Below are 72,089 nucleotides of genomic sequence, written 5' to 3' on the forward strand. Positions count from 1 at the left end.
GTTTTCTAACAGAAATTACTACAATTCATATGAATAGCACAGTTCCAGAAATGGACACGAAATATAAGTATTTGATAGATCAGTTGTCTACTATAATCACGTGACAACCCAACAATACAACAAAGATTTTCAGATGGTTTTACCATTTCCTCTTGAGGGTAGAGCGTGGCCCATTAGCTTTAACTCCTCAAAACACCTAATACATGAATCAAAGCAAGGAAAACATTATTTTACCTTCACAAAAACTAAGTTTCGAGTCCAAAAATGAGTTTAGAAGAGTCAAAACTCACTGGAAAGCATTCTGGAAATTCTCCGGAGAAGAAGGTGGTGCGTTGTGGCGCTATCACCCGAGGTGAAAGGGGTTGATGGGTCTTGTTCCTCTCGGGGCCAGGAATACGATGGTGGTTTCATGGCCAACCGAGGTTAGAGGGAGAGAAACAGCCAAGTGCAGGTTGGTGTTTCACATGAAATCGCCTCCGGCGGCGGCTCACGGCGGAGGGCGGTGAAATCAACGTGTCTTTGAGGGAGTTTGTTGCGGACGGTGAGGGGAGATCGGGGATTGAAGGTGGCATCGACTAGAGTTTCGTTTCTCCTCTGTTCTATGTTGCTTCTTGTCGCTCCTGAAGGTGGTGGTGCTCACGGCTCTGGACCTGGCAAGGTCGAGGTGTCACAGTGGTGGTATGGCCGGTGGTGGCTCTGTACAAGAGAGAAAGTTCAGAACCAAGAACAGTGGTGGTGGTCGTTTGGCTGCTAGAGGAAAAGAAGGAGATGATAGTGATGAAGAGAGAAGGATGGTGGTGTGTTAATGGTGGTGAAGGAGAAGAGAAGAAGATGATGGTGGTGATACTTTGTTGCTGCAGAGAAAAGAAAAAAGAAAAAGAAGATGATGAGCGTGGAGAAAAAGAGTGAGAGAGTGCGTGAGAGAGAAAGAAAGTGAACGGGTGAGAATGAGAGAGGGCGTGAGTTGAGAGGGTAGAGTGAGTGATCTGATTGGGCGGGGTGAGGCCCACGTGAAGAGACTAAAAGTAGTGGAAATTTGAATTTTGAATGAGTGGTTGTTAAGAAGTCGCCACGAATGGAGGAAGCAACCATGGAAAAATATTTGTGGGCTGATTGCTCAACTAAGCCCAAAACTTGGCCAAGTAAGCCTTGCGCTCAGCGTTGGTTATGTCACTCACTGGCCTACAGACAGAAAAAAAGCATACAAGGTCAGGTCATATCAAGTTTGTGCAAATGCAGAACTTGGGCTGTGGGGGTGAAGACCTGTAGTTGGAGAGACATGCTAGCGTGACAGGCTTGGTGGTGACAGCAGGTTCCGGCGTCGCAAGAAGTAAGGGGCGCGACTGTAAATGGAAGAAGAAGCAAAATTTGGGTGATGGGGAAGTATTAAGGACGTTCTTGATCGATCCATCTTGGTAGTAGTGTACAGTCGAACTACATGGCACTTATATTGAAAATCAAAAGATGCAGTTGTGGTAGCCTTGTCCTCCTCTAGCTTATGAACTTGGCTGGTCAATTGTGTCTTCGCAGATTTCAACAGCTTCCGCTCATTTTCCAGATCCACCTGCGCAACAACTTGGTCAGCTAGTTTCCTCTTTAAATCCTCCTTCTCAGTTGAGTCATGAAGGCGACTTTGCTTCATTGTTTGTAAAGCTAAATCAATTTGTCGACTTAAGAAGTCAACATGAATGGAGGTAGCAACCACTTGACTGTACATGGCATCCAGGCCAAGTTCTGTACAAATGACAACATCTCTAGAAAGAGTAAATAAGGTGTCGACATGATGATCAAAGGGGTAGTCCTCATCCCAAAGCAACATGGGAGGAGACACATTAGGAGCTAGAGGTGCCTTCTTTAGAACGTTGCTCCCCCTTTTTGGTCGGTCAGAGGAATCATCAATCTAGTTAACTTTGCGCTTGAGGGAGTCGGTGCCAGACTTTGTTGCAACGGAGTCTTCTGATTGGGCCTTTGGGTTGTTGTTTGACTCTATGGGCTGATTTCTCAACTAAGCCTGAAACTTGGTGAAGTAGGCCTTGTGCTCAATGTTGGTCATGTCACTCATCTTGCCTACTAACAGAAAAAACAACACAAGGTCAGGTCATCAAAATCTACTTAAATGAAAGTTCATAAGAAATAGTTGTTACCCAGGTATTCCCGTAATGTTGTTGGCTAGTGCTCTAACAAAATTAGATCTAAACAATTGACGGGTGGAAGAGACCTTCACCGCATTATTTTCAAGGTTATCTGGCATTTTTGCGCTGTGTAGTGGATCTGACCCCCAATATAAGGAAATTTGCACATTCCCTTCTCATCCAGAGTCAGCTCAGGAAAACGGTGGGTCACTATAACTTCAAAAAAATTACTTAAAATACCAAAAGGATAGGGAAAAAATAAACAAAATCTTACGGTCGGAAATGCTGTAAAGGGACACCCATCCAACATCAGGTTTGTTATCTTTCTTTGACTGAAAGAAGTAATAAAAGAGATCATTGATTGGGACAATGTGGTGATAACCGCACCTCAAAGGCATGAATAAAGGCCCATCCGTTATGATGAAGTTGTAACGGAGCAACACGAAGGTGAGACAGAATCCTTGCATTGTTATTTCTCATCAAAGCTTGCATGCATTATGATGTGAACATGTCATAGATTCCTTGCATTGTTATTTCTCTTCAAAGCTTACATGCTTGTTTAGATCATGATGCATGTAAGCTTTGAAGAGAAATAACAATGCAAGGAATCTATGACATGTTCACATCATAATGCATGTAAGCTTTGAAGAGAAATAACAATGCAAGGAATCTATGACATGTTCACATCATAATGGAAATAAAGCCAATGGAAACAAAGCTTGAAAGACAGCTTTACATCCCTTCTAAACCAGTAAAAACGCAACAAGCAGGAGAAGGGAATCACACAAACAGCCCCACGAATTCAGCCAAGCCAGCTACAAAGAAAGGATGCAAGTCATAGGCTCGGAATTAGTAACATGTATTATTAATTAGCAAGAATATATACTAGTTCATTAGCAAGAATATATACTAGGCTCGAAATCTCATCCTCAAAAGCACAATCACGTGACCATTGCAAGAATATACATTAGTCCTCAAAAGCAAAAGATAATAATGGCAAGAATCTTGTGAATTATATCAACGTGAATAACAAGAATATATACTAGTCTTCAAGAATCTCGTGACCATTGCATTCAGACTAAAGCTTTTTGTAATTAGCAAGAATATATATAAGTTACTCTCATAGTTACTCAATCTTTCTTGTCTTGCAATTCCACTTAAAGTTTCCACTTAAAGTTCCTACTAGTCTTGTTCCTCAATCTCCCTTGTCTTGCATTTTTTCCTACTTCTTTAGAAGCTACTCTTATCTTACAAAATATGGAACCTGACCCTGTAGATGGATCATTGTTGCACCGTCAGCATCAACATGTATCAAATTCAATATGGGATAACAAAGAAAGGTTTCTCAAGATAAGACATCGTCGCTTTAGTGAGTTACATTACAATGTAGATGGTCGTGTAATGCACTTAATAACCTTGACAGGTTTCGGTCTTGCCAGTTCTATTGAAGATGTCAATATTGATCATCACCTGATAAATGCACTAGTTGAGAGGTGGAGGTCTGAGACCCATACCTTTCGTTTTCGTTATGGTGATGTCACTGTTACATTACAAGATGTCTGCTTGCAACTTGGCCTTCCCATAGAGGGTCAGGTAGTTACTGGGTTTCACATTGCTGATTGGGATAAAAAGTGTGAAGAACTGTTACGTATCGTTCTTGATGAAGATAATCAAAAGGTCAATATGGTGAAAATTACTTGGTTGGAAAGCAATTTTGCAACACTTCCAGCTAATCCTACTAATGTTATCCTCGAACAACATGCTCGAGCTCACATCATGATACTGATTGGTACTCTTGTTACTAGACACATCAGGGTCTCGAGTCCACTTGATTTATCCTCTACTTTTAGAAGATTTACCATCTGCTCGCCAATACAGTTGGGGTTCAGCAGTTTTGGCTTGCTTATTCAGAGGTTGGGATGGAGCTAGTATTTCAACTACAAGCGACATCGGAGGATGCAAAATGTTGCTTCAATCATGGGCTTGGTATCGCATTCAACGTATTGCACCACAGATAATTAAGAGATTCGTTAAGTACGTGCCTCTAAATGAATTCTTCCCTCTCTTACTGTAACGCCCCAAATTTCAAGGGTTACGGTAGTAACCTGATAAAATAAATATGCAATGTTTTCCAAATGATTTATAAACACGAGTATATTTTTTTCTTTTCAAATGTATTTCCAAAACATGTCATGCATACTCCCAACTACAAAGGGATTTACATCAAGCCTTGAACAAGGCGAGTACCCGAAACCCCAAATATAAATTTATAATATCGTTATGCAAGCTTAAACCAATAATGGTTAGCTCTCTAACTCAAGGCTCTAACTCTACACCCGACTCTATTCTTCAAGTCTTCCACGATTGTTCAAGTTCTCCCCTCCGACTCGTACGAAGGTTAAGCTTCATCGAAGATTCTCCAACTCCTAATAGCGTTAAGCGCCCCAACAACAAATAGCAAATAGAAAGAGTTAACTCCATGTCATTACCACGTATAAAAGGGAAAAGCATGCTATTCAAATTTAAGTGCATATCATGGCACATAAACTAGCAACTTAATTCAAGATAGATGATGATATATATTCAACAATATAGATTTAAATCAACTATCAACAACCTCAACAATATTTCTACTCAGATATCAACAACTTCAACAATATAACATCAAATCAAATATCGACAACCTCAACAATATAATCAATCCATATAACCCAATATATAAGTGCTCTGTAGTACAATTATGTGCTACTACCAAGACAAGTCAAATAAAAAAAAAATGTCTCGCAAGACGGGACAGTCACCTGGAACGAAAACCATTGATCTGCCACTTAATAACGCCACGAAGGCCACACAGTCGGTCAAATCAAAAGCGTCTCACAAGATGGGACAATCACGTGGAACGAAAACCACTGTTCTACCACTTAATAACGCCACGAAGGCCACACAGTCCGCCACGAAGGCCACACAGTCGGTCAAATAAAAAGCGTCTCGCAAGACGGGACAATCATGTGGAACGAAAACCATTGATCTGCCACTTAATAATGCCACGAAGGCCACACAGTCGGTCAAATCAAAAGCGTCTCGTAAGACGGGACAATCACGTGGAACGAAAACCACTGATCTGCCACTTAATAACGCCACGAAGGCCACACAGTCCGGCACGAAGGCCACACAGTACAATCCAACAACGCATATGCACAAATATCAACAATTTCAAATCCAATAATCAAGACAGAGTAACCCTATGTTACTCTTAATATCAACAAGCATTCGTCAATTCAGTTCCATATCCGCACAAACACACCAAGCTCTATTGAGCGATGAATCAATAATTCAGTGCTGGAAAACATAACAATGTCATATCAACTAGAAAGCAGTAATGACAGAAACCAGTAAACGGCCGAAGCCTCTCAGAAATTGGAGACACACGTCTCAATAAGTTCACTCGGCCGAAGCCTCCAGAAAACATTTTCCCAGTTCAACACAACAGTCATAATCAAATGCCAATCAATTTAAACACCTTCATCTCAAACGCATGCAGTGCGATAAAAACATGCAAGACTCAAAGACACTCTAAAACTGAGTTACCCTTACCTTAGCCAATTTCTCAATCCAAGCTCAACATCCCAGTCCAATCCAAAATAAAGCTCCCGAACCCAGCAAGTTCCCCGGCGTCCTCCTCAGTTGTGAACCCTCACCAATTGCTCCAAAGTCTCTTTCCTTAGCTCAACTCGTTCCAAACCTCGAGGCCTACGTATAGCAACTGTCAGCGCGATGATCAGGCAAGAAACGGCTAAAATCTTCCTCTCCCTCTCCTCCATTGAACTCGCGGCCACCATGGGTGAATGGTGAGGATTTTTGAGTTTTTCTCCTATTTATAGGAGATGGAAAACGCGGGAAAATGAAAATTTCGCGATTCCGACTTTTCCTGCGCATTCCTCCGTGAATTCTAAGAGAGGTTCTTGCGACAGAATTCCAGAACTCAAAACAGGTTTCTTGGAATTAAAGTAAACGATCTAATGTCGGTATGAATCGATTTAACCCGAAAAACTACTTTTTGCAGTTGATGTCGGATGAAGAAACTTCCTTCTGTAGAAAGGTCGAAAATATCAAAACAAATGGGTGTGCGCGTGTGGAATCTTCATTTGAAGCTCTGAATAGAAAAAATCTTCATCGACAGTTTACTTTAAGGTTCTTGAGCTATCAGGGATTCAGTTTCGCAAACTTTCGAGAATCGAAGTCGATCGTTCGTACATTCTAGAGTTTCGTGTCGAAACACTCGTCAGGGAAAGGAATAAGAGAAATTCTTATAATCCTCTGAATATTTTTGAATTCCACTTCTACAGTGCTTTAAGAGAGGATTAGCCTTTTACTAAGGCTTTCGCCCTAAGGCGGAAGTGAATAAAGCTCGTGCTATAATCTATAACGACTATAGAACTATTCTTAACCATTTCCTGAACTTTCTTCTTCATAATGCTAATCCAAACATTAAACACAAGTCAAGTTCCCCTCGCGCTTACACAAAACCCTATGCGTGAGTTGGAAATTAATTATTTATTTAATTCTAAAATCCTGGGTCTTACAATACTACCCCCCAAAAAGAAAGTTTCGTCCTCGAAACTTGGCGTCAAAGAAAAGCTCAGGAATAACATTCCCTCACATTCCCTTCCACCCTACAAGTAGCGTTAGAACGCATCCCAAAACTGGGAGACGTCACAACCAATTCACCTCAGGGTGACATACACGACAAAAACAACACCTAGATATCTATCAATCATCCTCGAATAGGCATGGATATTAGGCTCAGGCTAGTGTTCTAAGCACCATGATTCAAAACCTAACTCAAACGCTACATGAACAATCAGACAAGTGTCGTCATGCAATCATGCTAGTACTATTCTAAACTCATCACAAGCTTCTCCTACCAACAGTCTCACACTCAATATCTATTGACCAATAGCTCATAAGAAAATTACCATCTCAGAATCTAACAATCCATCAAAGAATCTCCTTTTCGAACTACCTCCATTCAAACCATAAAGTCAACCTTCCACTTAGTCACAACTAAAATCACTAACCTTCTTATTCATCCATGGTTCTCAACTTACAAAATCAATCTTGACCCAAAGATTCTAATTCAACTCAGCAAATCTCAGTCGTTAATCTTAGCATGTTTCTCTGAAATTCAAAATCTTTGTTTGATCAACACTTATTCCTCTAGAGTCTAACTAGGCGGTAATCCATTAAGTCTAGCCTCTTAGTGCAATTAGCACGAAGTCACATAACCTATGGGTTCAAAACTTTCGAAAGAATACTTAAGACTCTTCAACATTGAATCTCTTGACTCAGTCTATCTCTACTTAGAGCAATCACGTGAACCAACTACTTAATGACTATCCGACAATCAAAAACTTCCATACTGATGCACTATCATTGAAGACGACCAAAGACAAAGCTTCTAACACTAAACGAGACTTCGAGATTCTCCTTAAGTCATACCACGAGGATTCAACACTAAGGCTTGGGCTAAGACGAAGGAGATTCCAATATTTCTTCTCTCCTTAATCAACCTTAAGGACATAAGTCCTAGTCATCAATTAATCGCTTAACTACATTAAAGTCATCAACTTCCAAATATTGAAATTTTAATCCTCTACCATCAAGTGCTTATGATAGAATCCTTAAACTCCTCAAAACTCACGATTCAGCCCTAAGGTACATTTCCAACGTCAGACTTCTGACATAACTTAACTTACTCGAATCAAACCATCCTCAAGGTTTTGTTCACACTTAGGCTCTTGGTGACCTATCCACTTATAAAAACTTCAAGTCTTCAACTCAATACTAGAACTTCCTTCCCTAGTCTTGTTACTCCTACGTCAATCAAATTCTTAGATTCCTCCCCAAAATCGGAATATCTCTAAGTCTCAAACACTTAAGACAAGAATTTCCTAGACTTAAAGTCTGAACATTCACCAAGTTTGGACCTCTATTGTCCTTTTACTCTCTCCTACACTTCTCAAGTGGAAAACCACTTCTTAAACTACAACTTATCAGCAAGGATGATCAAGTACTTAACACAAACTTATCTTTCAAACTCGACTAACCAACGATCACTCCAATCAATCCTCTTATCATAGTCCATGCCAACTGTGATTCCAAATATTAACCCCTCAATATTAAGTTGATCAGGCTCAATATCTTACGGATGAAAATTCAGAAAAATAACTCACTAGTAAGGCCAACGAGTCTATCTCATCAAGTGGTCACATCTAAACTAAGATCATCTCTTAATCTACTCAATCTCTAACAACTTCATCTAGAAGAAGTACAACCTTAATTCCTGGAATTCATACAATATCCCATTAGGATTCATTCTTAGCTTCTATATCTCCTTACGCTTATTTGTATAAAACAACTTCTAGGCTTAGCAACTTCTCTAAACCTTATACACTGTCTTAATCATCACAAGCCGGTCAGCTTTTCTAACCTTCTGCATGTGGCTCGCTTCCTCACCCTGTATCCGTTTTTTTGCCAGCGTCACCCTCGTCGCCCTCTCTTGCTTCCTCTTGTGTACTTTAGTTTCTTCTTCCAGGATATAGCCTTCCGCTCGAGCTCGGACTTCCGCCATTGAGCATGCCCGCTCCCTACGTAATCCGCAACTAAAATTCCCTCGGGACAAACCCCTTTTGAAAGCGCACACGCACATGCGTGGCTCCAGTTCCTCGAACCTCGCGGATGCGGCACTGTATCGCTTCACATACTGCTTCAAGGTTTCGCGCTCGCGCTGCCGAATATCAAACAAGTCATCAACCGTTCTTGCGGAGAAATGGTTAAGGAATTTCAATGAGAAATCACGGAACTTGGCTAGGGATCCTTGAGGCAAGGTCATAAACCAGTCCATAGCCACTCCTCGGAATGTGGATGAAAACATTTTACATCTTACAGCGTCAGAGACCGAGCTCATCGCCATCTCTGCATTAAAATGAAGCAAATGATCTTGTGGATCAGTGTTCCCATTGTACGTTCTCAACGCGAGGTGTGTCATACCGTTCGACACAGTCACCTCTCGCACTGCCGCCGAGAAAGGTTTGACCTCAACAGCGGCCTCAGCTTCCTCTTCTTCTTGATTCCACTCATTTTGCAACTGTAAATCACTGCTTAAAGCACGGCGTGCCTCTGCACGGCGATGCCTATCCAATCTCGCAGTGCGCGGGGAAGAAATGTAGCCTCGCTCCGGCTCCTTGCCATGCCGCTGGCGAGAAGGCTCCATCAGGCTCCGCTGCCTAACCGAGAATTCAATAGCAAGTACCTGAATCGCACAGGTTTCCACAGAAAATTGAACTTCTCCCTATCAAATTACGAGTCACGCAGGGTCTATATCACGATCTTCCAAGAAAGCTGAAAAGGAAATCGTAATAGAGTAACGAGCTTCGCGTAACCAAATCGTGATCCATGTGGTCCGGGAATCGAAATATACCGTTCCCCACAAACGGCGCCAATGTTCCGGTCAAGAACATAGAATCAAGGCATGGTGCCTAGAGTGTGTGGAGTATGATCGGGAATCTTAGAGAGATGAACTCCTAACTGTTTAGAGAGAGAAAATATAACTGAATTTCAATGTTGTTATTGCCAAAATAAGCTAAGAGTCCCTTACAATTGGTATTCCCCTCCTATTTATAGGGGCTGAGTCGGGTCTCCGCGCCTTTAGTCTGTTTAAATGGGCCAGTTGAGCCTCGGGGTGCGAGGCCCAAAAGACCTGGGTCTGTCCCGCGCTTGAGTGTAAGCATCCTGGGCGAGGGACCCTGGGGTCTCGCCCAGTCCAAAGTCCTTAGAGCTGCAGTGATGTTGTTGCTGTTTTTTTTTTCTTTTTTTTCTTCTTCTTCTAGTTTTACATGTTTCCTTGTTCCGGTGTTTACGCACAAGGCCTGCTTTTCTTTCTCTTTTTTATCTTGCTGTTGTTTCTTTTTGTTTTCTTTATGCTGTTGTAAGATTTTTTTCTTTATGCTGTTGTAAGATACTATGTTCTTGATCATAATTTGGGTTATCACTTACTGTGTTTTTTAATATATTTCCCTTTTGGTTTTCCAAAAAAGTTGTTGGTTGATATGCATTTTGCTCATTGTTCATTTTTTGTTCTAATAATTCTCGTAATTTTGCTAATAGACTAATGCTATTGAAGTGGGAGAATGTTGGATTTTTTATATTATGTGGATTAGCCATAATCAATTAATCGAAATTTTTATTATATTGGTCAGAGAAATTATAATAGATTATATTGCTTAACGATCAAATTGATGAATATTGACATAAAAAAAACCTCATGAGAGAAAAAGTAAGGATTCATTTAAATAATTAAATAGTAAGTGGACGGAAAGAACCGACGATTAATTGACAAACATGTTATACCTAAAAATTGTTACCTTACCTTTTTTGGACGAATCATATAACACAACAATAAGGCTAATGGATTTAAATTACAATTAATATTATTAATATGATCGAAAAATGTTATATATATATAAGACATTATAGGCTCTAAAGTTGAAAATATCATATATATATATATATATATATATATATATATGTAATTGAAATACTCGAAAAAGGTGGGAATACTCGAAATTGAAATATGTAATTGACTTTATTATTAGGCTTATTATTTGAAAAAAAAATAGGATGTCACGTCCCTGCTCGAACTTGAATCGAGATGCTTCAGAACTGAATCCTAGGAGTAGTGTATCTACTGATTTTAGCGTAATAGCAGCTTATATAAACTCATAAGAACCAATTTTTTATCCAAATAAATCTGTGAGATTGAAAGAATAAATTAAGTGAAATGTTTTTTTTACTTTGATATATAATAAAATTTTCAGTAAATAGAATGATAATCAATTTTAAATTTTAAATCTAGAATATTGAATATAGACATTTATTTAATACTATATATATAAGAATAGTTTTTAAAATACTCTTTGACTATAACTAATTAATATTTTTTGCAATATTTCTATTTGTTAAAAAATGTGGGACTTTTCCGTGAAATTGAATAGCCCTAATAAAATAATTTCAATGCTATCATAGATTCCTCTTTTTCAAAAAAAAAAACGAATGATTTAATTTTTGGTATAGAAGTCCACTTTTATAGAATTGCGATTGAACCAATTTTTTTTTGTGCCTATATTTCAATGTGAAAGACATTTATTTGTTCTATAATTGATTATTAACAGTTGTAATACATTCGTTGTTTAGTTCATAATTTGAACCGATATTTATGAATAAATAAAAAAATATTAATATTAATTTAATACTAGTTGCTTTATTTGATTTATTAAAATGAATGAATGTTTACAACTATGTAAATGGAGATTATGGTCATGTGTAGAAGAAATTATTGAAGGAAAAAAAAATAGTGAATGAAAGGATTCAACAATCACGGGATCCCAAGTGCAAGGAATTTCAATGTCATATATTGGTGTATATATTTTTCTTTAAGCCTTATTGTTTTAGGCTCCATTACTAGTGGATTCATTATGTAAAAGTTTTACCTGGCTTGACTTTGTTGTCAACTATTTTACCCAGTATCTCATTTTCTTAACTTGTAAGGCGACCGACATAGGCATGGCCATGCAGATTCTCAGCTGGTTTAGTTTTGATTGGTATAATTTTTTATTGAGGGTAATTTGGATAACTTTTCCGCTTTACTAAACTCGGATAAGTAATCTCGAGTGTTATCGTGTTTTTTCGGGGTCCCTTTTCATTTTTCTTTGTATTGTCTGGTCGAATTTTTCTTCCACGGGTGGGCTAGCAGAATTGGTGTGGTTTCTAATTCCATATGGGGTGCTGATTGGTTTCAAGGTCTTAGGTTATGTGGGGAATTATGAAAACGACAATAATTTGGGAGTAAATTTGGTGCTGCTGTTTGAGGCTGGGTTACTACTATTTTGTTTGAACAATTTACTATTTTAATGATGTAATTGAGTGTGATCTGGTGGGTTTGCTTTTGTGGTGCTTTTGGGGGTTTGGTTTGTAAGGCACTCTTAGGGATTGTGTTACTCTTTTTTCTTCACTGAGTTTTTATCCCATTTTGATTTTTCTTAGTAAGGTTTTAACGAGGCTCAATCCTAAGTTTCATTTTGAGCCTTGGTTGTATGTTTAATCAATTTTTCAATAAAGTTCCTTATGCTGTCAAAAAAAATGGTTTGGTCGAATTTTTCTGTTGTTTTTTAGCTTGTAGTGACTTGAGAGTGTTTCTTGTTCCTTTTTCTATATTAATATATATTTTTTATTTTTCTAAAGAAAAGTAATGGTTGAACAAGATATTAACTCTGATATTCATCAAGAAATATTACATTTTAGATTATTTAAATGATGAGCTTATTGGTATACATAGGAGGGATTTGACTCTTCTTAAGCGAGTAGTCAGTTTATAGAATAAAGAAATCCATAATAATCATCGATTAAATATTAACGGTTGGAGTTATGACCATTTGCTTACATATGTATAAGAAACTATGTTGTTCTCTAAATTTCAACAATTTATTACTCAATCAATTGTTATGGTTACTTAAGTTAACCTCTAAAGTGACCACTCACTTTATAAGAGTTAAATCCAACTTCCATGTATATTTAAGTAAAAGAGTATGAGCATATACACTTGTCTATTCTCTTGGAAGTAATATGTAAGACCTAAATTTACAGAACAAGTTAATTTCCGACTCACGCGTAGACTCAGTGTAAGCGTGACAGGAGTTTGATGTTTGAGAAAGATTAATGAAGAAGAAAGTTCAGGAATTGCTTGAGGAATGTTATGTAGTCGTGTTGGGAGTTAGTGCGAGTCGTCTGCACGCTTGCCTTATGGCAAGCGTGTCCAGAATAGGCTAATTTCGCTTTTAAAGCAACGTTTTAAGTGAGATTTCAAATCCTTGGAAAATTTAAAGGTTCTCTTTATTTTTCCTTCGACCAGCGTTTCATTTCGGAACTCTGGACTGTACGCATGATAGTATTTACTTTTCGGAAGTCCGCCGACGCTAATTTCTTTGCTTCGAAACCCTAGTTTTGAGCGATGGGTGAAGACTTTTTCTATTCGGGACTTCTAACGAAGTTTTCGTCCGCTTTGCCAGATTTGTTTCGACGTTTCCAATCTTTCTTCAGAAGGAAGTTTTGTCGTCTGACCATCACAGCAAAAAGTAGTTTTTCGGGACAGATTAACTTACACCGCTTTTGGGATTTTAGATATCGTTTTTCCCAAATGTCAGAGATTTGTTTTGAGTTCTGAAATTCTGTCGCCAGAATCTCTCTTAGAATTCATCGGTGAACGTGCTGCAAAAATCGGAATCGCGAAATTTTCATTTTCCCGCGATTTCACCTGCCTATAAATAATCGAAAAAGCAAAATATCTCCCATTTTCTTCCCAAGGAGGCCGCGGATTGAGGAGAGGAGAGGGAGAGGAGATTTTCGCCGAAACTCGACCGATCTTCGCGCAGTTCGTTCCTACTTCAAGGTATTGAGGTAACTAGCTTGATTCTTACCTCTGATCATCGTTTCTACTGCTTTTCTGTAGTCGTTTCTGTGCTCAAAGTTTCGAGCTTTTTGTAAAACTGTCCGTTTTTCCTGATTTCTCTGTTGGGGTTTGTTCTCTACGTGCCCAAGAGCCTAAAACCTTCGTCGGTATTCGCCGATATGGATCGAGTTGTCCAAGATCTGAAAAACTGTTTCAAAACCCTTTTTGCGCACATTTCGAAACTTTATTGTCGAAAAGTCGTAATCTGACTTCGTGCCTTTAGGATCATTGCTGTCAAATTTGTTTTCCGAAGTGATAACTTTGAGGTTTTGAGCTTTTATTTTGGACCAAAACGCCCCTGAATAGCCGTATTTCGATCTGATCGTCCGAAAATTTTTCCGACAGTTTCTTTGCCTTAGTTTTACCCTAAAACTACCTTGTAAACAGATTTGATCGAAGAAAAAGAGCCGGAGCTCTTTTTCCTTTTTGGCCGAGAGCTTGTAGTGATGGGGGGGGAGTTTTCGTTTTCGAAAACTTGTCTTTTCGTACTCGATTGTTGTATTCTGAAGCTTTAATGCTTTGTCTATCGTTTATGAGTTGTATTGTGATCGAACTAATCGATTTTGTTTGGATTCTGCTTTGTTTTTCTCCGAGGTTCAGTTGACGGAACTTTGGGATCTTTAGAGCATTTGAGTGAAGGAATCTTTGATCACGAGACTGGAACAGCTCGAGGTTAGGGCAACTTACCTATTAGTTATGACTGCATGATAGGCGTCGATAAATTCGACTTATGCTTTATCTGATGTTGATTATGATGATGAGTTCATGTTATGATGTTTTTCCATAACTTGTGATATTGTGATATTGTTGGATTGTGCGTTTTGATGCGACTTCGGAGTGGGGATTCATTGATCTGGTGAGCTTTGATATTTCGGGTTGGATGAACAACCCTAGGCAAGTCCAAACTCAAGGGTTGAGACTTAGCCATTTGTTTGTATACTTAGACTTTCCCCGGGAATTTCTTTTGGAGGGCTTTCTTTTGGAAAACTTGGAAAATGGATTTTGAAAACTAAAGACTTGGGAAACTTAGACTTTGAGAAATAAACTCATAACTTGACTAATTCGAATTGAAACAATTTTTATTAACGTTTAAGCATAGGAAAACTGAAGGGGAAAACATTTACGAAAGACGGGGAAAAGTCGACTTTTGTTGTGGGTTTGGGAATTGGGGAAAGCCACTGAGGTGAGCTACGGTGATGATTGAAAGTCACCGAGTATGTTTAAGTACTCTTGTTGTTGGGGTTGTGTTGTATTGACCGACACTAAACCCTTGTGTACTTTTGTTGTTCGAGTTGTGTTGTATTGACCGACACTAACTCTGGGTTTTGGGTGTTGGGGTTGTGTTGTATTGACCGACACTAACTCCGAGTCATGTTGTATTGACCGACACTGACTCTGGCTTTGATTTTGGGTTTTGTTATTGGAGTTGTGTTGTATTGACCGACACTAACTCCGAGTTGTATTGTATTGACCGACACTAACTCTTGGGTTCGTTTTGAGTTTGGGTTTGGGCTAAACACTTGTGTGGTGAAGACGATTCGATATTTGGTTAACCATATTGCATCAATCGGGTGAATAACGGGAATGGTTCACCTGTGCATCTCATGGTGAATAACGGGAATGGTTCACCAATGCATTAATGATGAATAACGGGAATTGTTCATCCATAGTGAAGAACGGGAATGCTTCACTTGTGGCGAACGGGAACGCATCACAATCCAGATCATATTGATTGCATTTCACGCATACATTCATTCTGACTGGAATTGTGTGCTGTTTGATTTATTGAAGCATTGTTAGAGCCAATAACATGCTAGGATTGCTTATATATATATATATATATATATATATATATATCAACATATATATCTATACCCCATATCACATGTTGAGTGTATATCTACTTATTTCCGTGAGTTGACCCTAGCGCCTTGGCTTTGGTTTCATGTTTGTGTTTGGGCGGTCGGCCTGCTGCCAGACGTCGACGGTGGATTGGGTTTCGATGGTCTCTTCCTCGGGGGGGGATCAAGTTCGAGCTGGTTGACTGACATGCCCCGCCGCTTGGGTGATCGATCTTGTGGGTCATCGAGCGACGTACCGGGGAAGGGTCATGGAGGACCGGACTGACGAGCGTGGACGTTTGACGAAAGGAGTTCTACGACGCATGGAGCTGAGCTTCAACTTGCCGACTTCAGTTCGTTGTGGACTCGGTTATGTGAGCAGTACTGGAAGGGTACGTTTAGGCAAGCGTCATATTTTGTAGAGCTCTGATTCGTTTTGCTTTTGGGACAGGGTAAGTTCCCGACGCATGACTTTTTGTGTGGTTCTCCTACTGAGGGATCACAGTGAGTCAGTCGGACCATAGGGGTCTTTGCTTAGGCCATTTTGAGGCTGACTTTCTCTTAGTGGATTGTACTTATAACTTTCTTACTCAAACTTCTGGGTCTGTATATATTTGCCTGCGGGCATACTACTTTGGAGTCACTGCGAGTGCGCGTGACGGGAGAGTGCAGCTGAGGCTGTACATGTGTATATTTGAGGTATATTGGTTAGTTTAGTGGTTGGGCTATGTCTTTATTTTCTATTGCTTTATTTAAAAGGGATCAAACGAGAAAAAAATTACATGTTTTTCCGCGTAAAGTTTATTTTTGGTTACTAAAGTCACACCCGGAAATCGGGGTGTTACATAATACATAATTAAAAATATTGGATACATTTTTGTTGTTCCTTTGTTATGTGGTCTGCATTTTAGCTAAGTTAAGTTTTTGGCCAACATGTCGTACCCGATGTCACAACAACTTTCCTGTGACATCTGTCCTTGCGAAACCTGCAATGAGATGGCTAGGTTTCTGTGAAGCTTCGTTCTAATTACTTGGTGATCAAGATAGGGTATTTCTGGAAGCTTCTGTGCGCCGTTCAAGGATTATATTATTATGTAATCAAATCGGTTTCAAAGATTTGATTTGAAGTTTGTGGGAGTTTTAATTCTGAAATAGGAAACTTTATATTCAAGATTCTTCTGCAGATTTGTTTCTACTAACTCCTTGAGTGTTGTGTGGACCTGTGCTCGTCCAAGCTCATCGAAGACAATGTCTGGATGACTGCTATATATGAAGATCGAAACCTAGTGTTAGGTAGAGAGCTTCTGTTGAGTAAAACTAGGGTTTACTCTTGTATGTGTTCACACTTGTTGTTCTCTCAGCTTATTCATGTACTGATTCTTTTGTTGAGAGTTGATTTTTAGTTGTTTGATCATGAGATCTGTCTTTGCTCTCGTGTTGTGAGCTATTGAATCACTGTGGCAGTGATTGAGAGAAAGGGAGAGGGGCTCTCATACTTAGGGAGAGGACTAAGTATTAATCACTTGTAGAGATAGGTAGAAAAGGCTGGGAACTGGGGCAGTTCTGTTAAGACCTTTTGTGTACAATTTCTCTGAATAGTGGATTATTTTTCTCTTGGGTGAAAACCCTCCAGACGTAGGTGATTTTGCACCGAACTGGGTTAACAATCATGTGTGTCTTGTCTCAGTTTATGTTCTTTACTTTGCATATTCAATTAACTGTTTTGTATTATGTTGTACAAGTTGTCTTAGACATCTGGTAGAACATATGTCCGCGTGTGCCATAATTTCAATTGGTATCAGAGCAGGCACCCTGTTCTGATTGAGTGAGCTTCAGGGATTTACTATTCTGGTATCATGGACAACAACAAGGATGTGGATTCAACTCACAGGCCACCTATGCTTGATGAGACAAATTATGACTACTGGAAGGCTCACATGGTTGCATTTCTCAGATCAATTGATGATGGAAAGGTGTACAAGTCTGTGCTCAAAGGGTGGACTCATCCAGTGCAAACCAAGGAAGGAATCACAACTACTGAACTCAAACCTGAGGTAGATTGGAGCAAGACTGAAGATGAAGAAGCTGCTGCAAACTCTAAGGCTCTTAATGCTATTTTCAATGGTGTTGACAAGAACATGTTCAGACTGATCCATACTTGTACTACTGCTAAGGATGCTTGGGAAATTCTCAAGGTTGCACATGAAGGTACAGCTAGAGTTCGCTTATCAAGACTACAACTGCTAACTACTCAATTTGAAAATCTCAAGATGAAGGAGGAAGAAACAATCTCTGAGTTTCATATGCGTGTGCGTGATATGACAAATGCATCTTTTGCACTAGGAGAACCCATGACAGATGGGAAATTGGTCAGAAAAATCCTTAAGTCTTTACCTAAGAGATTTGACATGAAGGTCACTGCTATCGATGAGGCACAAGACATTAGTAGCATCAAAGTGGATGAACTAATTGGTTCATTGCAAACCTTTGAAATGTCAATCAATGATAGGTCTGAGAAAAAGAACAAGAGCATAGCATTTGTGTCAAATCTGGGAAAAGGAAGTCAGAATGGTGGAGACACAAATGAAAATCTGGAAGAAGCACTAGCCTTGCTTGGGAGAAAATTCAACAAAGTCATGAGAAGATTTGACAGAGGTTCTAGACCAAGTGTCACTGACAACAGGTCTGCCACCAGGAAGGACACAAGGATGGTTCCCAAAAACAGAGAAGAAGACAGAGCAAGCAAAGTAAAAGGGGTACAATGTCATGAATGCGAAGGTTTTGGTCATATCAGAATAGAATGTGCAACATAACTCAAAAGGAAAGCAAAAGGAATGGTGACAACATGGTCAGATGATGATTCTGAGGAAGAAAAGGAACATCCAGTAATGGGATTGACAGTAAAATACAACACTGACAGTGACTCCAGTGATGAAGAGATCTCAGATGAAGAACTTGCTGCTGCATACAAGCTCTTGTTGAAAAAATGGCATGAGACTTGCAACTATGGCAGGAATCTGGACAAAACTGTCACAAAGCCTGAGAAGGAAAAACAAGAACTTCTAATTCTAAATGAAAAACTTCAGGAGGAAGCATCTGTCTTGAAATCCAAACTGGAAGGTATGGTTAAATCTGTACGCATGTTGAATAATGGAACTGATATGTTTGATCTCATGCTAGAAACAACAAAAACCTTCAGGGATGTGAAAGTACTAGGATATGTGAGTGACTCTACACCAGATGATGACAAGAAAGTCACTCATCAGTTTGTTCCCGCTGAAAGGAAAACTGAATTCTACATGTCAAACCCGATGTCACAACATGGTGTTAAACATGTGTACTCTCAAATTCCATATGCTTATTCTCAAGCACAGAAAAGAAACAAAATCGGATGGAAATGTCACCATGGTGGGAAGTATGGCCACATAAAAAATTATTGCTACAGGCTACATGGGTTTCCAAAAAGAAGTTCAGCAGAATCCAACTCTAATGAGTTGAAGAAGAAGAAATGGAAGCCTAAGATCAACACATCTGCCCTAGTTGCATATACCTCTCTGAGAGCTTCTTCAAAAGAGGATTGGTATTTTGATAGTGGGTGTTCCAGGCATATGACTGGAGTAAAGAATTATCTTGGTGATGTAAAACCACACTCCACCAGTTATGTTACTTTTGGTGATGGTGCTCAAGGAAAAATCAAAGGATCCGGAAAGCTTGTTAGTAGTGGATCTCCAGAGCTGGATGATGTCTTGCTAGTAGAAGGTCTAGCAGCAAATCTGATAAGCATAAGTCAGCTATGTGACTTGGACCTAGATGTTACATTCTGCAAAACTGGATGTCAAGTAACAGATGAAAATGGTGAAGTTGTCATGAGAGGTGCAAGGTCAAAGGATAATTGCTACATGTGGATCTCTCAGTACAAATCTATGTCCTCAAGATGTTTGATAACTAAGGAAGAGGAAGTCAAGCTATGGCACCAAAAGCTTGGACATCTAAATCTAACGAGCATGAGGAAGATAATCTCAAAGGAGGCTATCAGAGGTCTACCAACCTTGAAGATAGAAGAAGGAAAAATCTGTGGGGAATGCCAAGTTGGAAAACAAACAAAAGCCTCTCACAAGAAGATGCAGCATGTGGCAACAACCAGAACACTGGAACTTATTCACATGGATCTCATGGGGCCAATGCAAGTAGAAAGTATTGGAGGAAAAAGGTATGCTTTTGTCCGTGTTGATGACTTCTCAAGATACACCTGGGTGAATTTTATTGCAGAAAAATCAGACACTTTTGATGTGTTCAAAGGACTGTGTCAACAACTCCAGAGAGAGAAGGGTTATGGCATTGTCAAAATCAGAAGTGATCATGGCAAGGAGTTTGAAAATAGCAGATTCTCAGACTATTGTGCAAGTGAAGGGATAAGTCACGAGTTCTCAGCACCTATTACTCCTCAACAAAATGGAGTGGTGGAAAGGAAAAATAGATCATTGCAAGAATCTGCCAGAGTAATGCTGCATGCCAAGAAACTTCCTTATCACTTCTAGGCTGAAGCAATGAATACAGCTTGTTACATTCACAATCGGGTGACAATTAGGTCTGAAACTACTTCCACCTTGTATGAGTTGTGGAAAGGCAGAAAACCTACTGTAAAATACTTTCATGTTTTTGGAAGTAAATGTCACATACTAGCTGACCGAGAGCAAAGAAGGAAGATGGATCCAAAGAGTGATGAAGGTATTTTTCTGGGATACTCTACAAACAACAGGGCATATAGAGTCTACAACTCACGCACCAAGACCATGATGGAATCCATAAATGTAGTGGTTGATGATAAATTGGAAGAAACTGAAGTTACATAGGATGTTGAAGAAGATCTTCCACCTTAATCCGTTGTCAGACCACATGTCACTGACATAGCTTCAGACAGTGAAACTGAAGATGAGGATGAAAGCACATCACCACAGAACAAAGGACCCTTTATCAGAATTCAGAAGATTCATCCGAAGGAAAACATCATAGGAGATCTTAACACAGGAGTAACTACAAGGTCCAGAGAAATCATTGCAAATGGTTGTTTCATCTCAAAAATTGAACCCAAGAATGTCAAGGAAGCCCTCACAGATGAATACTGGATAAATGCTATCCAGGGAGAGTTGGCTCAGTTTAAAAGAAATGATGTGTGGAATCTAGTGCCTAGACCAGATGGTGTAAATGTCATAGGTACCAAGTGGATTTTCATAAACAAGTCAGATGAAAGTGGCAATGTCACCAGAAATAAGGCCAGGCTTGTAACTCAAGGGTATACTCAGATTGAAGGAGTGGACTTTGATGAAACCTTTGCACCTGTGGCTAGATTAGAATCCATCAGACTTTTGCTTGGAGTGGCATGTCTTCTGAAGTTCCAATTGTTTCAAATGGATGTTAAAAGTGCTTTCTTGAATGGTTATTTGAATGAAGAAGTCTATGTTGAACAGCCAAAAGGGTTCACTGACTCAACTTATCCAGAACATGTGTACAAGTTGAGAAAGGCACTATATGGATTAAAACAGGCACCAAGAGCTTGGTATGAAAGACTTACTGAATTCCTAACTAGCAATGGTTACAACAAAGGTGGAATTGATAAGACTTTATTTTTAAAGAGTGTCAAAGGAAAATTGATGATTGCGCAGATATATGTTGAATGTCAGACCAGATGGTGGAACATTTTGTCAAACAAATGAAATCTGAGTTTGAGATGAGCATGGTAGGAGAACTAAACTACTTTCTGGGCTTGCAAGTGAAACAGATGGAGGACTCTATGTTCATTTCTCAGAGTAAGTATGCTAAGGAATTGGTTAAAAAAATTGGTCTGGACAATGCAACACACAAGAGAACTCATGCAGCAACTCATGTCAAACTGACTAAGGATGAGAATGGAATAGATGTTGATCAAAGCTTATATAGAAGCATGATTGGAAGTTTGTTGTATCTCACTGCTAGCAGACCTGACATTGCTTTCTCAGTTGGAGTGTGTGCTAGGTATCAAGCTGCGCCTAAAGAAAGTAATCTTCTACAAGTCAAGAGGATCATCAAGTACATCGGTGGAACTATTGACTATGATATTTTTTATGCTCACAACACTAATCCTAAGTTGATAGGATATTGTGATGTAGATTGGGCAGGAAATGCAGATGACAGAAAAAGCACCTCAGGGGATTGTTTCTTCTTGGGAAATAATCTCATCTCTTGGTTCAGCAAAAAGCAAAACTGTGTTTCCTTATCCACAGCTGAGGCAGAGTACATTGCTACTGGGAGTGGTTGCACCCAATTGATGTGGATGAAACAAATGTTGAAGGAATATGATGTCAAACAAGATGTCATGACATTGTTCTGTGACAACCTAAGTGCTATCAACATTTCCAAAAATCCAATCCAGCATAGTAGAACCAAACACATTGATATCCGTCATCATTTCATTAGAGAATTAGTGGAAGAAAAGATTATCACTCTTGAACATGTGGAAACTGATTTTGCAGTTAGCAGACATTTTTACAAAAGCATTGGATGCTGCAAAATTTGAGAAATTACGAGGAAAATTAGGGATTTGTGTCCTAACTGACTTGTAGCAGTTAATGACACTTGTCACGGGCAACGGCTATATTGCTCATTATATAACTGCCCATGATCGCGTATTGGGATTCATCAATCCTTTTCAGTATTTTATCCAAAAGTGTGACTGTTTTCTCTTTCTAGCCTTCAACAGTTATTTTTCAGTTTTCTCTACAGTTCACTTCACAATGACTAATGATTCTGGCAAAAAGAAGAAGGGAGGCTCCAAGATCATCAACCCAGAACACAATGTGAAGATTGTGAGTGCCACTGCATCGTTGTCAAATCCCTCTAGGGTTCCCCATAAAGCTGCAAGTGATATCCATGCTCCAACTGGATCAGCCAAACCAAGAAGAAGAAGCCTTCGTATCAAGCATGTAGCTCCTAAGAGAGGACCCAGTAAGAATTTGGGTATACAAAATATTTCTGATGATGAGGATGATCAAAATCCAAATCTTCCAGATGCTGTGAATCAAGAAGCGAATGAGGCTCTTGAGAAGCTTGCAAATGTAGCTACTGCTGAGAATGTTGAACCAGATGTTGAACTGACACATCAATCCTCTCCCTCTGGTTCTATTGTCAAGTCTCATGCTTCTAGTCAAACGGAGCACGATGAGGATGAAACCTCTGCACATGAAGTTTCTTTCTCTGAGGAGGCTCCTGTTCGGAAAACCCCCACTTCATCCACCAAAAAGGGTAAAGAAAAGAAGGTGATTGCATCTGATGAAGACTCTGATGGAGCATTACTCATCAAAAAAGTCCATGTTCCTGTTAGTGGTGTCAAGAAGAAGGATGTAAACATAACAAAGCAGAAGAACATAGGATCTGCTGCTAAATCTTCAAAGATTTCCAGAGGTTCTCTTATTCCAAAATCTGGGAAGGAGACAAAGAAATACAAGAAGTCAGAATCTTCTACTGGAAAGAAAAGAAGACATGTGTCTGATCCTGACTCCAAGGATGATGTCGAGCCAGATGTCCCAGACATCTCCACCACTGCCAGAAAATGGATGAAAGGTAAGAAAATTCCTCAACATGTTCCAGATGCTCCTGTGGACAATGTGTCCTTTCATTTTCCAAACTCTGCTCAGAGATGGAAATATGTGGTTCAAAGGAGGCTGACTATTGAAAGGGAACTGCATGAAGATGCCTTAGAACTCAAAGAAATCATGGAGGTTATTTCTGCTGCTGGTTTGATGAAGACCGTCAAGGATCTTGGCAGATGTTTTGACAAGCTTGTTAAGGAGTTCATTGTGAACATCCCTGCTGATTGTGATGATGCTTCCATTGCTGAGTACAGGAAGGTGTTTGTGCGGAGGAAGTGCATCAACTTCTCTCCTGAAGTGATCAATGAGTTTTTGGGCAGAAGCCCTGTTGCTGTGGCTCAGGGGGAGCCTGACTTGAATATGGTTGCTACAACCCTTACAGGGAAGTTGGTTAGGAAGTGGCCTACGAAGGGATTGCTTCCATCTGGAAGGCTTACTGCCAAATATGTTGTTCTCTACAAGATTGGTACTGCCAATTGGATGGCCACCAATCACTTGTCTGGTGTGACTCCACCTCTGGCCAGAATGCTTTATTTGGTTGGAACTGGGGGTGAGTTTGATTTTGGAAAGCTGGTTTTTGAGCCAACCCTCAAGCATGTTGGATCATATGCTGTGAGGTTGCCTATTCTGTTTCCTTGTCTCCTCTTTAGAGATCATTGCACATCAACAACCTACCATTGTGAGGGCTGATGAATCTCAAGGTAAGAAGCCCCTGCTTCTCAAGGTAAGAAGCCCCTGCTTCTCAAGTTTGCTGGGACACATGTTCCAGACATTGCGCTCTCTGCAGCAAAGGGAACTGTCAGTGCCAGTGGCACTAAGGCAGTTGGTTCTAGCAAGGAAGACATCTTGACTGAGTTGAAGGCGGTCTCCAAGTCTCTTGGTGACACTATTCAGGCTTGCAAGGTCAGAAAACTCAATGTTAATCAACTCATCAAGGCTATGTCAGATGTAACAATTGCTGTTGAGAAAGAAAGTGAAGAAGGGGAAGCTGAAGCTGTTGCTGGTGAAGAAGCAGATGCTGAGACTGAGGAGGATGTAGAGGAAGAAGAAGAGGAAGACAATGAAGATGAAGATGAAGAGGATGTCCCTGGTTCTGAGAGTTCCGCAACTCAGAGCACATCTCTTTGATTTAGTCTTTTTCCTTTGGATGTATTTGAGCCCTTGTGGCTATATGCGCTTCTTATTTGCTCATGGTCTGTATAATTCTTGAATATGGTGTTGCTGACTTATGTGGATAGCTCTGGTAAGCGCTTAGATGCTATTCTGCTATGACTACCTTTGCCAAATTATGCTAATAAAGGAGAGTAATTAGTATTTGGTTATCTCTGGTATTTGGTAGCTGGTTCTGTTATAGCTTTTTGCTATTGTGGTTTGGTAGTTTCTTGCTACTGTGCAGTTGTGTGTTCTATACAAACAACATCTTGTTGTTTGTGATAGTTGATTGTGTGCTGCTGTGCTAAACTCTGATATGGATTTCTGCTGCACTGAGAATGGTTTTGAGATGGAAATGTACATAGCTAATCCTACTAGCTATGTTGATATGTAAGCTACCATGTATGTTGGATGCTCTTCTATGATGATTCTAGTGTTTTTTTAAGTTTCAAGCTATTGAAGAGTTCTTTATGGTAGTGGATTGTATTAGCTAAAATTTGACAAAGGGGGAGATTGTTGTTCCTTTGTTATGTTGTCTGCATTTTAGCTAAGTGAAGTTTTTGGCCAACATGTCGGACCCGATGTCACAACAACTTGCCTGTGACATCTGTCCCTGTGAAACCTACAATGAGATGGCTAGGTTTTCTGTGAAGCTTCGTTCTGATTACTTGGTGATCAAGATAGGGTATTTCTGGAAGCTTCTGTACGCCGTTCAAGGATTATATTATTATGTAATCAAATCGGTTTCAAAGATTTGATTTGAAGTTTTTGGGAGTTTTAATTCTGAAATAGGAAACTTTATATTGAATATTCTTCTGCAGATTTGTTTCCTACTAACTCCTTGAGTGTTATGTGGACCTGTGCTCGTCCAAGCCCATCAAAGACAAGGCCTGGATGACTGCTATATATGAAGACCGAAACCTAGTGTTAGGTAGAGAGCTTCTGTTGAGTAAAACTAGGGTTTACTCTTGTCTGTGTTCACACTTGTTGTTCTCTCAGCTTATTCATGTATTGATTCTTTTGCTGAGAGTTGATTTTTAGTTGTTTGATCATGAGATCTGTCTTTGCTCTCGTGTTGTGAGCTATTGAATCACTGTGGCAGTGATTGAGAGAAAGTGAGAGGGGCTCTCATACTTAGCGGGAGGACTAAGTATTAATCACTTGTAGAAATAGGTAGAAAAGGCTGGGAACTGGGGCAGTTCTGTTAAGACCTTTTGTGTGCAATTTCTCTTAATAGTGGATTATTTTTCTCTTGGGTGAAAACCCTCCAGACGTAGGTGATTTTGCACCGAACTGGGTTAACAATCCTGTGTGTCTTGTCTCAGTTTATGTTCTTTACTTTGCATATTCAATTAACTGTTTTGTATTATGTTGTACAAGTTGTCTTAGACATCTGGTAGAACATCTATCCGCGTGTGCCAGAATTTCAATTTTGATTTCAACTGTTGATCTCTATACACTTATTATGACTTATTTTATCCTCTAACATGAATTACTCACTTTAGAGAAGATAAGTTCTTCAAGTTTAAAGTTTAAACTGTTATTCAAAGAACAAGTCAGATGTTAGTGCAGTTACACAGGACTGCACGCGTTGCGTTGTAATCGTATTTAAATTATAAGGCATGTATGTGTCAAAAAACATTTATTTATAAATAAATATTAATTTAAACATATAATGAATGTTCTACTGTTACGATTTTCAAGAGCTTTTTATTATCCTATTAGACTTTCATGACATCATAAACATCAATGCACATCAAATACATTCATAAACAAATAACCAAAAATAAAACTCATAACCAAAAATATTGAGTTTAAAGTCGTAACAACACAAATAGAGAACCAAAAGTAAAACATTGAGTATAAAGGGGTAACAACATAAACAAAGAACTAAAAGGTAAACCAGCTCATCTAATTGTTTTATCACTATCTTGAGAATTTCTTTCCCGACCTATCACGATCAATAATTTTCTCCAATTTTCGGTTCATTTGATATGTTTTTCGTGTATCCTATAACCGAATTCTTAAAGTGGTCTCTAATTATGATTCTTATGCAACCAATGATAGAGAAATTTGTTGCAACTCTAAACCTCTTGAGCATGAAGACCACCAAACCAACTCCTAACTTCTTCATAAGTGAAATACTATAAAAATTTATGCATAAATTGATGAGAAATGTCATTTTATTTGCTTAAGGGGAAGGAGGAGGTAGAATAAAGGCATGTGTCGTCCTCAACTTTGTTCACAAGTTTTACCCTAATCGAGTTATCACATTGAGTTCGTATGATTCTTCGTATAAATCACAAAATGGACATATTCGTGATTGTCATTTAAGATAGAATTTAAAAGATGTCATATATTCTGATGCCTTATTGGCCTCCCGGAAAATCTAGGCTACTTCCACATCTTTCTATTCCGCTTAAGGCATTTTATATCCTCATTCACTTCACTGATGATGGTGGAAAAAAGGTTCGTATTCATTTCCGGTTCCTTTACCACAATCGTGAATCTCGCGTGTATAACCGTTCGTCCATGTAAAGCACAGACACATGTTACTATTCTAGTACTATTTATTGAAATAACATGTCATGTATGTCCTACTGTTACGATTTTCAAGAGCTTTTTATTATCCTGTTAGACTTTCATGATATCATAAACATCAATGCACATGAAATACATTCATAAACAAATAACCAAAAATAATAACCTAAAACCAAAAACATTGAGTTTAAACTCGTAACAACACAAACAAAGAAGCAAAAGTAAAACATTGAGTTTAAATTCCATTGATATTTGTTTTGAGAAAAGAAAATGTAGTGGAATTGCTATCAAATATTAATTATCAGCGCCATTAATGTAATAGTTACTGAAACTATTTTTCACACTATCTCAAATTTGCAAATTAGATGTATATTCCTTTGTTTTACGTTTTAGATCTAGCACACTACTACATAAAAGAACCATTATTTGTTTATAGCTTGTTACCGTTCCTATTTCTATAACCTAGGGAATAATTAAATTTCTTGTAATTGTTTGAATTGATGAGATTTTCCATATATTGTATGCCTCTGTGTTGGTTGTTGAATTTTGTTTTGAGAAAAATATCATACAAAGAAATGTATTGGAATTACAATCAAGATTCTTTGTTTGCTTCTAAAACTGTTTTTTCATACACAGTACTTCCACCAAACATGACAAAATGTTCACCTCCACCCCCTGGAGATATAGTACTCAACGTGGATGGGAGTATAAAAGGGGAGAAGGGGAGAAAGGAGCATAAACTCCCATTTCTCACCACCAACTTATTTTTTGTATAAATACATTATTTAAATATTATTATATTGATAAAAAAAGTTCTCAAGTGCAAATGTCTTGCAGTTTTTATATACATAGTTTCGTACCTCAATGTGGTAGTTATGCGATAAGTTTTCTAATTTACTCTTAATCCATAATCTTATTCCATTCATTTCATTTTGTTTATTATTTATAAATATGATAAATTAGTAAAGTCCACAAAATAAATAAAGACAAATTCAGAATTTGAGAGGTCCTTATTAGTATTTGTAGTAATCGACAACACTCACAAAAAGAAATATTCTCCTGGCAAAAAAGAAAAAAGTAGGCATGGTTTTGGTTTCTAATGGATGCCTTAGAATTGGAGTTTAGTTATAATTCGTGTTTTATTAATAATAAAGATATGTGTCAAAAATACAGTGTACAAATGGTAGCATATATAACTACACCATAACCAAAATGTATGCTACAATTATTATCCAATAAAGTGAGACTCTTGAGAGCTTATGAATCCAAATTTAAATAAAATAATTATTTTTCATTTACTTGCAATACAAGAGGTAACCATGGTTGATTAATCATAGATGCAAAAAGCATTGAAAAACAACAAGTAAAACTTTATTCATACAACCAAAACCAGTACAATTTGAAATTAAAGCCACAAGATTTTGGAAGTAGCGGAAATAAACATGTGAGCCTAAGCTACACATGATGTATTATTTGCATAAATGAAATAAAAATGTGAAGACTACTATGCCATAATGGCTTAATATTGTGTCTTCACATTTACCCAGCAAAAACAGTAAAAACAAAAATCATAAAACTGGATTGGGAGAGATCATGCATGCCTTGCAAAGAGGCACATCATAATTTTCTCGAGATTATGGGTGGGGCCAAAATAATCCATTTTGGAGATTAACATCTCCAAATAATGGCACTGTCTCATTCCCATAATTATCATTGATCAAATTCATATACCATTGCCTCTGCATGGCGTCAGAATTATCCGTGACCAGCTCATGGACATCATTCACCATGGTCATTTCTTCAGTTTTGGCAACTGCAAGTGCTGGTGCTAGTGCCATTTGAGGTTGGATTGAACTTTCACCGACTAAGACTGAAGATTGACCCTGGTGGATCACAGTCTTATTCATTTTTTCCAAAGCTCGGTCGACCTCCTTCAAATTTTGATCAATCACCCATGCAAGATCATTCCGATCATTCATGTTCATGTTGAGTTGAACCTTCCCTGCATTGATGCACCTATACATGTGCAAGTTCATCTCTTTCTCCCTGTTTTCCTTCCTCTGTTTCATCACTTGGTCTTTTGCCTTTAGGATCATCTGTCTTGTGAAAGTCTCCTGGTTCACCATCTTCTTGCTCTGCTCCAATTCAGGCATTGTCTTCAACCTTTCCAACGCCTTTTGAACCCCAGGTGGGGATGGCCAAACCACAGGTTGAGGTTCGAAGGAGCTATAAATTATAGCACATGCTTCAATTCCACAAAGGGTGCTTAGTTCATCCACCTTCTTGATCAAACCTTTCTTCCTTTTCTTGTAAGTTGCCTTCCTTGCAGAGTCATTGACTATGTATGCAAGTTTCACCTTTCTCCTGGTCATGGTGCTGGCCAGGAAAAAAAGTGAAAAAAAGAAAATTGAAAATCAAAATGATTTGTTGTGGTTTTTCATCATGAATTGTCTTATATATATATATAGAGGTCAAGTTGACATGCCTTGTTTCATTTGTGATGATATTCACTAATAGTTGCCAACTCACTTTGTGGTGTAAAATCTCACCATACATATCATTCTATTCACATGAGATATAGATAATCATGTGTCATTATGATATTCAAACTGTAAAAATCATGATATATCTAGATAGTGTAAGAATTCAAATTGTCTTCATCCTCTGCACCAATAAATTGTCATAATGTTTTTAATTTAATAGACTACTTTTATTTAGATTAGCCATAACTATTAATTTTAATAATTAAAAACCAATAATTGTGTTAGAGGTCAGGATGTAGAAAACGGTTGACAAAAAGGGAAATTTAAAATAAAAATGATTTGCTATGGTTTCTCAATCATGAATTTCATATTAATTCACTAACAACTGTCAACTCACTTTGAGGTGTAAAGTTTCACCATAAATATCATTCAATTCACAGAAGATATAGATAATCTTGTGTCATTATGATATTCAAGCTGTAAAAATTATGATATATCTAGGTAGTATCAGAATTCAAACTCTCATTATCCACTGCACCAATAAATTGTCATAAATATTTTTTATAAATTTAATAACCTATTTTTATTTAGATTTGTATTAGCCATTGATTATAATAATTAAAAACCAATAATTGTGTTAGAGGACAAGAAAACCAATAATTGAGTTTGCTAGAGGGTCAGAGTGTATAAAGATCTTAGCAATTAATTTTTTTTTTGAAAACAGAACAAGTAATCTATTAAATGAGAGAAAAGATCATGGGTCTTAGCAATTAATTTTAATAATTAACAACCAATAATTGTATTAGAGGTTGGGTTGGAGAAGATAACTATTGCATTGAGTTTGTTAGAGGGTTAGAATGTATAAAGATCTTATCTATAATGGATTCATGCAAAAGTATATTTCAAATTTAATTGTTTTTAATAACTATCATATTTTGTATTCATAATGGATTAGTATTAGATATTTATAGTAGATTACTAAAACTACTTTAATAGCTGAATATGAAAAAATCACAATTTTTTTTTTCTATTAAACACCTGAACTTATGACCTTTTAAAAAAATTAAATCTATTGAGGTTTTCTAAGCCTAGAAATGTTATGAATCAGACATTTTCTATCACCAACAAAAAAATATTTGAAAATTCATTAATTACAAAAAAAATTGAGAATTATTTCTAACCACCAAAACGCGTGCTTATAAAAAAAACCATCAAACACGTAGATCATAGAAGAACATGATTGTTCTGACTTAGAAGATGTAATGAATTTGACTCGCCACTATGTTAAATTTTGTATTGAAAACTTTACCGCTCATGGAGGTTAGTGGATGATACACACGGTTTTGAAAAAAAAATATCTTTAGATTGAAAACTGTATAAAAATCAATTTGTAAATCCCTTATATAAATGAATTTTCTAAACTCAAATTATACAAAATTTAACATTATTAGATTTTTTTTTTAAATTTAAATGTTAGTTGTTAGCAGTGACGGATCTTGGATTTTTAAGTTGTGGGGGCAACATGCGCCCACACGCAAAAAATTAAAACACACGTAACCCACATATAAGCATCAAATGATTTTTTTACAATTAAGCGTATGAATCGATAAGTAAGGCTGAGTTATTCGACTTAGCCGGTGGTCTTGAGATTAACCTTTGGATATGTGTAAACTATGTTAAATAATAAATAATATTAACTAAATTGTCTCATACGGAAAATATTTGTTGATTCTAAGAAAACCTCATTTTGAGTTTTATAAAATATTTCTTTCTTCTAGTATATGTGGGTAATTTATAAAAAAAATCTATTCTACCATACACCTGTCACACAAGTTTGTATGTGATAAAAGGATGAAGAAACTTAATATTTTGGGGTTGAAAATGGTGAAACTAATTTAATAAAACTTATGCGTATATTATTAACTATATTATGAATCATTTGAATCAATATATGTACGTATGGTGTATATAATATTACTGCCCACACAATGTCCACCCCCTCAATGGCCTAAGTATATATATATGGATTGAAAACCTTCTTAAAGAAATTCAATCTTCCATTTGTTTTGATCTACCAAGCGCTTTTTGGGAAAGGAAACGCCATATGGTTGACCTCCCTTATGAAAAAGATTTCAATGATAGAAAAATTCCCACCAAGGCTAGGCCAATCCAAATGAACGAAGAACTTCTTCAGTTTTGTCAAAAGGAAATCAATGATTTATTAAGCAAAAAATTAATCCGCAAAAGTAAGAGTCCATGGTCTTGTTCAGCTTTTTATGTTAACAAGCGAGCTGAAATAGAAAGAGGAACTCCCAGACTTGTCATTAATTACAAACCTCTTAATCAAGCCCTCGATTGGAATAGGTACCCTATCCCTAACAAAAAGGATCTTCTTGCAAGACTACATGATGCTAAAATCTTTTCTAAGTTTGACATGAAATCCGGATTTTGGCAAATTCAAATCAAAGAAGAAGATAGGTATAAAACCGCTTTTACTGTCCCTTTTGGACAATATGAGTGGAATGTTATGCCATTTGGATTAAAAAACGCCCCTTCCGAATTTCAGAAGATCATGAATGATATTTTTTATCCTTATTCAAAATTTACAATTGTCTACATTGATGATGTTCTGGTCTTCTCCCAATCCATTGATCAACATTTCAAACATATCAGCATTTTCATTTCCATTATCAAGAAAAATGGTCTTGCTGTTTCCAAATCAAAGATTAGTCTCTTCCAAACCAGAATCAGATTCCTTGGACACAATATCCACCAAGGAACTATAATTCCTATCAATCGTGCCATTGAATTTACAGACAAATTCCCTGATCAAATTATTGATAAAACTCAATTACAAAGGTTTTTGGGTTGCCTCAATTACGTTACTGATTTCTGCCCACAGATCAGCAACCTCATAAAGCCCCTTCGTGATAGATTCAAGAAGGACCCTCCTCCATGGTCGGATATCCATACCAATGTTGTCAAACAAATAAAGGCTCAAGTCAAAAGTCTTCCTTGTCTTTATTAACCCAATACCCAAGCTTTTAAAATTGTTGAAACTGATGCTTCTGATATTGGCTTTGGAGGTATCTTGAAACAAAGAATTTTAGACAAAGAACAAATTATTACTTTTACTTCAAAACACTGGAACCCTGCTCAGCAGAATTATTCTACTGTCAAAAAAGAAGTTTTAGCAATTGTTTTATCCATCTCAAAATTTCAATCGGATTTGATAAATCAAAAGTTTCTAGTCCGCGTAGATTGTAAATCTGCCAAAGATATATTACAAAAAGATGTTAAAAATTTAGCTTCAAAACAAATTTTTGCTAGATTGCAAGCTATTTTAAGTGTTTTCGATTTTGACATAGAATATATCAAAGGCTCAGCAAACTCTCTCCCTGACTATCTCACCCGTGAATATCTACAGGGAAGAGGCTAAAATGGCCTCCAGAACCTCTTCCTCCAGAGGAAGGGGAAGCGGCAAATCCAGAGGTAAGAATATTTCTTTACATCAAAATGGGTCATCCACCCTAAACCAACCTGGGTTATCCACCCAAAGCTTTGTCCAATCCAAACAAACTAAGGAAGACTATGCCTTCCCAATCCAAACCCTTCAGGCCTTCCAAGAACAAGGTCTAACCACACTTCCAAAAAAGACTTGGGCTAGCATTGCAGATGATGATAGTTACCAAGACCTACCATCACTCCAAACAATAATCCAAACCCAGAAATCCCAAGTAATTCAAGCCAATCCCAAACCAATCCAATCAACCCTTCCCAGACAAGAATATCTCAAAAAACCAATTTCCAAATTTGTCATGTTGATCGAACCAGAATATTGGGACCAAACTAGTGGTGAGCTCGTAGCCGATAAAACAGCTTCAAAAGTTTTTCCGACATCAAGCCACCTTGAACCAATCAGCCACAACAAAACCCAAAACTTCTATGAGTTTATTCTTGTAGATACAGATAGTGTGGCAATCAAACACTTTAGGGACAAAAATGATGAATCCCTAATAACCCATTCAACTTTCCAAATCATGAGAGTTCTTAAACCTTCAGACTTTGGTAGCAATCCCAACAAAACCAAGAAATTCTCCAAGAACTTTGACCCAATAGGTTTTAATTATTGGGACTATGTCAGAGCCTGGGAAAATACCATCCTCGGCTTCCAAAATAAGAATCTCAAACATTCCTGGCTTATCTATTTCAAGAAAGCCACCAATTACTCTTTTCCTAATTGGTTCCACTCTTGGTGGGATTTCTTTGGACCTACGAAAGATATTTTTCCCCCCGAAGTACTGGAGGGATTCAAACTTTTTTCAAAAAATTGGAATAAAGATTTAAACAACAATCCGGTTAGTTTAAATTTTTATACAATCTTTTCGCTGTCTTGGATTTTTGGATGGCAGTACTTCATTAAAACAAAAAATATTCCTGAGCTCCACAAGAAAACCTCAATCAAATGGTGGAAAACCTTTGATGCTTCAATGGTTTCAAAAGAAAATATTGATCATTGGTTCAGAACAAATCAAAAATATCTGAATCATGCAAGTCCTCAATCTTGCCTCCTGCTCAACCAGAAGGCTCACATCACTGCAGCACTCGCAAGTGCCTCTTCAGAGGAAGGTTTATTGAAAAGCCTCCAAGTTGCCCTTCAAATACTACAAAATAATTCAAAAGACAATCAAGCATCTTCTTCAAAGGACCCTTTGCAGAAAAAAGAAAAGCATCGGATACCCTCTCAATCAGAATCTGACGCCAGTTTTGTCCCAGACAGCCTGGAAGACAGTGAAGAAGATCTCCTTTGATTTTCATCTCAATAATTGTACTTTTTTACTGTAGCAAGTTGACTTTCTTTTACTGTAGCAAAGTTGACTTTTTTACTGTAGCAAAGTTGACTTTTCACTGTAGTTAGTACCGAACAGTTCCAGTCGATAACCGGAACAATTCAAACAGTGTTTGTATTTTTCTATAAATAGAGAGCCCCTCTTATGTTAGAGGGCACACTTTAGACGTAGAGAGATAGTCAGATCCTAGAGAGATAAACTGTAAGTCTTATCTCTTCCTGCTTTCTCTTTTTTCAATCTGTTTCAGTTTTTCAATCTGTTTCTGTAATTTCAATCCTTTTCAGTTTTCAATAATATCAATCTTCTGCAATCTTGTTTAATGGACGGCTAACTAATATGGATTTTCTCAGTGCAAAAATCACAGATCTTGGAACAAATTAATTGAAAAGTGAAACATTGAACTAAGATAGAAAGGGATGATGGTGTTTTTTGTAAGTGCTTGGCCCAGGTGGAAAAAAGAAGAATAGGTTTCAGTTTCACGATGAGGAATTTGGGGGAAGAGAAAGAGAGAGAGAGTTTTACAGAGATCAATGAGGAAATGTAAGGATGAAAGGGAAATTAAGTTTTTTTATATTTTAAAATGTAAAAATAAAATTACATAAATATCCTTCTTTTTAAATTGGATTTAATAAGAGGGAGTTGGTTTTTTTGTCCAAATGAAAAGGTGTTGAGTGCTAACTTACTACTTCACAAAATTTAGTGGGAGTAAGTTAGCATTCCCCTATATATATATATATGTATGTATGTATGTATGTATGTGTGTGTAGCTAGTAGTAACAAAGAAATTTCAAAATATGGTGGGGGCAAATGCCCCCATGGTGGCCTAAGTAAATTTGTTCCTGGTTGTTAGTAGTGTTTGTAAATTAATTATCTGGACCCTTCACTCTTTACTCTCTCAAATCCTTATGTTTCCTACCTCTTATCACTTGAGCTAACATTCGGGAACAACATTAAACTTTTTTTTGGTAAGCAAAATATTGTATAAATAAAGGGATACTAGGGGTATCCCAACCCTGTACAGAGGGGACAACATTAAATGAACCACTACATGGAAATTAAGTTATTACTCCCTCCGTTCCTAAATAACTGACACTTTAAGGTTGTTGCACAAGTATTAAGAAATGACAATTAATGTTCTTGTTTTATTAAAATTACAATCTAACTTCCTACTATACCCTTTATCTCTCATATTAATTCTAACTTTTTCAACTTTTCTACCACCAATAAATGAAGGGTACAATTGGTAAAGTATAATTAATGATCTCTTGAACTTTGTAAAGTGACAGATAATTAGGAACAAAATTTAGCTAGAAATAGTGTTAGTTATTTAGGAATGGAGGGAGTATTATCGAGTGACTAGTGGTATTTTTTGTTTGACTTTCATCTAGTGTCTTTTTTTTTAAATGTATTCAAATATATTGAAACTAAGCGGGCACAGAGGCCAAAATGTCAGAACGAACAAAAGCATCTAGACCCGGCGACCCCTCCTCTATCCAAACCAAAAAAGAGGAAGCACCTCGGGCTAAGAAGTCTGCGGCACTATTGCCGGAACGACGAACAAAAGAAACATCCATGTTTGTAAAAGAAAACAAAAGTGAACGACAATCAGAAACAATAAGATCCAAGTAGGATTGCCCTCGACTACGACGACGCCACCACTGGAACAGCTGCAGGGAGTCTATTTCAAAACAAACGGTACGAAATCCAAGGTCAATAGCTAACTGCATCGCCCACCGGAGGCCAAGAGCCTCGAATAAACCTGCAGATTGCATCATGATTGGAGCTAAAGTCGCTGCCGCAAGAACCTCACCCTCCTCATCTCTGGCCACCATGTCAAACCCTGCAACGGACCTGCGCACGGAGGCATCAAAATTGATTTTAATCCATCCCGGAGCTGGCCTCCTCCATGTCGAGCTACCAACCACCGCTGAGCGCTGTACAACTGCAGGTCAAGGCAATGATTGGAGCGCTGCCACCCTCTCCATCACCCGCGGAATCTGGAACTCTTGGTCCTCAAACACCCGAGCGTTCCTTGCTTCCCACACAACATACACAACCGTAAAAACTCGCTCCACCACCGTTGAATCCACGCCCTGAATGAAACCCTAAAGTAGCTCATGAAAATCCCCTCCACCTTCCACATGAAGACCCAAAGCAACGAACCAGAAACGTGCACCACCGGGCACTGAAACAGAACATGGCTGGTCGTCTCCTCCTCTATACCGCACCACAGGCAAGATGGATCAACATCCATGCCCCTCCGACGAAGCGACGCTCTAACCGGTAAGAATCCAGAACTAGCTCTCCAAACCACCTCTTTGCACCGAGGAATCGTCGTTGACTTTCAAATCCTTTGCCAAAATGTTGTAGGAAGGACAGCATCCGTGGAGGATGAAGCCTCCGCCTGGTATTGCCATCTCCGAATAAAATCATAGCCAGATTTGGAGGTATACCAACCGTCAGAAGTCTCCGGCCAGAAAAGTATATCAGAACACACATGCAAAGGCAAGGGAACAGCAAGAATACAGGTCGCTGTCGCCGGGCTAAAAACATATTCAATCAAATCATGTCTCCAAGTGCCATTAGATATTAAATCAGCTACCTTGTTCAAGTGCAATTCAGCAAAAGCATCTTCCCGATAAAGCATGGGAGAACCATGTGGAAGCCAAGCATCACCAATAATATTAATGGACTCACCATTCCCCACTCTCCAGCGTCCACCTCTTTCAAAGATCCAACTAGCCTTTAGCATACTTGACCAAGCATAACTTGGTCTATAGCCTTTTTTTTGCACCTAGAAGATTGCCACTCGGGAAATACACCGATTTAAACACACGGCTAAATAAAGAATTTGGGGACATATAAATCCGCCACCAATTCTTTGCAACCAGAGCAAGGTTAAAAAATTTAAAATCACGGAAGCCCAATCCGCCATCATCTTTAGTACGACAAAGCTTGTCTCATTTAGCCCAATGAAGGCTTCGTTTGGAAACATCACCGCCCCAGTAAAACTTACTAATCATGCCCTCAATCTGTTCACATAAACCATCTGGTAGCACGAAACAAGACATCACATAAGTTGGGATAGCTTGAGCCACCACTTTTATAAGAATTTCACGTCCTGCTCGAGACAAAGATCTCTCTCTCCACCCCTTGAGCTTCTTCCAAACTCTATCCTTGACAAAATAAAAAATCTGGGTTTTAGACTTTCCAATGATCGTCGGAAGACCCAAATACTTATCAAAGCTTTCAACGGCCTTTACACCCAACAGCTGTCTCAGCTCATTCATCTAGTGTCTAGTGATTAAGAGAGTGAGAAATTTCATGTCATTAATAACCTTCATATTGTTTTTAAAAAATTATTTAAAATTGTATACTTGCGTAGAGTGAATTTCATGTGGGACAACATATTTATCAATGAGAAAATAATTCAAAATCATAATTATGTACGTAGAATACTAAGAAGTATGACAAGAAACACAAGATGCAATTGTGCCGCATACTATTTGAAAACCAATTATCACTATCTTACTTATGTTCAATCTTGAATGGTTTAAATAGATTCATTTAATGAGTTGTGTAATAATCTTGCGAGTGTTGGAGTTGCGTCATCTCGTGCTCTTACTGCCGCTATCAGGGCCGGTCCCGAAATTTTGGAGGCCCTGGGCCGTTACAGAGTTAATTGGTTCACCAATTAATATCCATAAATTATTTCTAAAATTTTCAATTTTCCATCAATCCCTTTCATCCCCACAAGATGCAAAGTAAGAAAAAACAAAACTTTAAAATAAAAAGAGAATAAGAAATTGAAGAGAAAAGAAGGGTACCGGAGTTGAGGGATGAAAGAGGAGATAAATTATCTCCTACGTCAGTACCTTGAAGCAAAAAGAAAAACGAAGCAGAACTGCATAAGCAAAATGAAGCAGGCAAGTAGAGGCGCCGGCGGCCAGGGGCGCGGACGCGCGGTTGAAGCAGCGGCGGATCGGCGGTGGGTGACTCAAGTCGTCTTTTTGACGTTTCAGTGCTCTGTGAGCATTGGCCCATGAGCATTGGCTTCTGACAGACATATTCAGGTTAATTTGTAGTGATAATCCGCCCACACTACCACAAAAATGCTTTTTACCGGCAATAAGGACTCCCTTTAGCGGCAATAAATATAGCCGCTAATGCTTTTACCGACAACAACATCTTCGCCGGTGCATCGGGGGTCGGTAAAGGATTTACCGGCTGTTATACAGGGCGCCGGTAAAGACGTCAGGAACGGCCGGGAAAAGTCACCATCCTATAGCGTCCATACTTGCCGGCATTTACTATTGCCGCTAAATGTTATAGTAGGCAATGTCTTTATTATCTCCGTTGGTGGCAGGTTTAGACCGCCAGAAATGGATTTCATAGCTGCCAAGAACAAAAGATCCCTCAGAAATATCAAGAACTAAAACCATTGCTTTCAAGAAAAAATAAATCATTCCTACCATTTAAGACTACATGTCATAAGAGTAATAAAAAAGAGTCAGTAATTTTTCGAACCATGTTAATGTGCATGTGGGTAAGAATAGGATACTTTCTTCCAGATTCAGCCTTGAGAATCATTAGAATGCAAATCTAGCTTGAAAAAAATCAACACCAAAACTTACCTTAAAAATTCTGGGTAAAGGTGAGGTTGAAGAATCCTCATTTAGACCACCTCTAAGCTCTGTTTGTGGCTTCCTTTGCCTATACCTAAGGTACTTATCATTTTAGCTACGCTGCACAAGGAGGCTAGTTCAACCTTGAATACTCTTAACCTGCATGCAAACCCCAGTGAAGAGGAACATTTGAAATCAACAGGCATATCAGTGAAGAGAAAACAAGGATATGAAGAGAGGCGAAGAATGCAAAAACTTACAACCTCATAGGTTGCTTTGGAAATGTATCTTTCTACTACTAGTCACACCGTAGGCAAACACAGTTCCTACAATTATTATCATGTTAGCTTCCAAACTCGGCTAACTCCATCAGTCACTTTAAAACTAATCATTAAGCAGCAATAAATTAACCATTGCAATCCAATTATTCAAACTACTTGAATTTAAAGCACCATTCATCACAGCAATAAAATGATTCAATTATTGGTACCCTATCTGAAACTACTATAGGCGATATAGTCTTGAATCCAGATAATCTCATTTCATAACATTATTTGTCTGTAGACCAAACACTCAATCTGCCACAAATCAAATCAGAACTCATGTATTCATAAAACAACTTGTATCAAAATTATTTAAATCATAATATTTTCCTTTTTATTCTCATATATTAGCTAGATGGAAAATGGAGGCTGACACTAGACTGATATTAGTTCTTATTTCTTAAACCAAATACATTGCATGCAATGTAACTAAACTTCTGTGTAGATATTTAGCTGTTAACTGAAATGAAATTACAAATTTACAATTATGATTAACACGGTATATGTTCTCCATTCACTACAAAAAAAAACGTTATTTAGTGGGGGTATTTTTTGCACTTAGCGGGGGTTTTCAACCCCCGCGAGTTACTTAGCGGGGGTTTTGAAAAATCCCGAAGTTACACTCGCCACAAATTATTAGCGGCGTTTTGTAGCAAACCCTAGTACCTGCATATGATTTTAGCGGGGGTTTTTAGCGGGGGTTTTAAACCTCCCTTATCCGCAAGCTTTTTTTAACGGGAGTTTTCAACCTCCCTTAATTGCAAGAAATTATTTACAGCTTTAAACCTCCCTTGGCTACTAGAGTTTATTCTAGGGACATTTTTAACCTCATTTAATTGTTGAGTTTACTTATTAACCATTTAAAGAGGTTTTCTAAACATCCTAACTAGTCTTCATTTTTTCAGAAGTAAAGAATGAGTAAACAAAAAAGTCTGGTATATTGGTGAAACAATAGTGAAACAGGACCATACAGACAAATACAAGCAGAATAAATTGCAAAGGAAATTCAGTAGAGGCAGACCTCTGGAACGTAAAGCATCAAAAAGTTGTTGGCGCATACTGATAATGCGATCAGCCATTCCCTTCAACTCAATAGTCCACTCATTGTACAAATCCCTGACAAAGAAGCAAAACAGTTGAGAAACTTTAACAAAGGCTCAAAGAGGATAATATCACATAGCAAAAGATTATATAGTAGCATCTCCTGGCAGTTAAATATATACACTTAAGAAATATATGAACTCAACCAGTAAAATCATCTCAGTCAAGGACAATGTTCACTTAGAGGTACAAAGACCTTAATCAACTTGAAAAATATCAAATACAAAAGCTCCTATTGAGTTCAAAACCGTAGAGTAAAATTTTGCATGCCAATCAACATTCAAATCATTTTTCAGACGAATCTGAAGGGATGCCTTGGAAATCAAGAAAATTCTCCAGAGGAGAGTGGTGTGGTGTAAAATGAGTAACCTAGCCATTACTGGAAAAACAAAGAACAAGTGAAGAGAGTCATCCACATGATATTCACATGATGTGCCAAAAGTTGAATCTGATTGCAGTCTCGCTCTTCTCAGCAGACTAATCTTAGTAGGTATTATTAAGAATTACCTTCAATAAAAAGCATTTGAAGATACTAGATCATTCATTCTAGAAGTTTTTACAGAACAAATGAACAAAAGAATTCGCTACAAATTTGTATGCTGACTTTATCCTATAAGTTCTCAAAGCCAACTCCAAGAATCAGGAGTGTGTTCATGCAGGTTACGCATTCTAACATATGAGCTAATAGTTCACCTTCCCATTATAAAATGGTTCAGAGGAATTGAGAGAAGGAAAGGAACTTGAAGAGAAACCAAGGGGAAATGGATATCAGATTATATATTGAATGAACATTGTTATCTTGAATATACACTATGAAGATTTATATACAAAGATCAGAAAGTCTAACTAACTAAGTACAACTAAGCAATCTAGCTGAATACACAACAAACTAACTAACTGCGTAACTTAGCTAGTTTAAATTATGTGCTTAATATCCCCCGAAAGCTGAAAGTGTGCTTATATCATGTGCAAGTTTATAACTAACTGCATAACTTAGCTAGTTTTTAGCATATTGCAGTACCAAAATCAACTCCCTTTGGCTTATTATGAAAGGTTCAATGGCCTGTATAGGGGCCTCTTGCGGTCTCTGGTGATTTCACTTTGCACATATGCTTAAGTCTCACTTCGACAATGATCGTACATTAACCATGCTTCAAGCCAAAGTTTTATTTCACTTACAATCCTGGGGACTAGGAGTCTTGGATATAACATACCTTGACAAGTTATTTTCAAGTCTTTTCTCCACTATGACCAACACATGTTGGTAAAAATCATTCCTCTGTAATCTACATGCCATGTAAATCAGTCATTATAATATCAAAATTTAGTCGAAGCTTCAAGACAAATATATTTGACCATTAAGTAACAAAAAGAATAAGATAACTGAACCCAACATTTCTATATACCGTTCCAATGTATTATGCAGGTTAAGGTCAATAGGTCATCCAAAAAATATATCATATAATTCTAAAGTTTATTTCTGCTGAAGAAAAACACTGAATCATCACAGAAACTAATTATCCTGATTACAACTTTCCTATCTCCACAGATATCTCATGTTATTTATTTTACAAACAAAACAATTGAAGTTCATAGACAATCATTACCGGGCGCAAAGGAAGGCCTGCAGGACTAAGAATGACATTCACTTTCGGCGCAGCATTGATGTCTGCTTGATGTTGATACCTATATGAGTGACCAGATGCCTACATGAGTGGAACTAGATGCTTAGCACATAACTTAGAGGAAGAAAATAGCTCCTAAATAAATAAATAAAAAAGAGAGAGAAGTGCATACTTTTGTCCATCACCATCACTATGTGTATCAAACCCAAATAAACCATCTTCCTCACAGCTACAAGCCTGCAGTGTAGTATAACACCAAAGCAGTGTTGAAGAAAAAGCATTAATGATTGTTATGCTTGAGATATAACAGAGCAGTTTAAATATATGGATCAAAAAGTAATCAATTCACAATAGAATAGGGACAACAGAAACAGAAATCATTTCAAACGTATCTTAGTATCTTTACAATTTCAAACTATTCAAAGACCAACACAACAAATTGCTTTCATCTTATATCTCAAACAAGTTTAAAACAATTCCTACACAATCATAAGTGACTTCACCTAACAACCTCAATTTTTTATAATCAGTACTTGGTATGTTATTTTTTTATTTTTATCCTAGAGTTCAAGCCTTGTTACATTTTCTTATAAACAAGAACTGAACTTCAACTCAGGGTATGTGAAGTCAAACTTGAAAGACTTCTGAATGAAGGTATTTATGGAGATGTAATAAAAGAAATCCATGTGCATTGAACTAAGTTACTAACATTTCAAACTTTTAAGGAAATTAACACTTGACAATCATAAACAGAGAGGGCAATATAAGTACCACCAATGAGTTAATGGTAATAGCCAAGAGACAAGTTCCAAATTTCTGACAATTCTGGATTTGATATTAAGGTGTTACTGTAAGGATGGTATGCAAGGGTGAAGGTACTGGTACAGGTAAAGGTGAAAGTGAAACACATAAAGCACCTGGCACAGGCTGGCCTGCTCGTTCTGGATAATCCCCCGCAGTTCTGGCAGCTCCAATAACCTAACCAACATACACACACAGAAATCCCCAAATTACAAAACAACACTGAATCAGAGTTTACAATGGAAAATTCAAAAAGCCTTTCTGATTTAGCAAGGTCATGAGTAAGATCAAACCAAATTGCTTCATAGATTCACATGATGATGATCACATCAAGCACTAAACAAACAAACAAGGAATTTACCGCGCCACGGTCACGGGGATGATTGAACCGACACCGGGAACCAAAGCCGCAGAAACCGGCTCTCAAATAGTAGGTGCAATCAGCCTCATTGGGGTGTTGAGGATACGATTCGTCGGAAGCAGCACCACCCAGCCCCAATTGCCACATAGGCTCTGCATTTTCCAGAATCACACGTACATGGAAAAGTTTTATCTCGAATACTCAAAAAGGATTTCCATTAGGTCCTAAATACAGGCATAAACTTCAAAACAAAATAGCAGAAGCCAAGTGAAGGATTATGATCAATGTGCTCAATGAAATAAAACCTAAAGAATAACCGATCAACCATACTTCACACCAGAGAATGAAAACCTAATTTAGAAATCTGAATAGGTTAATTAAGAAAAATCGGTACCAGAGAATACAACATGCGACGGAGTAGAGGTTGTTGAGTCTCTGAGCGATGCATCCATGAGAAAATCGCAGAGAGAACTGCGAATGAAGAAGAAGAAGCGGCAAGTCAGTTAGCACAATTAAATAGCAACGAAAAGCAAAGGTGCAAAACGAGATCAAATCAGTGGAAAACGAGGTCATACCGACGGCGGAGGAGGCTGTTGCTACGGCGGCGTGCGGTGGTTGAAATCTATGGAGGTTGAAATGGTGGAAATCAGGTTGCAATCGGTGGAAAACGAGATCAAATCGGTGGAAACCGCTTGAAATCGTGAGCTTCCATGGTTGAACGAGAACGAGAAGAGAGACTGAGATCGAGTTCTGAGAGTGAGAGTGTGAGAGTGAGAGTGAGAGGGAGTTCAGAGTAAATTAATAAAACCTTTGCGGGGGTTATTAAAACCCCCCTTAACTATTAACAATTACCCACACTTGCGGGGGTTATCAAACCCCCCGCTAAATAACCCCCACTAAATAACGTTTTTTTTGTAGTGATTAATGTATTATATGTTAGGTACCAGAGAAAAATTATATCACTTAAGCTAGGCAGATTGCACTTGTAGAAGTTTGGAAGCATTTAAGTTATAGATAGAGAAATTACTCACCATTAACAACCAAGGAACATAAGTTAATTCCAATATGCTTCTGAACAAATGGAGATAACCAGTTGATACCTTAAAAATTGATTATCTACATGTCTTGCTCTACCTAAATAGAATGATTACATTGACGATCAGAATAAGTGATGAACAAATTTGATTTCTTTTATGACATGTTATAAATACCATCTACATGTGGTGTGACAAAGTAATCCAACTAAAACATTAAAGCATTTGAAACATTAATGGAGAAAGAATCATCAGTTAGCATCGAAATAAGAGAACACCATGTTAAAAGCCAAATAAATTTGAAGAAAGTTAAATTAGAAACAAAATAAAAGAACCCTAAGCAGACAAACCTTAATAATGGACTAGTTATATTATGTTATATTGTCATATTTCAGGGTTCCTCAGCTCAAACTAGTTCTACCTTCACCACTTAAGAGGACAATCAGCAGAGGATGAAGAGTTTGCAGTTAAAATACACAAGAAAAATGAGGCAAACAATTTCACACCACATATTTATCAACAATGGAAAATCTAAATCATCCAATACAATGTTATCAAACAAGAGAGGTTCCCATCAACTTCAAAGTATGGACCCTTCCAGTATTCAAATAACTACTACAAAAAGAGGTTGCATGGGGCACAAGTAAATCAATTAGAGCAATGAAGCATGTAATTGTACACTCACTGACTCACACACATTTAGAGAGAGAGAGAGAGTACCATGTCTACACTGATTGATTTTCCATCCTGAGCCAAAATCTCAGTGCAATCTCACAAAACAAAAAGTAAGAGGAATTAGCAATGAGGATGAAGAAGAAAAATTATTCAAATCAAACAAAATCAGCAGTTAAATTCACAACAATCAATAGTAAGAAGAAACAATAAGAAGCAGCGTGGGCGCAGAAATAGGAATTGAAAGGGGAATTAGGGTTTGATGGAACACTCAATCGTGCTCGTACAGTGGAATCGGGTAACGGCGAGTTCCTTCGATATGTGGGGCTTGGAGCACCGCTGCGACAGAGGTGTGTTCATCGGGGAAGGGAACGGTGTGGCCGCAGCCGCCACAAACGTCGTCGCCGCAACCGTCGACAGCAGAGGGAAATAGGGGTTCGGAGGAAGAAGAGTGAGGGCGAAAAGAAGGGAAGAGAAGAGAGAGCGAGGGTGAGAAAAATTTGAGGGAAACTGTTCGCGATAGTTAGAAAGAGAAAGAGGATTCGAGAAAGAGTAATGGCCGGCATACATTAACTTATTACCAGCCAATCATCAATTGCCAACACATTTGATATTTCGCACATTTAATGCCGACAATCATGCCATTGCCGCTATAGAAGTGTCGCTAAAAGCGATATTTGCAGTAGTGTCAAAAGGGCTGTGGTCGTCAAGCCTCGTGAAAATACATAAATTGTAAAAAGAAGATTATTATACAAAAACGTGCAAGATTTCTCACAATAGGAGACGGTCACACGTGGTGAAGAAATTATCCATGATACTGAAGATGCTAGTTGAATGAGAAGATTGCTCGTTAGAGGAGGGAGTCTCTCGCCGCATGTGTTCGCTCGCTCGCCAGATAGAAAAGGCACTCGCCCATAGTATAGTTGGTCGCCATATATATGGAGACACTCGTTGAATGTAGAGTCACTCAACGAGCGTGGTGTGGATATAAAGTCGCTTGCAAATAGAGGAGGCGATGTAGAGTTACTCGTGAGACGGTGGCTCGCAAAAATGAAGGAGTAATCAAGTAGCGGTCACTCGTGTCCAGTTCACAAGACACCGACTCTTAAACATGAAAGTGAAGTGTGTTTTTATTAGGCGTTTCCCCGAGAAACATCTCCCTGGACCAATCTCCCCACATCATTCTAGTACCTTAATTCTCATCAATTCCTCAGCCAATAACCAGCATCTTTTCCGTGCCCATAACCGGAGACAAAGCAAGGAATTTTCTTTGTCCAATGATCCAATCCCGTAAACTAGAATCCTGGATACCTTTTTCTAGCTAGTAGGCTTGAGGGCTAAGGAGCTTCTTAATCACAACTGAGTTAATTAGATAATCAATATAACCTCAACAATATTCTAGCTTGAGAAATAAAAGTAATTTGTCAATGGAGGTGAATTCCGGGTCAGGGATGAGTTGCTTGCAGTCGACATGCTTTTCAAAAGGGAAGAAGAGTTCAAGCACATGCAAAAAGCATGTCGACGATGGTGGTACTGCTGGCGTGGCAGGGTGGCTCTGTCAAAGTGTCGCAGCTGCTTTTTTTGCTTCCTTAGATTGGTGCTCTTGTATTTTCCTTCACACCAGTGATGGTCCCGAAAAAGATTCCAATCATGCACCTCTTATTCCCAGCGCCGAAAAGAAGGACTCAAACTAGTACCCAAATCTTGAAGCATTATTGAACGCATGCAGAATTTACATACAACTGGTACATATATAAGATCACACATATCTTTAATTTCCCCTATATTGTATACATTCTATCCTTAACTTGTTCCTTTAATCTGATAAGTATACACATATGTAAAATTTAATTTGTATGCACGAAAATATTATATTTAATTATTTGTTAGATTATGTTGTAAATGTGTATGAATATATTTTAAAAGAAGTGACATGCATGTTGTAACAATATTGTATATATATTATTTGACTAAAACTTTTTTCCTTAATTAGAAGGATGCGCGTATACATTTTGCAAAAAGAATTAAGCTAGCAAAAAATTATTCCCAATCCCGCAGCCACCATATTAAAATATAGGACCATTAAAGACAACAAGAAAAAAAAATACCGGTTGGTGGGCATCTTGAAGACTTATATATCTGAGTTTTTCGATGAATATGAAAAGCAAAAGAACCAAATAGATCATGTCAAGAGATAGTGAAGGATAATTAAACCTTCTATTACCTTCTATCTATAATTAAATCTCAGGGGAAATCTCATGGAATATTCCTTGAGATTTGAACTTTAGCTAGATCACCTCAAGTCGTCAACTCATGCCCATCCGGCCGAACAAGGTAAAGCACATGTGTTCATATAAAGCTGTTCACCAGAGAAGATTCCTGATCAGTTTGGCGTCTTTCAATTCTTTGATTTCTAATCAAACAGCTGAAATATTTGAAGCCATTCATTGATACTGCTTTTTCAAAATAAAATTAAACAATCGTTTGTTTTAGAAAGAACTTCCGATTTCCAATAGTATGTGAGAACCAGTTGAAGGACCTCTGTATACTCTGTTTGGATCCATAGAAAATGAGGGGAAGAAAAGAAGAGCAAGGGAAAGATGATGGAACCCACTGTGGCAACCAATTAACTACCATGATGAACCTTGATGTGGATGATATAACCTCCCTCCACTTAAAAAATGAGTTGATTTAACGTTCATGTTTAGAGTCAGTAACGATACCGATACTAAATTTTTGACTTATTTTCGTCGGTTAAACTGACGCAAGCAAAAAAAAAATCTCACATAAAGTTGGTGGCAGCTTGACCAAAACTAATTAGTGTTAACATATTGCATCATTTAGTGTCAGCTTGAACAAATGCTAAAGTCATCGACCATAGCTTATGCCCAACAACAACTATAGCAGCAATTATATATAGACCAACACTACATTCACCGACCAAATTAACATCGGCGTTGATCAATAAAAATGCCACTTGTGTATATTTGACTCACTTCCCCAGCGGAAAAGATAGCATCGGTTGGGGCGATGCTAATAGACATAGAACTCTCCGCCCAAGCTTCCTTATAAGCTAAGTCTTTCTCTATAAAATTTTACCCAACCCTATTTTCACTCTTTTACTTTCATCCGCCCCTCTCTCTGCTGATTCGCCGCCCCTCCGCCTTGTTCGTTGCCCTTTTTCCTGATCAGTCGCTCCTCCACATCCTTCTCTACCTCCATTTGTCCCTCGTTGTCGTCGCACTTCTCCCATCACCCTCCTCCACTGCCCCACCCTCACTACCACCCCTCCCCTGCACCCTCCTCGGCCGCTATAACCGGCCCTCATCCTTTCTCCTCTTCTGCTGTTTGGCAGCCCCTATCCTTCCTCTGGCACAGCTACTCGTTCCACTCTCCTCTCTCCTCCTATGCCACCCTTACCGTTTCTCCTCGGCCACCTGATTCACCAACACCCTCTTCCTTGAACTCTCCCTCTTCTCCTACCCCATTGTTGCGCTAGCTCCCCTCACTCCCACAGTCAGGGGATGGTCCATTGGCACAGGCTGCCCCATTGCAATGCCATCGCCAAATTCACTATGTTCTAACGGATCTAGTCGTATATGCTAGTCATATTTGATTATTTTTGTTGATAGTTAGTATCATATCATCTCGGCTGTGCTACCAGAGGCTCCGGGGAAGTTGGAATAGGAGAGCACTCATCTTGGGGTGGGCTTACTACTTAGATGCTTTCAGCAGTTATCCGCTCCGCACTTGGCTACCCAACGTTTACCGTGGGCACGATAACTAGCACACCAGAGGTGCGTCCTTCCCGGTCCTCTCGTACTAGGGAAAGGTCCTCTTAATGCTCTAACGCCCACGTGTTTTATTTGTGGATTAAGAGTTTTATTTTGTTGACTTTTGCGGGTTGTATTTTGCTCGATTTTTTCTGTCTCTAGATGCATGTGTCGAATATAATATGTTATGAATTGATTTTTTGATAAAGTGGATTTCACATTCAAAGGGTGATTTGACATAATTACGCCAGGTATTTTAAAATGATTTGTGGGTTTTATTTACCTAATAAAGTTTGAATGCTACTTTGTTTGAGTTTTATTTAGCTAGATTATTCTATGTTATGGATTGGTTTGCCAAAGTGTACCAAAGACAAACCTTCCCCTTGGACAACAACAAAACGAACTCCCAAAGAGAAAAGTACCAGTACTAAATGGAAAAGGCACGTGAAGGTGCGAAAAACACTAGAAAGGGGGGGGGGTTTGAATAGAGTTTTTGAATCACGGGTATACTTTTAAGCTTTTTCAAAACTCAAAGATAAAAACTAAGTGCTGAATGATAGGAAGTAAAGCACGCAAGTATTTTATCCTGGTTCACTTGAGATAAAAGCTCAAGCTAATCCAGTCCACCTGTGAAGGTGATTTCTTCCTTCTTCTGATGAAGGCAATCCACTAAAATCAATGAGTGTTACAACTGCACTTTGCAACCTGCTAAGTGACTAACAATACACTGATTTTCTCACTAGTATCCTCTTAAGAGGCTGATCTACCGATCCTCTTAAGACTAGCTAAATACTGAATCAGCCTTGATTCAGTCCTCTCAAGATCCGACCAACCTTGGTCTCTTGATGAACTTTACAATGTGATGTAAAAGGTTTCGGGTTTACAATAAGTGCTTCTAACAAGCGAATAGTAAACTCAGATGTTTAAGAACAGTGAAGAAATAATGCTAAGAGAATGGTTCGTATATGTTGAATGTTTTCAGCAAAGTTTCTTAGCTTCTTTCTTCTTTCTTCAGCCTTTATATACTCCAAGACTTGTGATGTAGCCGTTGCTAGGGTTTTATTCGTTGGAGTGGCAATTCTGTGATATCAGACTGCTAGGCTGTACAAGGTAGGTGGCGGACAGACTGAGACATGTACGATGTTGTACTGTGAAAGCGACCTGTCCTTTCACCAGTTGACTTGAGATCAAGGAGCTTCAGATGAACGTTGGTGAAGCTTCTGATCATCGTCAGATTGAAGCTTGGATTCTTCTGACCTTTGCAACTTCTGCTTCTGAACACGTTCCTCAGAACTTCTGATCGTCAGAGCTAGAATAGCTGGGGTCTTCAGAACCAACTTCTTGCAAGTCTTCAGAACTTGAGTCTTCTGCTTCTGGACCGTTCCACTGGAACATCTGGTCTTCAGAACTTCTGACTTGAGTTCTTCAGAACTTCTTGAGAGCTTCCACCTTCAGAGCTTCTGAAGTATTTGCCACTGTTCAGAACGAACATGGTAGGTTAAAGAGCTCTTGTTTTAGTAACCCTTGGTTCTTCTTCTTCTGAACGAATAGGCTTGGGTCAGATTCAGAACCTGTTTGTCACATCTTAAAAAGACAAACGTTAGGGTACCACAATTGTTCATCATCACAAACCTTAATTGTAATCATCAAAACATAGAGATGCAACCACTGATCAAACCTTGATCTTACAATCTCCCCCTTTTTGATGATGACAAAACAAGTATTTTGATGAACAATTTTTACACAATAAACTGAATACACAGGAAAGAAAAGATCAGAGATTAGACTTATCCTTGTGTAACGGTTTGCATTGCTCTTTCTGAATCTGGGGTAACACCTGATTCGGAGCTAGGGTCTCCCCCTGACTCCCCCTGAATCTATGACTTGATGAATTGGTGAATAGTCTAGATTCGGAGTCTGGTTATGTGATCAGAATTTACGCTTGAAGGGATGTATACTCATCAGAAGTGATGGTTCATAACTTAGCGTATATCACATAATAACATAGAGCCTTGTTCAGATTTAATTGGAATAAGGCATCAGAAGCAAGATTAGTTCAGAATATGAACAAAATGTATTCCTTATCTGAGACGCTTGACAATATCTATGTGCTATAAGTATTGATACTTGTTCTCCTCTACTGGTTTTATATAATATAAAAATTTATCAAAACCATTTTATGTACTCCCCCTTTTGTCATAATCAAAAAGAGTGAAAAACAAAACCAACAATAACAATAACAAGAGGGTGAGGCAAATAAGAAATGTTATTATTACTGAACGAAGAAGAAGTACAGAGGAGTGAGAGGAATGAAGAAGACTAATCCTAGATAAATAGGAAGGCTCGAGAATTCTTCATGGAGAGAAGTTGAAGGTGGAGGGGACGAATGTCCTGATCAATTGAGGCTAACTGAGTAGCCAGTTCTTCCTTCAAGGCAACATTCTCCTGGACAGCCTCTTGATCCGCTTCAGTGTGATCTTCTTCATATTCCAGAAGCATACAAATGCCCTGGAGCTGATCTTCAACGTCCTTCTGGCGAGAGGTCAGACGGAGGAGGTCAGTCAGAACTTCTTGAAGGTTCTGAAGACAGTGAGTCTGATGAGAAGTGAGCCAGCATTTTAGAAGAGTCTCAATCTTCTCAAGAGCGAGAGAGATCTGAGAAGAAGATAGATTGACACTCCATGGAAAGACTTGGTCGAATACCATAGTCTTGAGTCCAGAAATCAAATCGGCAGTAGTCATTATGATGTAGAGGAGAGGAGAATGGATATGAATGGAGGAGAATGGGATTGAATGGTGAAGGAGAAGATGAACGCAGTGAATATAAGGAAGAAAAGTAACAGAAAAACATGCATAAAACTTATCAATCATAAAAGCATGTGAGTTACTAAATGGACGGTGCATTGAATCAGAGAATGAAACATTAACACAGTCAACATGAAATAAATTTAGTCATAATAAATAAGTGCATGCATGATAGATGTGGGGGATTCAAGGCTTGGAAGATGAGGGAAGATTGTCCATTAAATACTTCATGATTGCTTCCATTTTGCTTGAGGACTCTTGAATTTGCTTGCTTTTCTCATTCTGAACATGTCCTTGTTGCTCAACCATCTGAAATAACCTCTGCTGATCATCCTGAATCCTGTCAATCCGGGCAGCAAGAATGGCAACTTCTAGAGCTGGAGCTGAGGTAGGAACTTCTGGAGCTTGTGTATGAGCAGCAACTTCAGCTTCTGAAGACATTGCAGTATCAACTTGAATTGGCCCTTGCTGCTCAACTTCATTTATATTTGCATCTTCCAGAATGACTATACCGTCAGAGCTTTCTTCTTCAACCTCTGCTGAAGGCATTCCGGTATCTTCTGAGGTACATGCGGAGACAACACATGGTCTTTCAGCCATAGCTCTTCTCAAGGGTTCACAAACCCTTTGCAGCACTCTCTGCCTTTGCTCATAGGCCCTCTCAGATGCATCATGAACTCTTAGTCGTTTCTCTCTGCTAAGTTGCTTCTGAAGTTCATGAACTCTGCCTTCTGACCTTCTTTCAAAAGCAGACCATAGACCATCAACCAGAGAGGCATCAAACTGATTATCAGTTACCTGATACAGCCAATTCAGTCTTCTGGTGGCCTCTTCAGAGAATCCTTGAATGAGTTGAGTAAGATTCTGAGGTTGGAAGGAGGTGGTCAAGGTCAGAACAGGCTGAGGAGTTCTGACAGCATTGGAGCTTGAAGCGTTTAAACTATCAGGTTTGAGTTGTTCTGAAGGAGTGGACTCAATCTCATGGTCCTTCTCTATGCCTGAGTGATCTGATTCATCCATGTGCTCAGCTTCAGAGATTGTGTCTGGCCTTTGCCTTGAGGTAACAGTCTTCTCAGGTGAGGTGAAACTCAGATCCTGTGAGTTGACTGCAGAGTAGTTGGACAGGGACACATAGGATGACTCAGGAACCTCTTGAAGCTGATCTTCAAAGTTGGAAGCTACTTGTTGAAGAGGCTTCACATTGAAAGGCGGTACAAGGATCTGAACATCATCATCCTCCTTTTCTGTCTCAGCAGGGATCTCACCAGTCTGGGTTATGAGGAAGGTGTGTGAAGTGGATGCAGGTTTGGGGGTGAATTGTTGAACCAAGGTTCTCAGGGTAGCCTCACTTTGTACAATACCTTGAATGAAGGAATTGAAAGGAGGTACTGGTTCAGTTGGGATGGATGTGGAAGAGCTGTAAATTGGAATGGAAGGAATGGCTGTGGTAGCTGTTTGGATGGTTGATTTAGGAGCTTGAGGTTCAGCTTGTGTTTCAGGTTGAGTTTCAGGTTGAGTGGGTGCTGTTTGGTTTGAGGTAGGCATGGAGGTAGATATAGGCAGAGGTTGTTCAGGAATAACCACTAAAGCAGAATCAGAGTTAATGCTTTCAGTAATTACCTTACTTGGACTTCTGATGGATGTGGTTGTGGTAAGATTTGCAGCCCTTGCTGGATCAGAAGTACGTTTAGATCTTCTTTCCCTTTGTGCTTCTGAAGCAGGTTCAGATGCTTGCTCTGCTTCTGCCTCTTTCTGCTGAAGTGGACCCCTCAGAGGAAGCTTTCTTCTCTTCACTAAGGGAACAGCATCAGAATCAGTTGATTCTTCAGCGTCAGAAGATTCCTTTATAACCTGAAGCACATTCTGGATGATCTCATGGTCATCCTGCTCATCTTCCTCTTCCTCAAGAGTAACTTTTCATCTCTTAGCCACAGGAATATCATCATCTTCAGTTTCCTCTCTTGAGGAATCTTCCCATGTGTCTTCAGAGCTTTCAGATTCAGACACTTGACGTGGTTGAACTAAGGTTCTCTTGGAAGGTCTTTCAGAAGAGGGTTCCCTGATGACCACAGTCTTGGATGCAGCTTTCTTCTTTGTAGGTTCCTCTGTCAGAACCCCTTTGTCCTTAGGATCTGAAGGCTTGCTGCTTGTTGCCCTTCTTGATTTCCTTGTTGCTAACTTAGGAGGGCTTTCAGGAAGTGCTCGAACAAATTCCTCAAGAGTGATAGGATCTCCTTGTCTTCTGAGCATCCGCACATATTCCAGAATACATGCTGGATTGTCCTTCTTGGACCAGAGAGGAAAGTCATCAACAGGATAGTTCCTCTGACGAACTTCATCAGAAGTGTCTTCTTTGGGAGCAACTTGTACTTTCTCAATGATCTACATTTTCTTCAACTTTGTTCCATTGAGAGCATCGCCAATAGACATGGCAAGATCTTCATGAAGTCCAATGTCTGACAGGGTCTTGACAAGCCTATTCTGGACGAAGATATCTGACAGCAGCCTTCCATACGGAATGTAAGAAATGAACATCTTGTTCTCAGAACCAGTTGTGGTCCTTGATTTCTCAATGCATTCCTTCAGATAATTGAAGAGCAGGAATGGCAGACATATAGGCTCACCTATGGAAATGTAGTACATGATTACCTTTTGAGTTGCATTCAGGTAATCAGTTCCTCCAGTTCTGGGGTGAATGCAGTGAATGAAGATCTTCTGCCAAATCTTCATCTGAGACTTCAAGTCCTTTATGTTATACTTGGTTTTCTCCTGAGACCAGTTATCATAAAGCTCCTTGTTGACCACGGTCCTCATCCCAGGAACATTTGCATCAACATTTTTAATCCTTTTACCTTGTTGGAACTCCATACCCAGCAGTTTTGCAATGGACTCTTCTGAGATTACAATCTTCTTGTCCAGCACATGAGAAACAACGTAGTAGTCGTTGCAGACAGCGTTCTTCCAGAACTCTACAACCAATTTGTGATAAATCGGACCACGAAGTCTATTGAAGTAGCCAGACCACCCTTGTAAGTTGACATGATCCCTGATGTCGAACCCATGTTCAGCCAGATTGTCGAAGTCAACTCTTGCTTCACAGCACACATTCAGTTCTTCTACCTTCTTGGCACAAGTGACTACATTTGGTGCATTCAGAATCTTCTGTGCTTCTTCAAACCTTTGATTCTCTTGTTCTTCGGCATATTGTTTGGAAGAAGCAGAAACATTTACCTTGGGTTTCCTCGATTTGCCCATGATTCTCAGAGAGTGAGGTTTAGGGTTCAGAGAGAAAGGGGAAATGTTGGAGGGAGGAGTATGAAAGAATGCAATGCACACGAAGAGTTTCAAAACCGTAAGTGTAAGTGAGTGGAAGATCGTGTGTGACAGTGCATATAGTGGGTCTAATGGTAACCGTTGACAGTTTTAAGAATTAAAGGCAAAATCAACGGTTATAAAATAGATAGTCTGAAAATAGCATAGTAGAGAAGAGTAGACACCATCATTATAGCAGATATACCACGCGACTCAAGGAACTATGTCACAAATGAAGTGACACGTGTATTGTTGCCTACCACAGAAGTTTAACCGGTGGGTTAAGTGTTTCTGATCGAGTAACTTCTGAAGAAGTAACATCTGATGACTTCAGAGGTACCATGTTCAGAAGTTCTGAGGAAAACCTTACTCTGGACAAAAATCCATGTTCAGGTTTTCAAGAATAAATAAAAACCTATCTTCTGCTAAGGGCTTAGTAAAAATATCTGCCCACTGATGGTCAGTATCAACATACTCTAATGATAGAGTGCCCTTCTGAACATGATCACGAATATAATGATACTTTACCTCTATATGCTTTGCTCTTGAATGTAGAATAGGATTCTTGCTGAGTGAGATAGCAGCTGTGTTGTCACAGTAGATAGGAACCTTCTTCATAGACAATCCATAGTCCTCTAGATGGTTCTTCATCCATATGGTTTGTGTACAGCAAGTGGCAGCTGAGACATACTCTGCTTCAGCAGTTGATAGAGCAATTGTGTTCTGTCTTTTGCTTGACCAAGATACAAGATTTGATCCAAGGAAATGGCAGCTTCCAGAAGTGCTTTTCCTTTCCACTCTATCTCCAGCAAAGTCAGCATCACAAAAACCTGAAAGTGTATACTCTGATGTTTTTCTATACATCAAGCCAAGGTTAGTGGTTCCTTTCAGATATTTGAGGATCCTCTTAACAGCAGTTAAGTGAGTCTCTCTAGGATCTGATTGGAATCTAGCACAGAGATGCACACTAAACAATATATCAGGTCTAGAGGCAGTTAAGTAAAGGAGAGAGCCTATCATTCCACGATAGAGCTTCTGACAAACCTTAGAGGAAACTTCCTCTTTCTCAAGAATGCATGTGGGATGCATTGGAGTCTTAGAGATGTTGCAGTCACTCATGTTGAACTTCTTCAGAAGTTCCAAGGTGTACTTCTTCTGATGGATATAGGTGACTCCTGGTCGTTGATCTATTTGAATTCCCAGGAAGTATTTAAGTTCTCCCATCATGCTCATTTCAAATTCAGCCTGCATTAACTTAGAAAATTCCTTGCACAAGGAGGGATTAGCTGAGCCAAAAATGATATCATCAACATAAATCTGAACTATAAGAATGTCATTCTTATAGGTTCTGCAGAAAAGAGTATTGTCACCTTTACCCCTTACAAACTCATTCTGTAGAAGAAAGGAGCTGAGCCTTTCGTACCACACTCTGGGAGCTTGTTTCAATCCATAGAGTGACTTCTTGAGCTTGTAGACGTGCTCTGGATGTTTGTCATCTTCAAAGCCAGGAGGTTGCTTGACATACACTTCCTCTGAGATGTAGCCATTGAGGAAGGCACTTTTGACGTCCATCTGATGGAGAATGATGTTGTGATTTACTGAGAAGGAGATCAGTAGCCTTATAGCTTCAAGCCTTGCTACAGGAGCAAAGGTCTCAGTGTAATCAATTCCCTCTTGTTGACTGTAGCCTTGAGCCACCAGTCTTGCCTTGTTTCTTGTTACTTCTCCTTTTTCATTCAGCTTGTTTCTGAATACCCACTTGGTTCCTATGACATGGAAATCTTTGGGTTTGGGCATTAAGGTCCATACATCATTCTTGGTGAACTGATCTAGCTCTTCTTGCATTGCCAGAATCCAGCCTTTGTCTTCAAGAGCTTTATCAACTGATTTGGGCTCAATGAGAGAAACAAGTCCCTTCAGACTCAGAAGAGTTTCTTCTGAAGGTTTGAGCATAGACCTGGTTCTGACGGGAGCATCTTTGTTGCCAATGATCAGTTCTTCTGGATGAGAAGCAACTATTCTTTTCTTCTTCTGAAGTTGATCAGAAGTTGTTGGAGCATCTTCAGATGCTTCTGCCTCTGGAGCAACATCCTCTGGGCTTTTCATTGGTTGATTTGCTTCTGAACAATCAATGCTTAAATCTGCAAATCTTTCAAACAGCTTTGACTTTTCTAAGCCAAGCTTATCATCAAATCTAATCTGGATAGATTCCTCAACAGTTTGATGAATAATATTATAAATTCTAAAACCTTTAGATCTTTCAGAATAACCAAGAAAATAACATTTTAAAGCTTTAGAATCGAATTTACCCAATTGCTCCTTAGTGTTGAGCATGAAGCAAGTACTTCCGAATGGATGAAAGTAAGAGATGTCAGGTTGTCTTCCTTTGCATAGCTCATAAGGAGTTTTCTCCAGAATTGGTCTAATGGAGATTCTGTTCTGGATGTAGCAAGCAGTGTTGATTGCTTCTGCCCAGAAGTGCTTGGCCATACTTGATTCTTGCATCATGGTGCGAGCCATCTCCTGAAGAGTTCTGTTCTTTCTTTCAACAACTCTATTTTGTTGGGGAGTGCGAGGACATGAGAAGTTGTGTGAGATTCCTTGAGAGTTGAACAATTCTTCAAAAGCTTTGTTCTCAAATTCTCCACCATGATCACTTCTGACAGTGATCACTGAAGTTTGAAACTCCTTCTGAACTTGAGTGATGAAGTTGGTAAACATGGTGTGTGTTTCATCTTTATGCCTTAGGAACTTTACCCATGTCCACCTGCTGTAGTCATCTACAATGACTAACCCATACTTCTTTCCTCCAATGGATTCAGTTTTCACTGGTCCAAAGAGATCAATGTGAAGTAGCTCAAGGGGTCTTGTTGTAGATACCTCATTCTTTGCTTTAAATGGCTTCTTGGTAAATTTTCCCTTCTGACAAGCTTCACATAGAGCCTCTGATGAATACTTCAGACGAGGCAATCCTCTGACGAGATTTAGCTTGCTAAGTTGAGAAATTTTCCTGAGGCTGGCATGCCCTAGGCGTCTGTGCCAGATCCACTGCTCATCATTAACTGACATGAGACACTTGACCTTCTGAGATAGCAGTTCAGAAGATCTGATTTTGTAAATATCGTTTTTCCTCTTCCCAGAAAACAAAACAGATCCATCTGTTTGACTAACAACTTTGCATCCGGTTTGATTGAAGATCACATCGTAACCTTTGACAGCAATTTGGCTTATGGAGAGCAAGTTGTGAAATAATCCTTCCACCAGAAGTACATCATTGATGACTGGAATTTTTTCATCTCCTATGGAACCTTTTCCAATGATTTTTCCCTTCTGGTTTCCTCCAAAGCCAACATCTCCTCCTGACTTAAGCGGTGTCAGTTCTTGGAATATAGACCTTGTGCCCGTCATGTGTCGCGAGCATCCACTGTCCAGGTACCATGACATGTGTCTTAACTGAGCTGCATAAGATGTCTGCAACAGGAATAATTTTTGCTTTAGGTACCCATATCTTGGGTCCTTTCTTGCTAGTTTTCCCAGAATTTCTTGGAACTTTGGGTGCAACAGGAGGATAATGCAGAGGAACTTGAGTATAATATCTAGACATATCAAGTTTAAACTTTCCCTTTGGTTTCACCACCTTTGGTGTAACCTTTTCTGGAATGACAGTGTCAGCGGGAACGAAATGCTTATGCAAAGGTTCGCGTTTGGGCTCAGATGACTCATCTTTCATGGATTGAAAGTAGCCAAGGCCGCTGTTCCCATTTCTGCTCATGCCATAGATCATTGAAGCCATAAGACTTCTATCTATGCCCTTTGCAAGGAACTTTTGAAACGCTTTCTCATATTTTGTCTCATACTTAACATCAGATGATGCAAGTTGGTCTTCTAGCACATCATTTTTAGCACGAAGAACAGCATTGTCATTAACAAGAGTATAGTTTTCTTCCATGAGTTCAGAGACTGACTTCTCATGAACTTCTGAAGAACTGGTTTTAACAGCATATTTCCTTTTAAGCTCTTTATGCTTATTTAGCAGAACATCATGTTTCTTCATTATTTTAGATAAGGCAGTTCTTAGCTCAGATATAGAAAAATTAGAGAATACCTCATCGTCATTGTCAGAGTCTGAGTCATCTTCTGAAGCTTCAGCACCTCTGCTGGTGGTAGCCATCAGAGCCTCCACAGCTTCATCTTCTTCTGACTCAGCTTCATCAGAATCAGTTGCATCAAAGGTTATGAGAGCCTTCTTCTTGAAAACTTTTCTTGGTCTCTTGTCCTTCTTTAACTTGGGACAGTCACTCTTGTAGTGTCCAGATTCCTTGCACTCGAAGCAAGTGACTTCCTTTCCAGATGATTTCTTCTGACCAGATGAAGATTCATATCTTCCTGAACTTTTCTTTGGTCCTTTGCCTTTGTTGTGTCTGTTCTTCCAGAGTTTGCCTCTTTGTGAAAAGAGATAGTTCTTCATCACCAGACGCATCTGATAGCTCTTCAGAGGAATCTTCTTCTTCTGCCTGATAAGCTTTAGCTTTGTCAGACTTTGACTTAAGAGCAATAGACTTGTCTTTCTTCTGAGGCTTGTCCCCTTTGAGTTCAATCTCATGGCTTCTGAGATGACTCACGAGTTCTTCTAACTTCAACGAGTTCAAATTCCTGGAGAGTTTCAGGGCCGTGACAAAAGCTCTCCACTCCTTAGGCAAACTTCTGATAATCTTCTTGACATGATCACCAGTAGAGTAGCCCTTGTTTAGCACTCTGATTCCAGCAATCAGAGTTTGAAACCTTGAGTACATCTCCTCAATGGTTTCACCAGATTCCATCTTAAACTGCTCATATTGTTGTATGTGAGCAAGAGCCTTGGTTTCCTTGACCTCTTCATTTCCTTCATGCGTCATGACCAAGGAGTCAAAGATGGATTTAGCAGTTTCTTTGTCAGAGATCTTCTCATACTCAATATATGATATTGAGCTGAATAGCATAGACTTCGCCTTGTGATGATCCTTGAAACGCTTCTTCTGAGCGTCAGTCATTTCAGAACGGGGGATCTTCACTCCTGAAGCATCTACTGGATCAGTGTAGCCTTCAATGACCATATCCCAGAGATCTGGGTCAGTGCCAAGGAAATAACACTCTATTCTATCTTTCCAGTACTCAAACTTTTCACCATCAAAGATTGGTGCTCTGAGTTGGTTGTTGTTGTTGTTGTTGTCAGCGGAAGTATTGGCTTGGGCCATTGTTTGTTTTTCACACAAGGTTCTGGATCACTGAACACTGTTAGGTGTTAAAAACAGAACCGGAGCTCTGATGTCAATTGAAGGTGCGAAAAACACTAGAAAGGGGGGGGGGGTTTGAATAGAGTTTTTGAATCACGGGTATACTTTTAAGCTTTTTCAAAACTCAAAGATAAAAACTAAGTGCTGAATGATAGGAAGTAAAGCACGCAAGTATTTTATCCTGGTTCACTTGAGATAAAAGCTCAAGCTAATCCAGTCCACCTGTGAAGGTGATTTCTTCCTTCTTTTGATGAAGGCAATCCACTAAAATCAATGAGTGTTACAACTGCACTTTGCAACCTGCTAAGTGACTAACAATACACTGATTTTCTCACTAGTATCCTCTTAAGAGGCTGATCTACCGATCCTCTTAAGACTAGCTAAATACTGAATCAGCCTTGATTTAGTCCTCTCAAGATCCGACCAACCTTGGTCTCTTGATGAACTTTACAATGTGATGTAAAAGGTTTCGGGTTTACAATAAGTGCTTCTAACAAGCGAATAGTAAACTCAGATGTTTAAGAACAGTGAAGAAATAATGCTAAGAGAATGGTTCGTATATGTTGAATGTTTTCAGCAAAGTTTCTTAGCTTCTTTCTTCTTTCTTCAGCCTTTATATACTCCAAGACTTGTGATGTAGCCGTTGCTAGGGTTTTATCCGTTGGAGTGGCAATTCTGTGATATCAGACTGCTAGGCTGTACAAGGTAGGTGGCGGACAGACTGAGACATATACGACGTTGTACTGTGAAAGCGACCTGTCCTTTCACCAGTTGACTTGAGATCAAGGAGCTTCAGATGAACGTTGGTAAAGCTTCTGATCATCGTCAGATTGAAGCTTGGATTCTTCTGACCTTTGCAACTTCTGCTTCTGAACACGTTCCTCAGAACTTCTGATCGTCAGAGCTAGAATAGCTGGGGTCTTCAGAACCAACTTCTTGCATGTCTTCAGAACTTGAGTCTTCTGCTTCTGGACCGTTCCACTGGAACATCTGGTCTTCAGAACTTCTGACTTGAGTTCTTCAGAACTTCTTGAGAGCTTCCACCTTCAGAGCTTCTGAAGTATTTGCCACTGTTCAGAACGAACATGGTAGGTTAAAGAGCTCTTGTTTTAGTAACCCTTGGTTCTTCTTCTTCTGAACGAATAGGCTTGGGTCAGATTCAGAACCTGTTTGTCACATCTTAAAAAGACAAACGTTAGGGTACCACAATTGTTCATCATCACAAACCTTAATTGTAATCATCAAAACATAGAGATGCAACCACTGATCAAACCTTGATCTTACAACGTTCTCGAACTCTATGGAAATGACTACACACAATATATGGCAAGATGAGACAGTCTCATAACTCAAAGCATACATGTAAAAAATAGTCAAACCGATTAGTGATGTGTTGTTCATTTACTGTTTTATAGGCCAAGAATATTGTATCATTTGTATGCAATCGTGAGAAGTTGTAGGAATTAATTATAGGAATATTCTCATGTTTTCTTGTGATGTATGTGAATATATGAATTATATAGAAATATTTTATTTTGATGTTATACCTATTATAAGTGTGGGAATGAACTAATATATAATAAAAAATAAAATAACCGTATCATATAAAGTAACATTGGTGAATTGAAAAATTTAATGAAATAATCCAGATGTATGGAATAGCGAAAAAGCCGAAAATATTTTAAAATTAGCTCAAAAGCATTTGTAATTAAGTAACACAAAATTGGATATGGGGTTGTCAAGGTTTGTGATTTGTGTTCCTTGCAAATGCATTTGAGACTATTATGAGATTCTTTCCTTTATTTTTATCCATGTATATCATTTCATTAAATTTTTAAATTTATGAGTTTATTATTATGTTGTGTGGTTCTTTATTTTTTACAATTCCTTATTACGGTTGGCCATTGTCGATGCTACCACATAAGGTTATAGCCGGTCTCGGTAGAACAAGTAGTGTCAATCGCCTCACCATAGTCATTATTTATGTTATGTACTTACTTTTCTTTTGTAGTATATGGGTTTGAAGTACTCGTGGCACTTCCTATTAATACATTAATTCCTTTGCTGATTAAAAAAAAAGGTGTTGCGTAGCCCTAGAATTGGTCAAATCGACGGTAATATTCAAAGTTGGTCATCAAATCGACGCTTTAGACCAAGAAAAACTGTAAAGCCATAATTATTTATTACGAGAATTTTTTGTGATGTTTTGGCTGTCATTATTGATTATATGGGGAAAAAGAAGTTATTGTAACCATGTTTGGAAATTCTTCTGAATTCTCAGAATAACCTTCATAAGTAATTTCTTAAATTTTAGAATTAATTTTAAAAAGAGAATTCAATTCAAACATGCTATAAATTTAAAGTGTATTTAGTAATTCTTATGAACCTAAATTAAAAGTGTATTTAGTTCTTATGAACCATGGTGTAAGAGATCTAACAGCAAAACAAAGTTACACCAAGTCCAAGCATAGAGGAAAAGCTAATTCACTAGAAAAATAAAGAGAATCTAGCAAGATCATATAGAGAGAGAGAAACTAGTTTTCCTTCTCACTGATTCAAAGCAACAAAACAGTAAACGTGCATGACCATGTGATATAAAATCCAGAAGATTAGCCATCCATGATCCATGTGTGCTAGAAAAAGCAGTTCCCAAGCAATAGTGCATTTCATTTTATGTTTCTCCAACATAGACACTTCATGACTCCTACATGATAATAATGATATGCTTTTAGTGGCTTTGTCAGTTTTTTGCGCATGATGTTGTGAATGTGATACTCAGCGTTGAAAGGCCCATGAAATCAAGATATGCTGGCCGGGTACCCCAATGTCATTCCTCCAACGCATTAAGAGGGGATACTACGTACCCACCCAAAAGCAAAAAGATCTAACTAAAGCTAAACCTTACAAATCGCATTTTGCCATGGCTATTGTCTTGGCTTTTTTATCAACAAAATTAAGTAGCGTCTTTGATATAATCCTTTACTCTCTTTTTTCCCTTTTCAATATTTTTATTTTTAATATCATAAGTGGATTACATGTCATGATTAAGTGGGCTCATTATATTGTTCATATGATACCATATGTAATCCAAATTTTAAGAAAAGCATATCGAAGAGAAATTTGAAAATTTTGAAATTTATGTCTTTACACCTTCCACCTCTAAACCTTTAAAGAAATATATAAATGATGAGAGAAAAATAAGTAATATAATATGTATTGTAGTACAAATAGTAAAGAAAGACAAAAAGAAAAATGGAATGAAAATCTATATCTCCTTTTTACTAAAAAAAATTATATCTGAATTTACAATATAGCAATGGTTTTGTCTCATATATATTTGAAACTAGTTTTAGGGATCAAAATCAAAATTATGGGCCCTTCCATGTCCATCTAATTAAAATCAATAGAGATGCGTAGATCCTAGACTCCTAGTGAAATCCGACATATGATTGTTATCCAAAGTTGTGGCGGTTTGCGAGTTTAGACACGTCAAATTAACTATTCACGGTATGCACATAATTTTTTTTTATACATCGGAAAATGCACATAAAATTAATTTCCGATGATGAACTTTCTGTTTTTATTTTCCTATTCAACAAAAAATATTAACCATCCATGTTGAATTTTATCTCATCTCATTAATTAAATTTGGGAGACCTAATTGTACCACAAAAGCTAGTTCAAAAGGTGATGATTATCTTCTCAGACTACATACAATGGAGGTGTTGAAAAAGAAATTCAACAGTTTGATGATTGCAGTGGATGGTAAAATAGAAAGTTGAATATTAAGCTGGTTGAGAATATTAAGCTGGTTGAATGAGGAGGGAGTGAGGTTCACTTAATACACTTGGTAAAATTTCATTGGTTGTTGTGATTTTCAGATTTTTATCTCATCCTAATTATTTTGGGTCAATTATTTCATAGTAAATTAATTTTATTTTTTACCAAAATTAATTTTTTTTGTCTATAAATAGAGACTTGGTTCATTTGATTTGGACACAGAAAAAAAATGACATTTTCCCCTCTAGTTTTTCTATTTAGCCTCCAATAAACTCTTGTTTGTAGCTCTAAATATCGTTTTAGTGAAATGGATCCCAACAATAACCCTTTTAACACTCAAATAGATTGTTTGCTTAGTGTATTGTATTGCATTTTAAGTTTTTTGTAATTTTACTTGTTTTAATAATGACTATCCATATATCTCGTCTTTATTACTTGCAAAAAAAAATTAATTAAGAATATAAATTTCAAATAATTTATTAAACTAGAAAGAAAAAGAATTAAACTCTTAATTATTTTAATTTAATTTCAATCGATAATTGTTATTAATATAAAATCACAAATACAAAAACATAAAAGAAAATAAGAATATGAAATAAAAGTGGTGGGGTAGGGTGTTGAATTTTATGAAACAAAATTATTGTAGTGAGTAAAAGTTGAATGTGTGTTGAATTATTAGATGGAAGAGAGGAAGATGATGTAGAGTGTAAAAAGTGAAAAATGAGGGTGTTGAAAAACAAAACCATTGTACATAGTCTCATATGTAAAAGCTATCTTGATTGGAAGTTGTTATTGGTGTCACCCCCATATCTAATGGTGTCACCCTAAAGAGACGAAAATACCAAAATACCCTTTATAAAAATACTCACCTCAACTTCCCACCACCGAGCCTCACCACTTGTCAATTGTCATCCTCCGTTTTCCCTTCCTCATTCTACCCTCACCCACACCACCCATACTCATCTCCACTAGCCATCCTCCCTCTTCTATGCCACTCTCTGTCACACCCATCGGAATCTTATGAATCTCTGTCGCCCAGCTTGCTCTGCTCAGTATGCTCTGTTGACGTCGTCATTTACCATCATTTTTGTTATGCAAGTAAACACATTTTAAAGCGTGTCACATTCGCACTTTAAAGTGTGTTTCAACCGTACTCTAAAGTGTGACTGTATCATAGTTTAAAGTGTGTCAATACCGTATTTTAAAGTGCGTTACTACTACACTTTAAACTGCGTTACTATCACACTTTAAAGTACGGTTGGCTGAGAGCCTAAGACTGACAATAGATTGTAGTCAAAATATTTTATCAATGTTTTCCATATTGTAGAAGTTATTACCATGAGTTCAGTTAAGTTAGAGGAGGTTGATAAGCCCAATAACTCATCACCTCTGAAGAAAGTCAAGGTAGAGGATGTGATGGTTTTGTGGATTTGTAGAGGCATTCACCACAGCTAAGGTGGATGAGGTTAATAAGCTCGATAAGCCATCATCTCTGAAGAAAGTTAAGGTAGGGGATGTGACAGTTTCTATGGATTGTACAGAGGTAAGGTATTTGACTGTGCTGAATACTATTCTATTGTTAAGTGACTTTGCAATGATCAATATCTTTGTGTTTGCTGGATTTTGCATCCCATGATAAGCTTTTCGACTAGGCTTGGAATTCTAGAGAGGAACAGATGCACTTTGAATGTGCGTAACAGACACACTTTGAAAGTTGCGACCGAAAAAATATATATTAAGGTCGTTTCAAATTTTATAAATTTAAAAGTGTTATGAACAGTGTGGAGATGACACCAATAATAACTACCATCTTGATTCTTAATTACATCTCGATCCGGTCATTATTACAAGTAAAAAATAAGTTTTTAAATTCATTCAATAAATGATGTATCTAATTTATAATAATGACTAGATACATCATTTATTCAATGAATCTAAAATGTTTTTTTTCTTATAATAGTGACCAGACGGTGTATATCCGTAATTAATATAAAACACTTCTAAATATCGTTAACGTCTATACCGTACGTGTATCCCTTTCCCCATCTTCATAAAATGGAAAAAAAGAAATATATTCAACAACTACATGATTATATACTACATGATTATACTACATGATTATATATTGGGTTATATGGATTGATTATATTGTTCAGGTTGTCGATATCTGATTTGATGTTATATTTTTGAAGTTGTTGATATCTGAGTAGAAATATTGTTGAGGTTGTTGATAGTTGATTTAAATCTATATTGTTGAATATATATCGTCATCAATCTTGAATTAAGTTGCTAGTTTATGTGCTACTACCAAGACAAGTCAAATAAAAAAAAAGTCTCGCAAGACGGGACAGTCACCTGGAACGAAAACCATTGATCTGCCACTTAATAACGCCAAGAAGGCCACACAGTACGCCACGAAGGCCACACAGTCGATCAAATCAAAAGCGTCTCGCAAGACGGGACAATTACGTGGAACGAAAACCACTGTTCTACCACTTAATAACGCCACGAATGCCACACTATCCACCACGAATGTAACACCCCGATTTCCGGGTGCCACTTTAGTAACCAAAAATAACTTTACGCGGAAAACAGGTAATTTTTTTTCGTTTGATTCCTTTTAAATAAAGCAATAGAAAATAAAGACATAACCCAACCACTAAACTAACCAATATACATCAAATATAAACATGTACAGCCTCAGCTGCACTTTCACGTCACGCGCACTCGCAGTGACTCCAAAGTAGTGTGCCCGTAGGCAAATAGTTACAGATCCAGAAGTTTGAGTAAGAAAGTTACAATTACAATCCACTAGTAGAAAGTCGGCCTCAAAATGGCCTAAGCAAAGACCCCTATGGTCTGACTGACTCACTGTGATTCCTCAGTAAGAGAACCACACAAAAGCCATGCGTCGGGAACCTACCCGGTCCGAAAAGCAAAACGAATCAGAGCTCTACACAAGACATGACGCCTGCCTAAGCCTACCCTCCCAGTACAAAGTCCACAGCGAACTGAAGTCGGCAAGTTGAAGCTCAGCTCCATGCGTCGTAGAACTCTCTCCGTCAGACGTCCACGCTCGTTAGAACGGTCCTCCAACTCAAACCTGATCCCCCCCGAGGGAGAGACCATCGAACACCAGTCGGCCATCGACATCTGGCAGCAGGCCGACCGCCCAAACACAAACATGCAACCAAAGCCATGGCGCTAGGGTCATGTAAGGCCCAAGTTTGAACGCTTTGGATAAGTGAATAAAATAAAAGAGTTATTTGATTAAGATAAATTTGGGAAGGAAAGAGGTTCAGGAAAAGTCCAAGAATGTATCGAAAAACCGAAAGAGTTATAGCACGACTAACATACGCTTAATCTTAGGTCGAAGGTATTAGTGAATAGTTAATTTACGCTTTAGGACACGATGGAAACTAATTCCAAAAATCCTCAGAGAAATGTTAGAACTTCTCTTTTCCGTCCTTAAACAACCATTTCGATGCGAAATCCTGGAATGTACGAACGTCAAATTCCAATTCTCGGAAGTTTGCCGAAACGGAATCCCTGATAGTTCGAAAAACCTAAGATCGACAGACGATGAAGACTTTTTCTATCCGGAAACTCAAATGAAGATTCCACCCGCGTTCACCTACTTCTCTCATCATTCCTAATCTTTCTTCAGAAGGAAGTTTTCTCGTCCGACGATCACTGCAAAAAGTAGTTTTTCGGGATAAACCGACTTACACCGACTTATGCCGATTTTGGATCTTTTGGTTTAATTCCAAGAATTCTATTTTGAGTTCTGGAATTCTGTCGCCAGAACCTATCTTAGAATGCGCAGAGGAACGCGCAGGAAAAATCGGAATCGCAAAAAAATCATTTTTCCGTTTTTTCCAAAACCTATAAATAGCTTGAAAAATTAGATTTTTTCACAAAAACCCATTTTCCTCACCCCCCAAAACCGCGAGTTCCTAGAGAGAGAGAGAGATCCGGATCTTCGTCGTTTCTTGCTCGTTTGCTTCACCGTTCGTCACTAATCGAAGACCTCGAGGTAGGTAATCTATACTCTCCTTCGAATCGTCGTTTCTGTCCATTTCTCCTGCGACTTTCTGAGTTCAAAATTTTGAGGTTTTTGAAAAACTGTTCAAATCAGCTGATTTCAGCGTCTAAACTTCTTCCCTGCATGCTCCTGAGCGTGTTCTGCGGATTAGATTTTGTCAAATGTCGACGAAATGCCGCCGGGATCAATTTCTACCCTAAATACCCATTTTTCGGCAAAGTCGCAACCTTTACGCTCTAATCTATCGACTTGGCTTAGTGCTAGTAGGATTTGTCGTCATAAACGTCGTTGTGGACATCCCCATCCAATTTGTTTTTCAAAAATCCAATTTTGAAATTCTGAGCTAAAAATAATGACCAAACTGCCCCTATATCAGTTTTCGATCCGAAAATTTTTCCGAGCCTAGAACCGTCTTAGTTACGGCTTATGTTAACCTAGGAACCAAGTTTGATCGAAGAAAAATCGACCCTCCCAATTAAGGAAAGTGGCCGAGAGCTATATCAAGGGGGGAGGAGAATCCGATTTTTCGAAAACTTGTCTTAACGCGTTAGATTGTCGTACCAAGGAGGTAGTAGTGTACTGTGTAACCCTAGGACTCTTTGATTGCTGAGTTTCTGACTCTTGGTGTTGATTTCTGTGATTTTTGCTTAAGGTTCGTTTGAGGAGATTCCCAGAAATCAAGGAGAAGAGTTTGGAGAACATCTTGAGGAGGAAGCTGGAAGACCCACCGGTGAGGGCTACTCTCTGAATTACTAGATAATGCTTTAGGTGTCGATGAAATTCGACTTGATTTATGTGTTATGCACCTAATTGCTAAATGTCTGAAATGATTTCTGAGGCTTCGGCCGAACTTGTTGAGTACTTGATGCCATGATATTGTGTGCTAAATGATTCACATGCTATGTGCTACATGGTTAACTTAGGATGTGTTGGAATATGCTGTTTATGTCTTTTGGTTGAGCTGTTTCAATGATACTATTCCACTTGTACTTGAGATTCTGAAAAGTGAGGATTACGGGCAGGTCATGCCGAATTTTTATGAGATTTTGAGAGAGTTTTAAAAGGACGAACGGAGTTCGGACCTTGTCATGCTCCAATGGATCGAGACCTTCTCAGGGAATTACTTGGGTTTATGGGAACTTTGAAACTCATAGGGAATACGATAAGACTAAAAAGAGCTATATTTATAAAGAAATTCATAAGATATTAAACAACCTCCAAACCTTTAAATAAAGATAACAATCTCGGATGCAAGCTTTGGATTGAAGTTTAGTTTTGGAAAACGAGAAGTGTCGTCGGATCCAAGTGTTGGGAAGATTTCGAGTTTTGGGTATGTTGATACTCATTCGCTCTGGGAGCAGTTTGTTTAGCCATCCAAGGGATGAGCCGAGAAGCTTCACGGAGGTGTGAGACCTTGTGAATGCGTGATACTCCACTGAGGCGTGAGACCTTGTGGAAAGCATGGATCTTCACTGAGGCGTGAGACCTCGTGAACAGCATGAAACTTCATTGAAGCGTGAGACTTCGTGCAAGTGTGTAAATTCACTGAGGCGTGAGACCTTGTGAAAGCATAAAACTTCACTGAAGCGTGAGACTTTGTGAATGTGTGTGAGACTCCACAGAAGCGTGAGACTTCGTGAGAGCATTGATGACTCGAAGAGTTGTCGAGAGTGGTTGCACTCTTTTGTTTATGATTAATTGTATTTTGTCGCAGAATCGACATTTACCTTAGGGTATTCTTTTAGAGACTTTAAGTTATCTAGAACACGTGGCGACGTGTCGGGTGAGGTCGGAGACGTTGTTTGGCTAATCACTTGCATTCATGCACTCATTTTGAGGTTAATACACGGCGTGATACCGGACCTCGGTGGATTCCAAAATGGTCATAAGACCCGGATTTCCATATTTAGGACACTACGGTGGTCCTCAGTAGCAGACGGAATGGCAGACCTACGGGTTCACTGCTGATCTGACTACTTTTGTGTGGTGTAAGAGACACGCGAGCAGGAAGGTACCCACCGTGGCTGGTGTTAGGGCCGTCTCGTTGATGTCCATCCTTCTTCCGGAATGCATTTTGTTACCCAGCATTGCATTTCATGCAACATACATGCTAACTTAGTTGCTGAGTGTGATTGGTAACTGTTTATCCTATTTTTGAGGCATGCTACTTGTTTTATGGCTCTTTATATTTATTGTGATACATGCAACCCTAGGAAGCTATCCCAAAACTTATAAGCCTGAGAGGCGAGTAATTATTATCCTATAATTATATCTGGTTTTATTAATTATATAATTCTTTGGAGTTGACCCTCGCGTCTGCTGTGTGTGTTTGGGCGGACTACGCCATTTGTCAGATGAGTATGGGGGATTGGTTTACCATGGTCAGCCCATCAGGGGGGACCAGGTACGAGATGCTTGACCAAGACGACCCAGGTGCATGGGTGGTCGATCCCGAGGGCCACCGTGCGACCTACACCGGTCGGATCATGGAGGACCGTGTCGATCGATTTGGACGCTTGACGGAGGGAGTAATGAGGAGGCACATAGTGAGCTTCAACCTGCCTCCAGGAGTACACTGTGGACCCGGCTTGGGAGTACCTCCACCGCCACCATCTCCTTCAGATGATGAGGACCCTTCTGAGGAGTTGCCAGTAGGTGGGGCTTCGACGGAGTCTAGTCCGTCTACTGCTGCTGCTGTCGTTGCGGATCTCGTTCCGGGCCCCGAGCCCGAGAGTCCAGTGCGGGAGCGCATTAGGGTGGACAGAGAGGGCAGTGTTGAGTACGTCGACCTAGTCGTCCTGGATGCAGATTCGGATGACGATCGCGCTAGCGTGTAGGATCGAGTGCTAGTGTGGGCTCCTCGGGTAGGGATAGTTGTAGGAGTAGTGTCGATGCTCTGACCGTCATGCTTCCGTTTTTGGGGACAGGGTAGTTTTCCTACCGGTAGCTTTTGTGTGGTTTCCTATGGAGATCACAGAGAGCTGGTTGGATTTAGGGGGTCTTTTCTTAGGCCGCTGGGCCAACTTGCTCTCAGTTTTTGTAGGTTAGTGTTGCGGACACAGTATCTTTATCTTGGACTGTACATATTGCCTTCGGGCGTTACTCTTTTCTGTCACCCGTCACTGGAGGTTACTCGTGACGTGGTAGTATCTAGCGAGGCATGTATATATAGTTGTATAGTAGTTCCTTTTATCTTTTGTTGGGGAGTTTTATTGCTTTCTGTCTTTAGTTATATTGTCGAAAAAAAATAATTCACGTTTTTCCGCTTAAAGTATTTTCTTTTGGTTACTAAAGTGACGCCACCGAAATCGGGGTGTTACAGGTCAACTCACGGAAATAAGTAGGTATACACCCAACATGTGATAGGGGGTATAGATATATGTTGATATATATACATATAAACAATCCTAGCATGTTATGGCTCTAACATTGCTTCAATAAACAAACAGCACACAATTCGAGTCAGAATGAATGTATGCGTGAAATGCACAATATGATCCGGATTTGTGACGCGTTCCCGTTCGCCACAAGTGAAGCATTCCCGTTCTTCACTATGGATGAACCATTCCCGTTATTCATCCTGGATGAACCATTCCCGTTATTCATCCTTGGTGAACCATTCCCGTTATTCACCATATGATGAATGTAAGGCCCGAGTTTTTAAGTATATGCTAAGTGAATAAACTTCTTATTCACGATTAGGGTTGATGTAATGTGAAGGGAAACCTGAACGAAAGTTTATTAAATGAAATATATTTATGAAGGAGAAAGTTCAGGAAAAGTTCAAGGATTGCATTATGATCGATAAAAGTTATAGCACGAACGTTTTACGCTTAAACCTAGGTCAGAAACCCTAGTATATAGCTAATTTTCACTTTTAGGCACGATGGCAGTTAATTCCAAAAATCTTCAGAGAAATGTTAGAACTTCTCTTTTTCCATATATCACAATCGTTTCGAGGCGAAACTCTAGGATCTACGAACGTCCGATTCCAATCATCGGAAGTTTGCCGAAACCGAAACCCTGGTTTTTCAAAACCCTAGAATTTCTCGACAATGAAGACTTTATCTATTCAGAGCTTCAAATGAATAATCTACACGCGTACACCCATTTCTCTTGATGATTTCAATCTTTCTTCCGAAGGAAGTTTTCTATTCCGACATTCGATGCAAAAAGCAACTTATCGGGTAAAATAGTTTTATACCGACTATGCATTAGTTGCCAAAAATACAAGGAGGCCTCTTTTTAGTTTTGGAATTCTTTCGCCAAAACCTATCTTAGAATTCATGGAGAATGACGCCGGAAAAATCAGATTCGCGAAACTTTCATTTTACCGCGTTTTGCCAACCTCTATATATAGCCAAGAAAGGAA

The 72,089-nt window shown here is 38.6% G+C and overlaps 2 protein-coding genes across 2 annotated transcripts; one reads left to right on the forward strand and one right to left on the reverse strand.

Moving 5' to 3' along the window:
• The first annotated feature begins 22,306 nt into the window (after nucleotides 1–22,306).
• On the forward strand, nucleotides 22,307–24,602 carry LOC130712791 (uncharacterized). The gene is made up of 4 exons (XM_057562604.1): nucleotides 22,307–23,711; nucleotides 23,812–23,862; nucleotides 23,949–24,196; nucleotides 24,540–24,602. Exons 1-4 carry the CDS (start codon nucleotides 22,307–22,309, stop codon nucleotides 24,600–24,602), a joined length of 1,767 nt encoding a protein of 588 aa, XP_057418587.1.
• Nucleotides 24,603–28,315: 3,713 nt separating this feature from the next.
• Nucleotides 28,316–29,260, reverse strand: LOC130715749 (agamous-like MADS-box protein AGL80). The gene has a single exon (XM_057565866.1). The coding sequence runs from the start codon at nucleotides 29,224–29,226 to the stop codon at nucleotides 28,489–28,491; it is 738 nt and encodes a 245-aa protein (XP_057421849.1). The 5' UTR covers nucleotides 29,227–29,260; the 3' UTR covers nucleotides 28,316–28,488.
• Between the last annotated feature and the right edge of the window lie 42,829 nt (nucleotides 29,261–72,089).

Source organism: Lotus japonicus, chromosome 4 (assembly GCF_012489685.1).
Source record: "Lotus japonicus ecotype B-129 chromosome 4, LjGifu_v1.2".
In the NCBI taxonomy this organism is placed as follows: domain Eukaryota; kingdom Viridiplantae; phylum Streptophyta; class Magnoliopsida; order Fabales; family Fabaceae; genus Lotus; species Lotus japonicus.

What these genes read in the sequence shown, in the direction of transcription:
- LOC130712791 (XM_057562604.1), top strand. Translation starts at nt 22,307, where the DNA reads ATGACTAATGATTCTGGCAAAAAGAAGAAGGGAGGCTCCAAGATCATC. An exon ending in TTATTTGGTTGGAACTGGGG is followed by an intron (nt 23,712 to 23,811) that starts GTGAGTTTGATT and finishes TCTCCTCTTTAG; the next exon opens with AGATCATTGCACATCAACAA. An exon ending in GAGGGCTGATGAATCTCAAG is followed by an intron (nt 23,863 to 23,948) that starts GTAAGAAGCCCC and finishes CGCTCTCTGCAG; the next exon opens with CAAAGGGAACTGTCAGTGCC.
- LOC130715749 (XM_057565866.1), bottom strand. Translation starts at nt 29,226, where the DNA reads ATGACCAGGAGAAAGGTGAAACTTGCATACATAGTCAATGACTCTGCA.